This window comes from Notamacropus eugenii, chromosome 2 (assembly GCF_028372415.1).
Source record: "Notamacropus eugenii isolate mMacEug1 chromosome 2, mMacEug1.pri_v2, whole genome shotgun sequence".
Lineage (NCBI taxonomy): Eukaryota > Metazoa > Chordata > Mammalia > Diprotodontia > Macropodidae > Notamacropus > Notamacropus eugenii.
The window spans coordinates 443,027,748-443,099,836 of NC_092873.1; positions in this window are offsets into that span (position 1 = coordinate 443,027,748).

Below are 72,089 nucleotides of genomic sequence, written 5' to 3' on the forward strand. Positions count from 1 at the left end.
CAGTTGTTTTAGCTGTGTCTAAATCTTGGTTAGCTCATTCGGGATTTTCTTGGCAAAGGTACTGGAATGGTTTGCTATTTCCTTCTCCAATTTATTTTACAGATGACAAAACCAAGGTTTAAATGACTTGCCCAGGATCAAACAGCTAACTGTCTGAAGCTAAATTTGAACTCAAGTCTTAGACTCTAGGCCCAGCTCTTTTTTCACTGACCCACCTAACTGCCCCAGTCTCTAATATAATTAACTTAATATAGCTCTGGTATTTATTTACAGGAAAGAAAGAGGGAAATGTTATCCACAACTTTGAAATTTAGCCAGATTCTTCAAAAAGAACGATGAGATTCACACCAGAAGTTATTTAAGGGTGTCTCGATGTCCAACGTTGTAAAGCATAAAGAGAATTTCAATATTATACAACTGGCACATTAGATAATAGAATCCATTTATAACTTAAGGAGTTTTGAATCGTGTGTCAAGTAATAGAATCATTTCCACAATAGCAAAATTCTGTGAAGTATTGTAATGAGAGAGGGCCTGAGTATGTGTCTGTTGCTCTCGCTGCAGTCTGGTTCAACAAGCTTCATTAGTTGTGTTAAGTGAGCCTCATGGGAGAGTCCTCTATATCTCTGTCAGATCCTGTTGGGAAATAGCTGGGCATTCCAGGGGTAATTCAGGGTCAGGAGAAGGAGGATAGGCCACCCGGTACAACCAAGTATTTAAGGTATTTAAGGTACCTAGTAACTCTCCTCCTAGCTGATTATCTTTCCCCTCTAACCTTATCTTATTCAGTTCAAGTTTGACCTGTGGTACCTCCCTAACTCCCTCTGCCTTAGTTATACTATATCCTAACTTGCTCTTGGTAATTTAGGTCAGACTTCCTTCATTTTTTTTATCTTTACTTGGCAAGCTGACTCAGAGAGTCTGTGTTCCTGACCTCACTCCCTGTTTAATTTCTCTATTTCACCCAACATCCTGAATTTCCAAGTTTCTTATTCGAGTGGTAATCTTCCTCTGGTTCCTGACTGCCCCTCTTTGCTTGGTGGCTTGGCGTTGGCATTCTTGGTTTCATACTCCTCCTTGACTATAATAAACACAGAGTAATTCTTCTTCTGCAAATTACTCTAGCCCAGTGACACCCAGCAAGTGGAACCTACTCTCAGTCTCATACCCAAGACATTATTCCTTCAAATAAAAACCAAGGTCCTGGAAGTCATTTTCATTTTTATAATGGGAATATACAGGAAAATGTAGTTCAGTAGTCAAAATATTGTTTTATAGACATCTTTTAGAGAACCCACCTATTCCATATCTTGAAACATCTGACAGTGATTATGAACAATATGGAACACTTACCAAGCATCTAATACGTGGCACTGTGGATTTCAATAAAAAGAATGAAGAATACCTTTTCTCAAGTATCTTACATTCTCATGGAGAAGACAACAGGTTCATATGTGAGAATACACAGAATAAACATAAAGATAATAAATGCAAGGCACTTGCGGAGGGTGGGCACCAGTAGTTAAGGGGGATCAGGAAAAGTGTCCTACAGAAGGTGGTTATTGAGCTGAATCTTAAAGGAAGGAATTTCATTTACCATCCCACCTGGAAGAAAAGTTAGACTTGGAATAGATGGAAGTTACAGAAGCAAATGTCAGCTTTGTAAATTTCCTAACAATGAGAGCTGTCCCAAAGGCTGCCTCAGGAAGCAATGGTTTGCTCATTAGAAGCAGAGGGAGGATGGCAACTTATTGGGTATGTTATAGTAGAGATTCCATTAAGGTATGGCCACAAAATCACCAAACTTCTAAGATTCATTTAAAGGACTATGGGAAGATGGCAGAGTAGCAAGGAGGAAGCAACATAGCTGAACTCAGCTCCCATCCACAAAATCCTCCAAATAGAACTAGAAAATGTGCCAGAACAAATCCTAATGGGAAAATGAAGAAAAGCAAGTCCTTTGCCCAGCCTGGATCAATATACAGAGACAGACAGAGAGGTCTGCTGACACTAGGGACTGGGCTAGGAGAGGGCCACCCTATACAGAGCATTCCAGTGCCCAGAGAAAGACTGTACACCAGGCAAGAGGACATTTCAGACCTGTATATGGCACCTCTGAAACTGTATCAGGGCACGGTGATGGAGAAAGGTGCCAAATGACAGCTTTGTCCTCCACTATCCAGTTTTAGATCACAGATTCAAGGAAAGCATCCTGAGAATGGAGGTGGTATTCCCTACAAAGGTGGACCTCCACACTGTATTAAGTGAGGAGGCAGTTCAAAAGCTAATAACAGCTTTTGGTCTCAGACCTCTAACCTCCAACCTATCCTGCAAAGGAATAACCAGGTCAGGAATCCCAGATCAAAGAGCTCACAAGTCTGTTTTTTATTTTTGTTTTTTTGGGAGGCAATCAGTATCATACCGATGCTGTATCCATTGAGCCACCCACCTGCCCCAGTTCTGTCACTTTAAGCCAGCAGAATTTCTTAGCTAACTGATAGGGGCTGAGTCCAGCACTATTCTATTATTTTGAATGAAATTGAGGGCAGGAATTTGCAGAGCTCACACTAGAGGAGTAGCAATCAGACTTTGTCCTAGATGGTCAGACCCTTTTTGGAGCACTGAAAGTTTGCAGATGCCTTTCTGGAGATCCTAGAATAATACAACAGTCAATATCCTGGGAAGGTAGCAACAGGACTAACCATAATCATGACTATAACGTAACCAAGAGAACCTTCCTTCCATAAACATGACAGAGTCCAGCCCTAGCATTAAGTCTGAAGTCAGGAAGTAGGCTAGAAGAATGGGCAAACAAAAAAATAATTCAACTCAAAATGAGCTTTTTTGGTGACAACTTTGCTTAAGACATAGATGCAGAAGAAGAGAATGACTTTAGAATATCTACTACCAAACTCAAAACACAACTTGAGCACAAACTCAGCTAGAATTTGTAAAAGAGATAAAGCAAGAGTTAATGAAAATGTTAAAAATGTTTTATAAATGAAATAAGAGCATTTGGGGGAAAATTTGGAAAAGAAATGAGGACTATGGAAGAAAGAATGGGAAAGGGAATGAATAAGTTGTCACAAAAAGGTTGCCCAAGCAACAAACTCCCTGAAAATTTCAGTGGACTAAATATAAGACAATGACTTCATGAGGCAACAAAAAATATTAAAACAAAGTAAAAAAACTGAAAAAATATAAGGTATCTCAAAATAAAAACAAACAATCTGGAAAACAGATGGAGAGGGGAAAAATGAAGAATTATCCAATTATCTAAATGCTATGACCCAAGGAAAAGAAAGATCCTAGACATCATATTTCAAGAAATTTTTTAAAAATTGTCTAGATTTTTTAAAAACTGAGGGCAACATGGAAATAAGAAGAGTCCACTGGTCAGTACCTGAAAGTAGTCCCTAAATGAAAACTCCTAAGAAGATCATAGTCAAAATCCAGAGCTTCCAGGTCAAAGAAAAAATACCGTCAGCAGTCAGAAAGAATTAAAGTACCAAAGAGTCACAGTCAGCATCATATGAAATCTAGCAACCACCTCTCCAAAGAAGTGGAGAACTTGGAATATAATACTCCAAACAACAAAGGATATGGATTTACAACCAAGAATAGCTTGCTCAGCAAAACTGAGTCTAATACCATGAGGGGTAGGGGAAATGAACCTTTAATGATATAAAGGATGTACAATCATTCCTGATGTAGCTGTGTAGGAACTTTGAACTTCAAACACAAGAGCTGAGAGAAACATAAAAATAGAAACATGAATGAATAACGATAATTGACTAAACAAGGATAAACAGCTTACATTCTGATATAAGGAGAAGATACATGTGTCCCTTCTAATTCCTATCATCATTAGGGGTCATAATTGTTCAGTCATGTCTAACTATTCATGACCCCTTAAACCATACTGTCCATGGGTTTTCTTGACAAAGATATTGAAGTGGTTTGCCATTTCCTTCTCCAGTGGATTGAAGTAAACAGAGATGACGTGACTTGCCCAAGGTCACACAGCTAGTAAATGTCTGAGGCCAGATTTGAACTCAGGTCTTCTTGAAGACATCTACCTGTACAGAGAGGAGAGTGTTAGGGGAACAGCTGATGCTTCAACTTCACTTTCACCTGAAATAGCTAAAGGAAGGAAGCATATACAAACACATATATGCACACAGTTGGGTATAAGAATATATTTCTTTCAACAGAGAAGCAGGAGGGAAAGAAGAAAAGGGGGGAGGGGAATTTAGAGGGAGGGTGGATTAAGGAAGGGAGTAGTCCTAAGCAAAACAAAATTCAAGAATATACAAAAAATATTTTTAGGCCTTTTGAGGTGGCAAAGAATAGGAATCTGAGGGGTATCCATAAACTGGGGAATAGATGAACAAATTATGCTATATAAATGTGATGGAATATTATTGTGTTGAATTCTTATCAACATAATAACCAAGTACATTTCCAGAGGACTAATAATGAAACATGCTACCCAACTCTTGAAAGAGAAGTAAAAGCCTCACAATGCAGATGAGACAAAAATTTTTTGGATATGTCCAATGTAGAAATTTGTTTTAATTGCCTATACATGTTTGTAACAGAGTTTGTTTTTATATAGTTCTTAAATTGGGAAATGGGTTTGGAGTGGGAAGTTAAAAGGCAGATTTTTGTTGATTGAAATATATATGTATATATTTTCATATTTATACATGCTATCTATATTACATACAATGCATATTGCATATGTATGTATTTTCATATATATGTGTGTGTATGTATCTATCTATGTATCTATCTTTTTAAGGATTAATGGTAGAGTTTCTTCACCTAGTTTTTCAACCTTTACATAAGATATGAATCCATAGAGATAAATATGTGGAAATAGAGGATTAAAGTGAATAATTTAAATTGTTTCCTTTATATTTTTAAAAAACAAAATCTCATCTTTTCAAAACAGATGCTTTCCTGCTGATGATGTATGTTGGTGAAACTTAGAACACTATAATTTCCAAGGCAATGAAGTTTCAGGAAACTCAAAGGAAGTGGCAAGATGCCTGGTGAGCACAACTAAGCTATAGATTATTTCCGGAGCCAAGTAGGTCAAGAAGTAGCATCAGGGGTGCCATTAGCACGTGGGGCAATGTGGATAAAATGACCACAGTCCTAGCAGGTGCCACTCCCACATACTGAGTTGTTTTCAATCTGGGAGATCACCCTTTTTCAGTGGTGCCAGTGAAGGTACCTAGGAGAAGACCTCAGAGAAGCTGTGCTCTCTGGAACCACCCACTGCAGAGACTGAGGTCTGGGCCCAAGAAATCAGAATTCAGGGTTGTGGTGCTAAGGCTCATCATGGACTCCACTGCACCCTGTTACCTTGGGGGGGAAACCTCTTTAAAACATTTTTTTTCACATAAAATTTTTTATCACTCATTACCTGGAAAATAATGACCCATCTCTCCTCTGTGGTCCTAGCACTACCCATAGCACCATTTCAAGGATGGCCAGCATCAGTGGTTCAAAGCTCCAGTTTATTATTAGAAGGAAATACAAAGTGGCATGGAAGAGCAGGACCTAACTCCTTCTAGATATCTACCTAGGGATCAACATTTAGCATCAGTGAAGCTAGAATCTCAGAATCACAGACTTAGAGCCAGAAGGGCCCTTTCAGAAATCATCAAAGTCCAATTCCCTCATTATACAAATGAGGAAACTGAGTCTCAGAGGCATTAGGTGACTTGCTCAGAATCATACAAGTACTAAGTATCAGAGGTGGTATTTGAATACAGGTCTTCCCAACTAACACTCTATCCATTATACCATACTGCCTGTCAAGAGCAGACTGGGCATACAGGAATCTACAAAGTGAAGTTAATATTTCCCATATAGCGGGATATGATCAGGAAAATCCCATACCCAGCTCTTGAAGACTGTAATATCAATTTCTGTTACTTCAAGTTCACAGCGAAAGCAGTTATTTATGGTAGTTAGCCAGTTGATCAGTCAAGTCAACAAGCATTTATTAAGCACTTGCTATGTACCAGGCATGGCTCTTTGTGTGGGAATACAAAAAAAGGTAAAATATAATCCCTACTCTCAAGTAATAGTAGAGACAATGTACAAACAACTATGTACAAAGAAAATATATGCAGGATAAATTGGAAGTAAGCTTAGAAGGGAGGTACTAAGATTAAGAACTGGGAAAAGCTCCTCACATAAGGTGACATTTTAACTGAGACTTGAAGGAATCCAGAAAAACCAAGAGGTAGAGATAAGGAGGGAGAGCATGGGAGGGAGAGCTATGGGGGACAGCCAGTGAAAATGCCCAGAGCCAAGAATATAGTTGTCTTTTATGAGGAATAACATGGAGGCCAATGTCACTGAATCTTAGAGTACGTGGAGGGGAGTATGGTATAAGAAGACTGGAAAAATAGGAAGAGGCCAGGTTATGAAAAGCTTTAAAAGCCAAACAAAGGATTTTATATTTGATCCTGTAAGTAAGGGGGAGCCACTTAAGTTTATTGAATGAATAACAAGAGATGTACTTTAGGAAGATCAATTTGACAGCTGAATGGAGCATGAACTGTATGGGTGTGAAAATTGAGGCAAGGAGACCAAGCTGTATGATCTAGGCATGAGGTGATCAGAGGGCATATACGAGAGATGTTGGGAAGGTAGAAATGACAGGACTTGGCAACAGATAGGATATGGGGGTGGGAGAAAGAATGAAGAGTGAAGGATAATACCTAGGCTGGAAGACTGGGAAGATTATGGTACCCTCAACAGTCATAAGGATGTTAGAAAGAGGGGAGGGCTTAGGAGAAAGACAGCAAATTCAGTTTTGAGTTTAAGATGCCCAAGAGATATCCAATTCAAAAAATGCTATAGGCAGTTAGTTATATAAGACTAGAGGTCAGGAGAATTGAATACAGGCATACAAAGAATGTTATGTACAGAGACTTCAAACCAGAAGACTTCCTAATGAATATTCAACAGTATTGTAATGAGTTCGTTATTAACTTTGGTTTGGTCCAGAAGTACAGAGACAACAAAACAAGATAAGATATGCCATATAGAGAAGATAAGTTCTCCTTAGCATTGCCCAACACACCAGCATCAATGAATACATTGGCTGGAAAGAGAGTTAAGAATAAAAACGATGATAGTAAGCATTTACCTAGTTCCTGCTCTGTGCCAGGGACTGTGCTAAGTGCTTTATAAATATTATTTTATTTGATCCTCACAACAACTCTGGGAGATAGGTACTACTGATTATCCCTATTTTACAATTGAGGAAACTGAGTCAAACAGAGGTTTAAGTGACTCACCCAGGGTTGCACAGCTTGTTAGTGTCTGAAGTCAGATTTGAACTCAGTTCTTTTTAGCTGCAGATCCAGTACTCTATTCACTGTACCATCTAACTGCCCCAGAGATCTTATGATGATTTAGAGTCACTAGTATATGTGTTGAGAAATCTTAGCAGAATCATCCTGCCCTGGTAAGGACTAAAGGCTGAAATCAAGAAGCAAACTATTACAAGAATAGTGAAGACACTTACTCCTGTTGAAGTTTATGTAAGAGGCTTCCAGAAGAATTTGCCATACTTCTAAATAATTGTCATGGCCTTTGCTTTGAAGAAACATCAGATTATGGGTATCTGAGGCAATTATTCCATGTTATTTCCGGAATCACAGCCACCAATACGGCTACACATTTGACTGGATAATGTTACAGCTAAAGGAGGCCCAGAAGGCAGTTTCTTCCAGTGGGCAGGGTTTACAGACCCACACTCCTACAGGCAAGCAAACTGACAAATCATGAAGAGAAACAGATGAAACAAAGATGATTCACTGAAGTAGGAGTTCTTACTCCCCCAGTTTAGAGATTTCCATTCTTATGTACCCTTGTCATTTTTCATATGTAACCATTTACTTGATACAATAAACTTCATTTCAGGATTAACTGTATCTGGTCAGCCTTGGTGATTCTCCGTCCCTAGTTACAGCTAGAGTAATTGCAAATATTAACTGAGCTAGAGAAACGTGTTCAATATTCTACTGCATTTTTTGTCCAAGTGAAAAAGTTCACTAAATGGTTTGCAAACAAATGCTGGAGGGCTTGTGCATGTGCTCATTTTTGCTATCTTTTATTATGAAACATGTCACTTAAAAATCTCATTTCAGAAAAAGAGAATGAACAGTCTTTAGCTCTAACTGTGATCATTGTTCACAATCAATGGCCACAATCTTCTTGGGCTTATTGGTTGGGCTTAGTTCTTTGGCATTCAAAAGTTATAAACTTAAAACTTAAAAACATTCTTCAAATGATGACTTCTACATGCAAGTCAGATAACAAAAATGAACAAAGATTCTGGTTTTTCAGCATCTCTTTCCTCTGCTAGAAATAGCAATATCTAAACTCTAGATCCTAAAGGGAAGACTTAAGGAAAATTTAGCGACTACTAGATTATCTTTATGACTCTGCATTAACTCTATCATGTTCTTGGTGTAAAAGAAGGAAAACAGCATATTTTCACAGAAATTTAGTTAGCATCTTACAACTGGACCTCTATGTAAGTTGCTTTGGTGAACGCAATCACTTGTGACCACTTTACAACCAGGGATTTTGTTTTATTTTGAAATGAGATCTTTTTGTTTGTTCATCAGTTCATTAAAATTCAAAAACTTCCTGTAAAGAAAAGAAAAGCAGTATAAGGGAAATCATCAAAGAAAAAAGAGATACAAGATGAGAAAAAGAAATGATCCTTTTCTTATCTTACATCTCTTTTTTCTTTAATAATTGGTCATGTGATATGAGAGAAGGAGAACAGATGGGCAGCCCAAGGGTTCCATTTTTGTCTTTGAAATGTAAGAACATGGAGAAGAAGGCCTTCAGTATATTGGGTGCATCCCCTCTAAAGGGCTTATGGATTGAACATGGATAAAAATTGCACTGGATGAGAAAGCATAGATGGACTGAGATCCATATCTACGGCAGGAATACTCACATTGATATATGATCATTTGTTCAATTGTTTTTCAGTTGTATCCAACTCTTTGTGACCCAGTTGGGGTTTTCTTGGTATTGTTCTTTTCCATTTCCTTCTCTCGTTTATTTTACAGATGAAGGAACTGAGGCAAACAAGGTTAAGTGACTTGCTCTGGGTCACCTAGCTAGACTAGATTTGAACTCAATCAGATAAGTCTTCCTAACTTGAGTCCTGGCACTCTATCCACTGAGCCAGCTAGGTACTCCCCAATATATGATCATGAATCTATTAAAATATATATATATATATTCCAGAAGCAAAGTATAGAATAAGATTTGTATATAGGAGATCCGGATAGGATAGGAGATAATGGAGGGTCCTCTCTCCACTTCAAAATATCTATGGGAGTAGGCTCTCCAAGTCCCCTATGGGAATTAGCAACAGGCAGTAGATATCTTACCAACTCTAAAAACTGGGTTGTCCACTGACCAATCCCCTTATACTGTTTACTTAACATAAAAAATAGCTAATGTTTACATTATTCTTCAAAGTTTTCAAAGCACTTGATCCTATAGATGCTATTATTATTCCTATTTTACAGAAAACTGAGGTTAAGAGGTACAAAATATTTGCATTTTTTGTCCAAGTGAAAAAGTTCACTAAATGGTTTACAAACAAATGGTGGAGGACTTGTGCATGTGCTGTCTTTTTTTTTTTTCTGTCTTTTATTATGAAACACATCACTTAAAAATCTCATTTCAGAAAAAGAGAATGAACAGTCGTTAGCTCTAGCTGTGATCGTTGCTCACAATCAATGTCCACAACATTCTTGAGCTTAGTTTGGTTGGGCTTAGATCCAAACAATCCAGAATCTGAGCTCATGTCTTTCTGACTCCACCATCAACTCTCTAGACAATATGTCACAGTGCTTCTCTTTATAACACAGAATGGCTAATTTGAGTTCTATCAACACATTCTTTGAATTGTTTTTTCATTTCTAACATATTCTCAAATATCTTAAGCATCTGTGTGTACCTTATAGATATTACTAAGTGCCTGGCTAATGCTGGTTATTATTTGCAAGTGATTAGAATAAGCTGTTTTATCAGTCCAGTGACCCAGTGACAGTATATATACATGACAAGATTGGTGACGGTGATTAGTTACATAGGATGGCAACCCAGAAGCAGGGTAATGAAAAAGTGAATCCAGTATTCAATTATTAACGTACCTTTGTGAAGTGGGTGGTATGTAGAGAGCATAACAATGGAGTATGGGAAGTTAGGTCAGGCAAGTGATAAATCAGTTATGGAGAAATAAGCAAGAAATTGTCCTAGGCATTAAACTCCCATTCATACACGAGGAATGCAGAATATTGATACCATATTTGTAATTATAATGACATCTTTATAAATTATGGGACAATTCAGAAAATAGCTTTCTTATATTTTTAAATAAGTGCATATAGCATAGCCAAAAATATGGAATAAAAGAGATCCATATTGAAAGTCAATTGAATCTCAAAATTCTCAGCGATCCCCGTTTAGAGAAAATAAGACTCACTCCTACTTCTCTTGAGGCAGGTCTTTTTCTCGTAGTTTAGAAGGGATTTTTATAGGTTCTGCTCATTTTTTTCCTTTTTGGAGGCAAAGAAACGTTATGTGTACTGCCTGAAGTAACGAACGACAGGTACTTCTTCCACATCATGACTTTGCCCATCATAGTTTTGATATATCCCCGATTGGCATAAAAAGTTAAATGAGAATTTGGTGGGAGTTTTGTACAAGCTGTAGATGATATGCAAAGGCTAGCAGACAACACAGAAAATGTTTAGAAACTCAGAAATGCATAAAATAAATGCATAATATTATGTAATATGAACATAGTTTATCTTGGAGTACCATAATATTCTCTGGTAGGAAGGAAGGGTCAAAAATTTTTATGTGGATTTTCCAGATTGCTGGGATGCCGCATTCCTAACCTCTGGAATGTAGAAGGGACAATTGTAGTTACTTTAGTTCTGAATTTCCAGTAAGAAGCCTTTCCAAGCATTAATGTAATACAACAATCAAGACTAGAATAAGTATGCTAGATTCAAAGCAGACTCATAGCTTCCCACACCTTCACTCTTCTATCCATCCTCCACAGAGCTGACAAAAGAATCTTCCTAACACCCAAGTCTGACTGTGTCATTCCCTCACTCAAGGACCTTTAATGGATCCCTCTTGCCTCTAGGATAAAATATAAACTCTTTTCCCCACAGCCTTTAAACAATCTAGCTACGTCCTCTGTTTCCAGACACTTCACACTACTCCGCTTCACATGCACTCTATATGGCAGTCAAATGTTCTACTTACAATGGTAATTTAGCATTCCATCTTCTTAAAACAATAATTGCACCTTGAGTAAATTTGATTGAAAGGAAAGGGGTAGAAGAATATGAAAAGTTGCTGCCATATAAAGGACATGAGGCAGAGGTGAAGGGTGGGCAAGGGGCAGGTATGATAGAACAAAGGACAGTCCCACCATGTGGTATAATCTACGAGACCTGTTCTAAAGTGAGTATCTTGTAGGCAATCGTACCTCACGTCTCTGGAGGACCTTGAGGTGAAGCAAGGGGATGGTAAATAGGACTCCCCACCCTTCCTGGGAAGGCAATCAACTCCCCTCCACCCAAGATATCAATACTTTGTGGCAGAGCTATATTTGTCCTCATTAAATTAAAGCTCTACCTTTCCCATCTCTGTATCTCTAACCTTCGTGTTTCTGGGCACTCCCTTGTCCTCTTAGAATTCCTAGCTTCCCTTAAGACTTAGTTCATTTGCCACAAGAAGTCTTCCTCATTCCCCTAGGTAGTTTTCTCCCTTCTCAAATTTGTAATGGTATTTACTTATCTGTTTACATTTTGCATCACTCAGTATCTTACTGAGTAAGCTACTTGGCAGTGGGGGTTGTTTTTCATTTTTGCCTCTGTGTCTCCAGCGACTAGAACAGTTCCTTACTTATAGAAGGTTCTTAAGAGTTATTAATTGAAATTCAGTAACCATGGAGTGTCCAGATCCCAGACACCAGGCCTCTAGTCACTCAGCCCCAGCTCAGGAACAGAACCTTAGGAACAAAATTAGCAGTGCCTTAGGCCTTTTTGACCACTGTTCCATTTTTCTCTTTTTGTCTTGGAATCCCCAGTGCCTAACCCTTAGTCTCATCCTAACTCTAACCCATTCCTGACTAAGAATCCCCTCGATGACCTCCCCAGCCAAATCTGATCATCAAACCTTTGACAGAAGAACTCAAATGAGAAGAACCTCTGACTTTCCAAGACTACTCTTTCCATTTTTGGATAGATCTTACTGTGTTACCTACTTTGCTGAAATTTCCATTTCCACTCATTCTTCCTAGTTCTGCCCTCTGCAACCAAGCAGAACTATTCTTGTTTTCAGATGGTGAGTCTTCCATTGAAGTACTTGAAGGGTGCCATTATTTCTAGCATTATGTCTAGCTCCTGGACTCTAGTCCAAATCTTAGCATCTTCTGACCAAACATTTGCAGTTTCTTCAAATGAGCCTTACATGGCACAAATTTTTTGCCTTCCTCTGGCCTTCTCCCTCCTAAAATAGGATGCTTCAAACTGGACATCATACTGTAGTGATCAAAACAACACAAAAGGGTGTCACCTCCCTAGTCCAAGATATTATTCCTCTTTCCATGTACTCTCTGATTACATTGGAGTTTTTGCTATATCACGTTGTTGTTTTGTTGAGGTGACAGTCCATTAAAACATCCAGATGGTTTTCGGGGACCACCTTTTCATCAGCACCAAGGAGGCTGACTGTTGGGGCCCAGCAATAAGACTTTACATTATCTTCAAAATCTGGTGCTTGTTTCCCTAGATTATATGGCCTCTTTATATATTCATCTATTTTCTATTAGGTTTCTTGTAGCTCCTTGGGGACAGCTTGTTAGTGCATCTGATAGAGCATTTGGACTGGAGTCAGGAAGACTGGAGCCTCAGACACTCACTAACTGCATGACCCTATCCAAGTCACTTAACTTTTGTTTATCTCAATTTCCTCATCTGCTTGACTTATAATAAGAGCTATATAAATGTTTATTATTATCATTAACATAGTAGACCCTCCATAAATATATTGAATGAACAAATGAATGAGTTCACTCAGTTAATAGTTAAGAAGAACTTATAGTGTTGTTGGTGTTGTTGTTAAGCACAATGCCAGGCACTATGTGTCTATATGCTAAGTATCAGTGATACAAAGAAAGGCAAATTTTAGATCCAATTCTGTTTATTGCCATAAGAGTTGAAGTGAGTAAAAATTCTTGGGGCCAACAGAAGAAAAAGGACATTTTGAACCTAGTGTTTCTTTTGTTTCCAACTGGGCTTTTCACAAATTCATCTGATGATAATATTACCATTATGAATCTGCATATTTTATAATTTTATAAAATTGTATAATGTTTTTTATAATTTCTCTTTACATTTTTCAAAGTATGTTTATCTCCATTTTATCCTGTGCAAACATGCTGAATGGAAAATGTATATGTTAACAATAAAAGTGTCCAGTGGGAGGTATTTGATATTTTTTTCTGAAGCAAAAATCTCAAGTCCATTTCACAAAGTCTTTACCCTAAGTAACTTATTCACAGCAAATCATAAACAGTATTTTGTTCTTGCTGCATATTCCTTCCATTACTCATGCCTTTTTTCCCTAATGAAAGTCATTTGAACTACACACAAGCAGTAGGATGAAACATAAGCATTTCAAACCTATCCAACAATCCCATCTGTTGAATGACAGTAACTGAACATGATATCATTTCATTCTTTATCTTTGACTTATCCCTCTTTATATCCCTGTATCCAATCAGTATTCAAGTCCTGTCCATTCTTTTTCTAACATGTCTCTCATGTCTTTTAATTATTTTCACTTCTCTCTGCCAATATCTGCACCCCCTCCATTCCTGAATGCCTGTCACTTCACACCTAGATTATTGCAATAGTCTCCCGACTGGTCTCCCCTTTCTCCAATCACTCCTATCTCTGATTTACCATGCACACTCTTGCCAGCTAAGTTTTTCTTTCTAAAATGCAACTTTCATCATGTTTCATGAATTCATGTCAGAAACCCAAAGAGACGGCAAGATACCTCAAGCACCTTGTGGGACAAGGGCTGTGTCTCATGCTTTCAAATCCCCATATTTACTAGAATAGTGTTGTACACATAGTAGGTATTCTATAAATATTTGCTGAATGCCCTAGTGACTAAAAACTCCAAATAATGTGTACAAATGTTTCTCTTAGAATCCTTAGTCCACAATGTTTCAAAGTTATTCTATTACTCTAAGTATATCATGCATCTTGGATAATACAGGCAAACAGTTCCTGAAAGGAAAATAAATTTAGAACCATAGAAGTGACCTTGTCTAACCTGCTACTCAAAGCCCAAATTCTATCTGCAATTTCTCCAACAATCCTCTGACCTCTGCTTGAACACTTCCAGTAAAAGGGAACTTATTACCTCCTGAGGTTGTCCATTCCATATTCAGGAAGCACCGCTGACTATTTGAAAATTCTTGTATTAATCTGAAAGAGACTGCCTTATAGCTCCCATGCACTGAACCTTGCCCTCTGTAACACAGTATCCAGGTTAAGTCCGATAACTCCTCCTCCACAAAAAAGCCCTCCAAGATATTGGGCAGAATCATGTCTCCACCCAGTTTGTCTCTTCTCAAGGCTAAACTTGATTTAAAACTTAGAAAACTGGTCTAACAATACAGTTGAATTTCTGTCTAAATGTCCTTTGTTACAGAAACCAAAACTATTCTATTATTTTAAAAATTAGTTGAAGTATAAGAGTATAAGAAGAGAATAAGAACAGTTACTGGATTATCCAAAAACTTGAATTGGAATGTTGATGCACTCAATGTGAGATCTTTGTCAATGACCAAGGATTTCACATGCTACTGGTGGCACAGAATAACAATGGTCTTGATATTATTATATGTGCAGTGAGTGTGTTTGTCCTTTGTTGCCGAAGAAGACCATGCCAGCAGAGAAATGATAACTTGACTTGCACTTGACTTTGTTTTGAGTGAGGGAGGGCTGTGCAGGTCACCAGCCTCACTTCTCCAGAGCCATCTGAATCCAGTGACCAGATATTCATCAGGATGACTGGAGATGACCCAGGATGAGGCAATTGGGGTTAAGTGACTTGTCCAAGGTCACACAGCTAGTGAGTGTCAAGTGTCTGAGGTGAGATTTTGAACTCAAGTCCTCCTGACTTCTGCACTGGTGCTCTATCCATTGTACCACCAGATAATTGTTTATTAGATTCATTTCTAGGGAAGCCTGCCCTCTTCTCAGGTATTGGTCATCATTTGGCACAGGTAGGTAGCACAGTGCATAGAATGCTGGACTTAGAGTCAGAAAGATCTGAGTTCAAAACCTGCTTCAGGCACTCAGACAGCTTTGTGACCCTGGGCAAGTCACTTAACCTTCTCTGTGCTTCAATTTCCTCATAAAAAAATTAAGGATGGTCATAATTTCTACCACACAGGGTTAGTGTGAGGATCAAATGAGATAATATATGTAAAGTGCTTTGCATGCTATAAAGAGGCATATAAATGCTAGCTATTAATAACTGCCTGCTCTGAGGACTATTCTATTTTAGGCTCTCATATAATGTTTCCCTACAAAGAAGGAAAATAAAAGTATTCATTGTATAAGCAGGGATCAAGTACAGTACAAGTGATTTGTTTCTACTTGGAGAAGGCAATGACAAGCACCAGAAATTTATAGCATGCATTATGGAATGATTAGAACGATAAGCTGGGAGGTCATTGGGACAGTTCCTATGAGTTTAATTAATCATTTCATATTTTACCTCTGCACTGGGCAATGTCCATATTAAACAGTTCAATTTGATCCATCCAATGATTTCTCTCCAATGACAATCCCTGCGTCTTATAAGTCATCTTGCTACCTCCATAAGCAAAATCATTCAAGGAGATACTGACCTTGTCACTAGCCAGCTCCTGCTGCTGAAATCACAGACCTACTAACAAACAAAAAAGACAGACAGACAGACAGACAGATAGATATATAGATGATAATTTATCAAGTGCTCACTGTGTGTCCAGTACTGTGCTCAGCATTGGAAACACAAAAACAAGAAAGTGAGCTGGACCCTACTGTCAAGGAACTCTCACTCTAATAGGTGAAGACAAAACATAAAAGGTAGCTAGAATGAGGAAGGAGAAGGAGAAGGAAGGGTACCCACACAAAGGCATCACACCTGGTGGGAAGGTGGAGCAGACAGAGAATGAACTCAAAGTAAATTAAAGAACGGAGGCTATTCCTCGGTTTCTGGAACTATGTATCTGAAATCCATTCCTAGGAATTATACCAGCATAGCAGTAAGAAACACAGGTGTTGAATGGCAGCATCAGGGTCATGATGGTGCCACAAGGGTGAGGATCAGGTTTACTAGAGTCAGCTTTAAATTTTCAACATGAACATTTATACCTTGGCAAAGGCTGCAGGTCAGGGTTTGGTTTATTTTTCTTTGATTGTCTAGAATTAAGAAAGCAATGGAGAAAATGTTAACAATGCAAATTGAACTTAAAAGTATGTCATGTGAATATTCCTGCTCTCCCCACCCTCAGAGAGCTGGATGTTAAACTATGCCAGGGAGAAAGGGAGATGGCTTAAGACAGCAAACTTCTTGGATAGTTTACTTTGATTGGAGTTCCATCGGCTCCGTGAAGAGTCCCACATACTGAAACCACATTTGACATTGATGCTAATGGGATGATACATGTTTCTGCAAAGGATAAAGGCACACGATGTAAGCAATAGATTGTTACGCAGTCTTCTGGTGAGTTAAGCAAAGATGATATTGAGAATATGATTAAGAATGCAAAGAAGTATACCAAGGAAGACAGGAGAAAGAATGTATAGATGCTGTCAATATAACAGAAATTATTCGTGACACTGAAACAATATGGAAGACTTCAAAGATCACTTTCCAGCAATCTCTAAAATTAGAGAGCCCTTGGGTGGCAAAGTGAAACAGGAGGCAACATCAGGCAGGAAGCATCTACTCTCCAAGAAGTATCATTAAAACTATTTAAAATGGTACATAAGTTGGGCCCATAATTAAACAGGAGGAAAAGAACAAACCAGATTGCCTTCAGGAAATTGCAAAGCTCGTTTAATAACCCCAAACTTTTCCCCAAACCATGGCCCATCTTTGTAATATCAAAGGCATACAAGAGTCTGAATAAGTGAAAATGAATATCATGCACAGAGTAATGGAAAGGTGCTTGGAGGGTATGGGAAGATTGCAACATAAAACAAATGAGGAACGTGAAATGAGAACTGGAGTAAAGGATGTCATGAGGGAAATATGTGAGTGAAAAAAAAAAGAAAATGAGCTAGTTCACCAACCTTTAGTCAGTCAACAAGCCTTAATTAGACACTTACCATATGCGAAGCCCTATGATAAGAGCTACAGATACAAAGAAAAGCAAAAGACAATTTGCTGAAGGCCTTCCAATTGTCATCCTCCACCTCTACTTTCCTTCTGACATTATCTCCACCCTCTCCTGCATATAACTTGTTTGTACACAGTCACTGGATTGTTATCTCCCCCGTTAGCCTCTGAGCTCCTTGAGGTTGGCGACTGTCTTTTGTTTTTCTTTCTTTCCCTAGCACTTATCCCAATGCCCCTTCTGGAAGAACTTGGAAATAAATGATTGTTATAATCAGAATCATCAAATACAGTTATCTTTATTGTTATATCTTTCAAGGAATCTTGAATAATTTTGATACATAGATGGCAAACTCCTCATAAGAAGACAATCTTTGTAATTTGGAAATGTTTTATGTGATTGCACATATGTAACCTGTATCAAATTGCTTATTGTCTTATGGAGGTCAGAGAGGAAGGAGGGAGGGAGGAAGGAAAATCTGGGCTCAAAATCTTATTAAAAATGAATATTTACCACTGCTAGGTCTATATCCCAAAAATGTCCCCCCATAAAAATGGGGAAAGGACCTATTTGTACAAAAATATTTATAGCAGTTTATTTTGTGGTGTCTAAGAACTGGAAATCAAAGGAATGCCCATCAATTGGGGAATGGCTAAGCTATGATATATGATTGTAACGGAACATTGTTGTGCTATAAGAAACGACAAGAAGGATAAGTTCAGAAAAACCTGGAAAGATTTACATGAACTGATACATAGCGAAGTGAACAGAACCATGAAAACATTATACCCAATAACAAGCAATATTGTTTGATGAATTGTGAATGAAGTCATTCTCTGAAATGAATGAAGCTATTCTGAGAAATACAGTGATCCAAGACAATCCCAAAGGACTAATGATGAAGCATACTATCCACTTGCAAAGAAAGAGCTGATATGGATTGAATGCAGACTGAAGCACACTATTTGTCATTTTCTTTTTTTCTTTTTTCTTTTACTTAAGTCTGTATACAAAATGACTAACATGGAAATGTTTTACGTAATAGCACATATATAAGCTATATCTGATGCTTACCATCTCAAGGATGGGAGAGGGGAGGGAGGGAGAGATAGAATTAGGAACTTAAAACTTTAAATAAAAATGTGAAAAAAATGTTAAAATTGTCTACAAGTTAAAAATTGTTAAAAAAAATAAATAAATTTGTTAAAAAAAAAAAAAAGATAGGCTTTAAAATGGCACACAGGAGAGGTCCGCATGGATAGGTTGTGCTCTGCATTGTTGGAGGGAAGAGGCAAATCAAGGGGACCACTGATTTGTTTGAATAAAGTATTTTGAGAATGTTAATTATAAGTAGTAGAGTAGCAGGGGAAAGATTGCTTCCCCTGCTTGGAGTTAGAAAACTTTCATTTAAGTCCAGACAATGATGAGCTATATGAACTTGGGCACATCATTTAATCTCTTTAAACCCTAGTTCCATCATCATTAAAATGGGAATAACAAGCAATACGTAAATACAATGGGCATGATACTTGTAACTCTGTCCCAGGTAAGATTATCATGACAAATTATGTTACAAATCTGAAACTCTGATTTAAGTTGGGTTATTACCTATATTACTAGGTAACATATCAATAAACAACATCATACCTGGTTTTGAGTTATGTGTACCAAAATACTTTGTGCCACACAAGGAAGACTTGAATAAAATTTAGAGTTGTGAAGTCATCCTAGGCTTATGGTTAAGCAGAGTTAGTCCCATTTCTCTATTGCTATAACCTCTTAGTATGTTTGTTGTTAGTACATTGGTCTTAGTTGCTTACTTACCATTTCTGGTCAAAGGGCATACACAAAAGATTTGGGATTTTAGGGGTGTAGGAAAATCCTCTGTAAATAGACTATAATTCATTTTTAACTTTAACTCTTTTTTTTTAATTTAAAATTTTTTTTTAATCTGACATTCTCCCTTTTCCACCACCTCTGCCCCACCCATTAAGAAGGGAAAATTTGTGACTCTAGTAAGAATTGCCTAAAGCTCAGAGAGATTATGTGATTTTCAAAGGCTCATACAACTCTACTCAGAATCAAAGGTGAGACAGGAACTCAGGTCGTCTTGACTTTAAATCCATGAACGCATCTACTAAACCAAGCTGCCTTTCCATTTTTTACTTTCGCAAAATAACTAAATGTGACATTTGAGTTAATTTTATGTGTAAAATGACATTTTGGCATTTTTTTCTCATTCTTATTTGGGTTTCTCCCCTCCCCCCCAACTTCATTTAGAATCCAGGTGCAACCATTTATCAACACACAACTCCGTCTTTGTTACAAGATTCTATGCATTGTTTGGGAGAAAGGAATTTTGTGACTGCAATTTTTTTTCCCTTTTAAAAAAGGATATTATACAGGATTGTATAGTATATTAAAAAAGTGGGGGTGGGTGGGATGGCGGAGGAAGCCCAAGAACCTTCTGCTCAGGAATTAGCCCTGAAGGAGTTTACTCTGTATTTAATATTCCATAAAACTTGGCCTGATTTATTTTCTTTAGTCAAAGTTGATTTTTCTATGACCTTGATTCAGTTTTCATTGGTTCTTTATTTCAAAAAGACCATTCCATGATTTTCTGGGAAATGCAGACTCCTGGATATAAAAATTTATTTAAGGAAATTCAGTGGTCACCAGTAAAATACAGTTCACCCTCCTCCCCTTCAAAAAAAAAAAAAAAAAGCCCTGACACAGTCTAGCATTTGAGTAAGGTCTTCCACAATCTGGCTCATACTTGATTTCCAGTCTCATTTCACTGGCAGCTCCCAAGATGACAAAATTTCAAAATCTCCATGAATTCATGTAATATCAGTAGGCATAATCTAAGGTGATAAACTAAGTTTAAACCAGGATTAATTCTGTTTGGTCAAGATAAGGAAAGAGGGAGAGGGAAATGTGGGCTTAGTCAGGCTAAAACTGTATTTGTGTATGCACACACACATATACGTATATATACACATATATAAAACCATGGATTAAACTTTTTTTTTTCTAGTTTCCATCTGGTATTGGTCCCATAGCAATTGGTGTGTGGCTGCTTACAGTAGCAGTTAATCAATGCATCTTTTTTTTTAACTTTTTAGTGTATAAAACAAAAAGACTAAAAGGATAATAATGTCATGAAAATGTCTGAAAGATAAAGGCCCTTTATTCATTCCTTGGAATAAGAAGTCTATTTTTTTTTTAAGTTTATAATTAGTAAAGAAACACTTAGCAAGAAAAAAAAGAATAAAGGACTTCATCAAAGACACATATGATGAGAAAAGGAAGAGGACTGGTCATGTGGTGGGAATGAGAGTTAACAGACAAGGCAGCATTGCAGTGTTACCCATTAATGGCACTTTCATTCCCAGCTATGTCACCTCCCATCCTCTTACTGGAAGTTCAAGAGAAGGCCAGCATCCCATAAAAGAAGTAGATGTGTTGTAATCTGCATTTTTATCAGTCTTTATTTTTTCACATCACAATTATTTCTCTATATACTCTTTCCTCTGACCTCTTCTGTCCCCCCATTCTTTTTTCAATAGAAGAATTGATAAATAAAATCAGCTAATACAACTATTTCTTCTAAGTATGTCACTTTCAACATCTGTAGTCATATGATTTAAATTTGATACTAATCACTGCATTTATTCTGGGTTCAGTTGCTATTTCATTGTTGCTTGTGTGTGTGTGTGTTCATCCTTTGTTGCCAAAGACCATGCCATCAGTGAAATGATGACATGACTTGCACTTGACTTTGTTTTGAGTGAGGGAGGGCTGTGCAGGTCACCAGCCTCACTTCTCCTCCAGAGCCATCTGAATCCAGTGACCAGATATTCATCACGATGACTGGAGATGACTCAGGATGCAATGGATAGAGCACCAGGGCAGGAGTCAGGAAGATCCGAGTTCAAATCTCACCTCAAACACTTGACACTCACTAGATAGGTGACCTTGGGCAAGTCACTTAACCCCAATTGCCTCATACTGGATCATCTCCAGTCATCCTGATGAATATCTGGTCACTGGATTCAGATGGCTCTGGAGGAGAAGTGAGGCTGTTGGCCTGCACAGCCCTCCCTCACTCAAAACAAAGTCAAGTGCAAAGTCATGTCATCATTTTTCTGATGGCATGATCTTCTTCGGCAATGAAGGACAAACACACATTGTTGCTTTTACCTTATTGTAATTATCATGTCTGTTTTTTCCCAGTTCTACTTACTTCATCTGAATAAGTTCATATAAGTCTTCCCATGTATCTCTGGATTCCTTAGTCACAAATTCTTACAATGTACTGATCCATAAGTAGGCAACTTTGACACATGAACATGTCCTGTTTTTTTTCCCAGTAAGTCTCCCAGTGACCACTGCTATTTCTGATTCTGAAACAATTATGAAGGTTTGTGAATTTCAACGTTGTTGGAAATATCTCATCATTTTTTTTTACATTTATTTTCATTTGTCCCATACATTTGAGAGGTATTGTAGCATAGTGAACAGAAAGTCAGGCTTGGAGTCAGACAGGCCTGAATTCAAATTCTGTCTTTAATGCGTATTGATCATATAACCCTTGGTGAGTCACTTAACCTTTAAATACTCTAGGCAATTCTCTAAGACAATCAGTTGCAGAGAAGGTGCCAACCTACATCTGTAGGAAGATTTTCACCTGCCCTAGGAGTTCCCTATACCAATGAAATCAAAGGTCCAATTCCCATTTGTCCCATCTATTTAGTGTGATTTTGGAGAAAGTATTTGATCCAAGTATTCCTGACTACAGTTAAGTCATTTAACTTTTCTGAGTCCCCATTTCCTCATCTGTATGATAGGGATAATTATACTAGTGATACCCAGATGATAGGATTATTATTAGCTTCCAATCAAATAATGAACGCAAAACATTTCATCAATTGTAAGTGCTTTATAAATGTCAGTTGTTGCACTAGTACAGGTAGTACTTCTAAAAATCTGCCAATGTGTCTAAGTATATTTCCATTTTTTTTCAATCAGTAAGCATTTCTTAAGCACCTACTATGTGCCAGGCATTTTGCTAAATTAAAAAAATCTATTCATGGGTACTTGTAGTTGATCCTGGTTTCTCCCCAGCTCCAGTGGAAACTTCTAGAGGGAAGGAGATGGTTCACTTTTGTCTTTGAATGATCAGGGCTTAGCATAGTGGCAATGAATATTCTGCAGTCTGGACACTGGGATAGGGTCCTGTCTCAGCCCATAGCAAGTCAGAGCCAGAACCCCCTCCTCTCCTCCCCCTGCCCCATATATTTCCATTCTTGTAAAAAGAGAGGTCACATGAGTGGAGAATGAAATGAACTGAAATCATCTCTAGCACATTTGTATGCATCTACAGAAAGAGGAAGAAAGATTAGTATTCGCTCAAAGCTTTTCCTTAGTGGCAGGTAATAATTACAGCTAATGAGACTGACATTTACATTGTTCAACAAAAAAAAGTATTCTTCTAAACTTGATGTATAATTAACATCAGTAACACACAAATCACAGCAAAAAAATCACATTATAAAGACTGAAGATGAGTGATGTCTTCCAAAGGACTGGGGTTCATTCTGTTTTTTGTTCCTAAAGTAGTTTTAAAGTTGTTTGGGCTTCTGATTATAAGATTACTACTTTTTTTAAAAGGTGGAGGAAGAGAAAAGGAAAGAGAAGAAGAGGAAGAAGAGGAGGAGGAGGAGGAAGAGAAGAAGAAGAAGAAGAAGAAGGACAAGGAGAAGGAGAAGAAGAAAGAGGAGGAGAAGGAGAAGGAGGAGAAGAAAAAGAAGAGGAAGAAGATGCACTTTTCATACATCATCTCATTTGATCAGATGGGGTCACTGATATTGTATAATTAATGTAGTTCTTAAAGTAAAAATACATGTTGTGATTCTACCTCTCAATAGGGATGATATTAAGAAACTGATCTATGATTTCACTAATATAGAAAACTCTTAGATGAGAAAATGCCCTCTATCAAGGCATTTTCTTACTTACTAATTAATATGATCTTGAGAGAGTTGTCTAAATCACTGAAATGTTAAGTGACTTGCCCAGGATCACACAACCAGTATGTATCAGGGGCAGATCTTGAATTCGGGTCTTAACAGCTTTGAGGTCAGCTCTCCATCTGCTGTACACTACAGTTGCCTCTCTCCTACTAGTGAAATTTTGTACTTTTTTTTTTTAGAAACAGAAGTACTATGCAATTTTCTTTTTAAGAAATGAAAACAGCCTTATAATTAGTCTTGCATACAAGGGAATACCAATTTCTGCTAGGAAAAGAGAAAAGAATGCTGAGTTCATCTGTTTATTTCATGCCAGGATGGGGCCCAGGCATAATTTTGAAATTAAGTTTGCTTACCTGCCCTAAGTATCTAGTATCCTCCTATTGTCTCTCTTGGATGCCTACCCAGGTTTGCTTTCTTTCAGTGATATCTTATGTTCTTGAGTTTGCTTTCTTTTTTCTTTAGGAAAAAATACATTTTAAAAACTTTATGTTCAATTTATGGAATAAAACAGCATTTCTATAACAATGTTCAATAAGAAAGATGATTGCGCATGAAACTGCGAATCTACTATGCACAACTTGAGATTCCTTTCCAATATACAGCAATATTTCTTTTTTTCCTTCCCCCTACTTCACCCTAGAGATGGCTAGCTTTAGACACAAATAAATATCTCTATCTATCTGTATATATATATATAAATTATTCTATATATACTTCAATTTATCAGTTCTTTCTCTGGTTGCAGATGGCATCTTTCTTCATACATCCTTTGTAGTTAATTTGGGTATATACAATAGTCAAAAGAACTTACTCAAAGTCATTCTTAAAACAATATTGCTGTTGCTGTATACAGTGTTTTCTTGGTTCTTCTCATTTCATCCTTCATTATTTTATGCAAGTCTAACCATATTTTTCTAAAGTCATTGAACTCATCATTTCTTATAGCATAAGCCGTATTCCATCATAATCATATATCACAACTTGTTCAGCCATGTACCACTTGATGGACATCCCTGCAATTTCCATGTTCCAGAGCTTTCTGATTCTCAGTCTTCATTAGATGTCAACTATCCTGTATTCCATTCATTCACATAGGAGCCCAAAATCTGAGCCTACTTATTCTGATAAGAATTTGTGAACTACAAGCTCAGTATGAGTCAACAATGTAAAATGGAATAAAAACAAAGTGAATTCTGCCTTAGGCTACCTTAAGAAAGACACAAGAACTATGAATATGATTACTCCCACTGTAGTTTTCTCTGGTTATAATACATCTTGATTATTTTGTTCAGTTCTGATCACCACATTTTAGAAATGACATTGATAAGCTGGAAATCATATAGAAAATAGTACGTTTTGGATTGAGTCAAGGAAAAGTTTCCTTCCTAATTAGGGCTACTGTAATGCTAATCAGAGAGTTAAAGATCTTCCCCACCCATTAAGGAAAGTTTGATTAGGGGAAATGTGTAAGAAGACCCACACCTTTTGTTAATGAGGCTCTGGTTCTCAAGGGTTGTGATGCTCTCTGGCTCTGAAAAATGCATAAATACTCTGAGGTGAGGTTTTACTTTGGGGCTTACTCATTGGAAGTGTTTGTTTGGCCAGATGAGACTATGGGCAGCTGCTAAGGAGCTCCTCCTCCTCCCTCCCTCCTCCCCTTATTCCTCTGCCTCCCCATCCCCTCCCCCGCTTTAAAAATCCAGATGGTGGTGGTTCTCTCTCTGGTAACTATGTATGTATGGTCAGACAGTTATCTGTCTGTTGATGTGTGATGTGTGTATTGCTTATGGTCAGATACTTGAAAGCCCTGTCTGTTGGTTGATCTTTGTTTCTCTCTTTTTTCTCTGAAGTTCAGGGTGCTAACATTCTCCCCTGAATTAAGTGAATGATATATGTGCTTGACTAAAGTGATTGTTGATCCCTCAAAAGTTGCTTTCCTTTTAGAAAAGCAGATCTAAGAACCTGTGATAGCAAACCTTCCTGTGTACATTGGGGTGTTTGCTGTTATAGCTACCCAAAAGTAGGATGTGCCACTTTGGAAGGCAATGGATTTCTTCTCACTGGAGGTCTTCAAGCAAAGACTATATGATGACTTGCAGGTCTATATTAGAGAGAACTCTTGTTCAGAGATGGTTTCAGTTGATGAAATTGCAGTTCTTTGTAATTTTTACTGTAATTTTGTGATTCTGAGCATCTGTTGAAAGAACTCAAGATATTTTGCCTGAAGAACAGATGTAAGAAGACATTATCTTTCTTTAAGTGTATGATGGGCTATCATGAGAAATAAAGATTAGACATGTTCTACATAGCCCCAAATGGTAGAACTAGGGGTAATAGGTAGAAGATTCAGAAGGGCGTATTTAAGTGAGATTCACCCAGACTTCCAATGAAGTGCTACAATGATGCATTATTGTGGAGTGAAGGGGACCTTATGGTTATGCCAGTGGAGCACAACTCTGGAAAGTTCTATAAGACTGTAAGGCCTTTGAGTACAGTCCCTGAAATAGATTGGATTTACTTTCTGAGATTCAGTTAAACTAAATGCAGAGAGACCTATTATCTGTACACAGGGCATTGGTAATGAATTTTTGCCTGTGGCTACCAATGAAACAAATGTAATAAAGGAAATGGTTAATAATGGTCTATCCCTTAATACATAGCATCTCCTGCCTGGTTTCAATCCAACATGTAAAACTTGGTAAGCCTGTTTCTAGCTATGAGAGTTTAATACTATGTGATGATAGAAAGTCTTCTAATTGTTCACAGAGCCAGAAGAACTGATGACTCAGAAAGTACCTAGAACTGAATATACATACAAAAAGGATAGCCCATTTTTTCCTTGTTCTCCTTTCCTATCTGGCATTGAGTGAAGTAAATACTGCTTTGACTAACTAGTTTGGGGAAGAGAGACTACTCTTTCTCTTATCTATTTGCTATGTGTCCATGAATCATGACTTCTGATTCTTTCCAGATTTTAAGTGGAAGGATTTTCTGAGAGGGAATGCTCAAAAAACCCATCCAAGGTCACACCAGCAATCAGTGACAGAGAGCATCGGAGTTCACCAGATGTGGTAGCAGTGTTTCCTGGAGTAGCAGTAGAGGAAGCACATGGAAACAGATATGGGAAGACAATGAAATGAGGATAGCAGTAATCTCAAGGAGTTAGATTCCTTGTGACAGAGAAAAGTGCCAGCTATTGACTCTAGCAAAACATTGGTTTTTAGAATTCAACAAAATACTACATTTAAGGGGAACTTCATGAAGGGAGAAAAGGACTTCTAGGAGCCAAGAATTGTGAGTTTATCCTTGGTGACGTATTCCTTACAGATCTATCTCATAATCTTTGTACTTTTTGTGTAGTTTCCTATGAACCCTGTGTGTATTTGTCGGAAGGTGTGCTTCAAATTTTTGGGAGATTGTTCTTGTACCAGCTGTTCTTTACTATTCCATCCTAGTAAAATATCTTTTGAAAAAAGATAAAATCTGACTATCTGGTATTGATGAAAAGAACACCAATGAAGGCGTGGTGTTAGTATTAGAAACTGTGATCCCTCAGGATTTCCCTTAGAATTCTGAGGGGGAGAAGTTATTAGCAGTCCTTTGGGGACCCAATCCAACAATTTGAGTAGGAATTGAGGAAGTATTACCAGACCAGAGGGGTATTATCCAAAGGAGAATACAAAATGGCCATCAGTCCTGGCAATACACCCCTTCTGTTTCTGCACTAACTGGCAGAATGGGAGAAAAGGAAACGAAAAGTGAAAAGAATCCATTTTTATTCAATCTTAACTTAGCTAATGGCACTTTAAAGGTAAAATTCTTATACAATGACCAATGAGGAGATTAGAAAGAAATGAATCATATCAATCTTGACATTCTCACTATGGATAAAAGCAGAAAGCTAAAGGAAGTTACAGCTAAATGGAAAGAAGGCTCACAGGTTCACTTTGGAGAAGCAAATAAAAGAATTGGCAACATCAATTTCACCACATATTCAAAGGCAAGAATTTAATGAGGCATTTGATCATCTTTGATAACAGTGCTTAGCATCAGAGTTAGCAAAAGGGACATCATGAAAGTGATTTGCAGCTTATGGGTCATTATTGACTGCAAAGGATAAAGAGATAGTAGTGACTTCAATAAGACCTTTAAATGAAATAAACACATATTTTGGTACTCAGTGACTTCAATGCAAAGGTAGCTGTGAGGGAGAAGGATGAAAAATATGTTGGAAGATATGATTCAGGAGTAGAGAGAGAAGACAAGCCTTCTTCGAGTCTACAGAGAAGCCATATGTCCATCATAATGTATCATATACACATTTTTCAAGAAAAGAATTGAGAGGCACTGGATATACCAAACTGATTACATCACAGAATATTAAGATTATGATTTAACAGATAGGAAATAATTCAATACTGATACAGGAATCATTTCTGAATAAACTGTTGGTATATACCCATGTGTATGTTTTTGTATGCATATATATATATATATATGTATATGTATGTAGGTATAGACTAACCACTGGCTTATTAGAGCAAAGATCAAAATTAATATAAAACTAATGGAAAGGACAAAAACCAGAAAATAAAGGATATACTAATAAAACAATGCCAACTTGACTTATATAAACAAACTGGTGATGCCAAAAAATGGGGAATGGATGAAAGGATAGGCATCTATATAGATTATATTCCTAAAGAATTTTGAAATAAATCTATTGCCATAATGGGGAGATCAAAAGAGCTAGCAAATACTTAGAGAGAGGAAAATGTCCCAATAGTCAGAACAGGGAACTGTAGGTCAGTAAGCTTCACTTGATTTTTAGGAAAATTCTAGAATGAATCACTAAAGAAATAGTTTACCAACATCTACAAAAAGAAGTAGTGACAGCATAGAGCCATCAAGAACAAGCCATGCCAGACTAATCTTATTTCCTTTTTTGACAAGATTACAAAATTGGTAGATGAGAAGAATATGGTAGGAATGTTACCTAGGTTGAAGCGAAACTTTTGATAAAGTAACTCTTACTATTTTTGTGGAGAAAATAAAGAGATGTGGATTAGACCATAATATATTCAGATGAATTCAGAACTTGTTGCATACTTGTTAGTGGTTCAATATTGATATGGAAGAAGATCTCAATGGAGTACTACAGGAATTTGTTCAGTCCTCTATTTAATATTTGATCAATGATTTGGATAAAGCATAGATGGCATGCTCATCCAATTTACACATACTCACAAAGTGGGTGACAGAGTCAGGATCTTGGGTTGCATTAAGAACAGGGAGGCAATAGCCACACTATACCATGTTCTCATCATGTCTTACATGGAATATTATATCAAGTTCTGAGAGTCATGATTTAAGGACACCTATAAGCTGGAATGTGTACAGAGGAGGAAAAGCAGAAGGATAAAGGGTATTGAGTCTATGAGATATGAGGGTAGATTGAAGAAAATGGGCATGTTTAGATGGAAAAAAAGAAAACTCAAGGAGGGACATAATAACTGCTTTCAAGTATTTGAAGAGCTGTCATGTGGGGGACATATTAGACTCATTCTGTTTGGTCTCAAACAATAAAACCAAGAACAATGAGCAGAAGTAAACTCAGGTTCGATATTAGCAAAAATAAAAAATAAAAAAAAAAACAAAACAAAATCAAAACAAAACTTTCCAACTTTTAGAGCCATCCAGAGATGGTAAGTTTTTCTTCACCGGAGACCTCTAAGCAGAGGGTGAATAACTAGTTATCAAACATGTTATCATGGAGATTCCTTTTGCATCATTGGTACTGGAAGGCATCTGTGGTCCCTTACAACTCTCAAATTCTGTGTTACTGTAATGATGTGCAACAGAGAAGTATGGCAGACAAACTGGCAAAACCAGTTCAGAGTATACATTCATATAGTAGAGAATAATGAGAGATTATGAGAAGCATCAGCACATCAAACAGCAAGAACCAATGAAAGGAAAGACCATTTTAAAGAAAGCTTGGCAGATATCAGATGTACAGATATACATTGATATCCTGAAGGTATTTAAGGATGAATCTAAAAGGAGAACAATAAACAAAACTGAAAAAAAGCTGTCAAGATTTTTAAAATGAACTTCTTTCACCACCAAGGACAGGAGAGGTATTACATCTGGACTTTTAACATCACAGCCCCTAATGTGACACGTAAGGAATGGAAATGGCACTGAAAAAAATAAAGATGAGAAAATCAGGTGGAATGGACCAAAAATACAAAAAAGAGGTCTCAGCTGGAGGTGACACAATTTTCAGGACTCTGAAGGATTGATTCTCAGTATATCTGAAAGAAGAGATGATGTAAAATGCATGAGGGAAAAAATCAAACCTTATCACCCCCAAAAAAATGACTGAGAAAAAGTCATATCTACTTTGCTATATGCCCACTTTCTCATCCATAGAGAGAGTAGGTACAAGGTTACTATAGAAGACGTTCAGTGAATGACCTCTTCTTCACATTAAATTTGCTTCTATATGTACATCAGGAAGTTTTCTAAAGTAGCCTAAACCACAAAGAATGCAACCAGCCCTGATAATGGCAACAGCTGCATCCAGATAGTCTTGGCTCAGGAACAAGTAATGTAAACCTATAAAAGAGCCCAGCAGGAAGCACCTAATTATCTCCCAGACTTGGCAAGACCCTACCTTTCCAAAGCTGCTCTACCAGGTCCAAGCTGAGTGGAACTGAGGGTGACTCAGAGAGCTGCACACCAGCAGTTGCTGAGATGCCTCCATGGATCTCCATGAGAGTAACCTGACTCTATTTATGTAACTCTGCTTAAATAAACATTAGTGTTAGAAAGCAAAAGTGACATCTGCTTCATTATTTCAGTATCCAAAAGTAAGCAGCATACCACTTATACAATTTTTTTTAATGATATAACCAGACTCAGTGAATAACCAGATCACCTAAAATGGAGGTACCCATAGGGAAGACAGCAGGGACCTGTGTCTGGGAGAAGACTTCCTACTGTCTCCTACCATGTGAATGGGAGCAGCCTGTTTCATTGGCCATGTAACCAGAACAAACTGCATATTTAAAGCTATTACAATGGGACAGTCTTATTTCTCTTTCTAGCAGCATTCAGAGAGTAAAGACCCTGAAGCAGCAGACAATGCAGTGGATGGAGTGCTGGGACAGGAATCAGGATGAGTTCAAAATCAGCCTTACACAGTTCCCAGCTGTATGACCCTAGGCAAGTCACTTGTGTCTTCCTTAATTTCCTTAATGGAATTAAGATATGGGAATAGTGATTTCTCAAAGGGTTATTGTGAGGATCAAATGTTATAATATTTGTAAAATGTTTAGCACAGTGCTTGGCACATAGTAGGAGCTTTGTGAGTGTTTATTCTGTTCCCTTCCCTTATTCACCCAAAGTTGAGGCACCATGCATTGAGGAACGGTCACCTTCCCCTTCTCCTTTTTATGCCTTGAAGCCCTGAGAGTCTCAGTTCTAGGAGCAAGTGGTAGAGTCTCCAAACCCAGGAGCTTGAGCCATAGTGACTTTGGAGGCAAGATTCCAGGCTGGATGTTGCTGCTTGCCTGGCAGAGACTTCATGAGAAGTCAGGGAGTCAGGAGCTGAGCCCAGTAGGGCTTTGGACTTGAAACTTGGTAGAACCATGTTATATAGAAACTGTGGGAGGCTGTGAACCTAATCTCCCTGCCCTCTCCAGAGACAAAGGTGGTGAGAGGGGAGTATTATGCCTCTCAGGTGTTGGTGATGAATGTTATATGTTAGTTCTTCCTATACCTTTGAAGTAAATATTCCCTTGCCAAAGTTAATCTGACTGTGAAGTGGTTAAAGGAAACTGATATGTAAGGACCCTTAAAACTGGGGGAACCAATGGTGGAGAGATTAGATGCTCCTATGCCTCCTTACGTGGAAAACCCTGAGGGAAGAGTGAAATGAAACATACTTGGTCTTCAGGCCAATAAGAATAATTTACACTCACATTTACAGCATTCTTGATGAAGACATGAGAAGAGGCATGCCTTTGCAAACAACATTCTACAATCACGTGATTAACTGAAAATTGTAGAGAGTACAAGAGCCTGCCATGCTTATTGTTCATTGACTGCAAAAGAGCATTTGATTTCAACCAAACAAAATGACGTTTCCTTGGAAATGTCAGATTCATTCATGATTCCCTGAAAAATGTAACAACAAAGATAACTCTGTCGGCTAGTCAATGAGCATTTATTAAGTGCCTTCTATATACTGGGCACTGTATAAAGGGCTAGAAATATAAAGAAAGGCAAAAATAACCCTTGCTCTCAAGGAGCTCACAATCTAATGAGGGAAGACAACATGCAAATAGCTATGTATAAATAAGCTCTCTCTCAATCTCTCTCTCTCTCTCTCCATATATATATATATGCATATACCCACATATATTTATAAAATTCAAGATGCCCTCTGAGGGAAGGTATTAACGATGAAGAAGACTTGTAAAGGCTTCTTGTAGAAGGCAGGATTTTAGCTGAGACTTAAAAAACATTATTTATTTTGTTAAATATTTTCCAATTATATGTAAAAAAAAATTTTACATCCATTTTTAATATTTTGAGCTACAAAATCTATCCCTCCCTCCTGCCCTTTTTTGAGATAGCAAGCAATTTGATATCAATTATACATGTGAAATCATGCACAACATTTCCATACTAGCATTGTTGCAAAAGAAAACACAGTCAAAAAAATCCAAGAAAAATAAAGTTTAAAAAGAAATTTGCTTAAATTTACATTCAGAGCTCATCTGTTCTCTCTCTCTCTCTCTCTCTCTCTCTCTCTCTCTCTCTCTCTCTCTCTCTCTCTGGAGGTGGACAGCATTTTTCATCATGGGTCCTTGGAATTGTCTTGGTTAGCTGAGACTTGATAGAAGCCAGGGCAGCCAAAAGGCAGAGATGAGGCGGGGAAACATTTTAGACATGTGGGACAGCTGGTGAAATGCGTGGTTACAGGATGGAGAGTCTTGTGGGAGGAACAACAAAGAGACCAGAGTCACTGGACTGCAGAGTATGCAAAGGGGAGTAAAGGACAAGAAGAGTGGAAAGGTATTAAGAGGCTAGGTTATGAAAGCCAAGCAAAGGAATTTATATTTGATCTTATTGATAATGGGAAGCCCCTGGGACTTATTGGAAAGAAGGAAACAAGTATGTATTAAACTCTTCCTATATGCCACACACTATGTAAAGTTCCGAGTATGCAAATACGAGCAAAAAGAAAGATAATTCCTACCTTTAAAGGGCTTATGTTCTAATTTGAGAAGAAAACACAGAAAAGAGCCAGAGGAAAGGAAGAAAGTACCAGATGAGTGACTATAAGCCCAGAAGCCAAGAGTGGAGTTGGGATATGAACAGACAGCCTGGGCCCCTCCACAAAATGGAGGCTTCAGGAAGAATTCACCAATGGGAAAGGGGGGGCAGATCATATAGATGGGTGTTTGAGTTTGAGAAGAACTCCGGGGTGATTGGATATTCCAAAGTTAGGACATCTCAGATTGTTGTTATTTGTCCTTCCTTCTTGAAGAGGACCGATGACCCCAGGAGGGTGATGTCTTGACTTGCAAGTGAATTGGATTTAAGTGAGGCAGGGCTGTGCAAAGTCATCAACCTCACTATCTCCTTCACAGTCATCAGAGTCTAGTAGTAAAACATAGGTCAGGATGACGGGTGATGGCCCCAGAGGTGGTGGAAGACCTTGATCTTTTTAGACTGAGGTCTTTCCCAGGTCTTAGTTTGTCTGATGCAACACCAATGATTAAAGGCTAGGTAAGAATTGATTTGATTAGTTTGATTTCACAAAAGAATCAATTAGAATTCCTGGTCAGAACAGAAATAATTGCTATTTACATTCACTCTGAACCATCAAAACCCAAACCATGAGCATTTGAGGCTTGGGCTAAGATCTATTATTGACTAATCAGTGAGAACCAAAGTGATTTGGGTTTAAAGGCATAGTCAGACATATTAGATACCAGGGTGAGTATAATAAGGATGTTGCTGAGGTTTTGAAATTTGGCAACTGGGAGGATGAAAATACCCTCAATGATAATAGTGAAGTTTGGAAGAGGGAGGATATTTTGGGGAAAAGAGAATGAGTTCAGTTTTGGATATATTGAGTTTGAGAAGTCTGTGGACCATCTAGTTTGAGAACTCCAAAAGGTAACTATCAGGTTGGTGATATGAAACTAGAAATAATGAGAGAGGTTAGGATTGAAGAAATAGATCTGAGAATCATATGCATTGAAAAGATAATTGAAGTGATGGAAGCAAATGAAATTACCAAGCAAGGTAGTATAGAATGAAGAAAGAAAGATGGTCAAGACAGATGATTTATTTGATAATCCTCTGATTATTAATATCAAATAAACCATGAGACAAAAGATGTATGTACACCAAAAGTGTTTGCCATTACATTCATGACACCAAATGGAAGAGGAGTTCCTTAAGTACAATGAACTCTATCAAATGTTCCTGCATGTGGATAATACTGTGCTAATGGCATCAAGTCCTGAATCATTGCAACAATCTCTAAATGCAACACAAAACCAGCAACAGAATTTGTTCTATTTACATAGAAAACATAAACAAAGATTGCCTTATGGTCACTAAGTTGGGAAAGTCAGTGCTGTGGGTCAATTAGAGAGAAAAATATTCCACAGGGTTTTTTTTCATCAGTATGGGTGTTTGGGGCAGACACAACATTAATGGATGTAAATGGATAATCATCTAGGCCTAGAACTGAATAGGAATAGGAATAGTTGGAACAAACTAAATTACCTTGAGGAAACTATGCCATTCTTTTACTGACCCTAAGCTTTTTCCTGAAATGAAGTTCCATATTTTTAACATCAGTATTACAGTCTCCAAGGAAATGAAGTTCAGGATCATCCAGTGGACAATGAGGAGATATGTATCAGGCATGATATAATACATTACAAATAAGGGCTTTCACTTATGATGGAAAATGCCATCCACATCCAGAGAAAAACTATAGAGTCTGAATGCAGATCAAAGCATATTGCTTTTTCTTTCTTTTGTTGTTGCTTTTTCTTTCTCTTAGTATCTCCCTTTTTCTCTGATTCTTCTTTCCCAAGACTAATGTGGAAATACATTTAATATGATTGCACACATATAACCTATACCAGATTGCTTGTCATCATGAGGCGGGGAGGGAGAAAAAATTTGGAACTCAAAATCTTATAAGAGAGAATGTTGAAAACTATCTTTACATGTAATTGGAAATTTTTAAAAAAAATATTAAGTGGGGGAAAAACAAATGAGGGCTTATGCAAGATAAACAGTATAAAGTATGTCATCATGGAAATGTGCGACTAGAAAAAAGATGTCAGGCAGAAGAACAGATAGCCAATGAATAACCCTCACAGTTCACTGCTGGTCACATAATATCAGATTATCTTAATGAGGGGTTTTTATCCTGATGTCTGTGAAATTCTTGTTTCAATATTTGGATAACTATTTCAATATAATTGATTACCTTTGTAATCTTTTGTATTTTATTTAATGCATTTGAAACCATTATTCTGAGAAGGCGTCTATGGGCATTTCTGGACTGCCAAAGAGATCTGTTTGTCTCTCTGTAACATACTTGTTAATAGAAATGTTGACAGAGACAGAGAGAGAGAGAGAGAGAGAGAGAGAGAGAGAGAGAGAGAGAGAGAGAGAGAGAGAGAGAGTTAAGAACTTTGAATGTAGACTGTAGATTCTCCATACAGGCTCCCAAGACAAGAGAAACACAGAATGGGAATGGGCAAGCCTGGATAGGTTTCAATCTGTAAGGAGGAAATACTTTCATGAGATGACAGATTCTTTGGCACAACAGAGTATAGAAACACTTCTGAACGATTAGAAATATTCAAAAGTAGAAGGGTCTGTTTGGGGAGCTCATAGAGTCTCTTTTTCTAGAGGTCTTCAAGTAGATGATGGATAACTATGTATTAGGAATATTATAGAGAGAATTCCTGATCACAGAGGGTGTGGCAGCCTGGAATGTGCCTTCCAACTCTTCAATTCTGCGAATCTAAATCCTGATTTCTTTAAAAATAAGTCAAGTTGAAAAATGCTGTTATGCTGAGAGATTCATCCAAAAAGAGACTGATTGGGCTAATTAGCTTCAACTGAGGGCAGAAAAGGGAAGATGAGCACTTCAGATCAAGGCACATCATTGAGATATAATTTGCTTTAGGAGACAGGATAGAGCTGCAGAGCTGCTGGTTCCTTTCAAAGCCAAATATCTGTCTGGATAAATTTAAGAGGGCCACTAAGATGTTTTTGTTGCAAGCAACAAAATGGTATTCATTTAATATTTAGCAGTTTAATTATTAATAGTTGAGATAGGCTAGACCAAAGCTATGCAAAGAATTGAACAATATAACATATAGCTAGGAATAGGATAAACTAAGTAAATGGAGTTTTTTGAATATCACATGGAACAAAGCAAAACATTTCTATTAGCAAGTATTTGTTAAGCAATTTCCATGTATAAGTATTTTATAATTTTATATTTAAATAGGAATTCAACTAAATTTTGTTATGTTATTATAAGTATTCTATTTCATGCATTCTTTTAACTAAAACCCTGGTGAGATTACAGTGTTTCTTGTTTTTTCCAAGTACAAAGGCATCCTGAACTCTTTTTTTTTTTTACTTCTAATGAAATCCTAGTAGCAGATACCAGAGATAAAGAAAAAATATGATAGGAAAAGTTAGATTGCTTCTTTTAGTAAATGCCTTAAAACCTCACATCCTTAACAGTAACAGAAAAATCATATGAATACTATATTCAATATTATGTTAGTGCTATGATAAACTTTAAACATATTTGATGGAGGGAGGTTGGGACCATTTGTTTCTATTGTTGACAAAAATGTCATGATGGGAGCATATAGGCTGTTAGTTGGGATGAAACCTAACTCTCTCTCAGATGATTCTCCTTGAAAGTGAGAATGAGAACAAAACCTTTAGAAAGGGTCAGTCAGTTAATTACCAAGTACTTATTGAGTACCTACTATGTGCCAGGCACTGGGAATAAAAGGTCAAAGAATGAAATAATCCCTCTTCAAAATAAGTTTATATTCTAGCAGGGGAGACAACAAGTACATATAAAAATAAATTGAGCATAAACATAAATGAAAGTGTATGCAAAATAATGAAATATAACATAGTTCTGGAGGGAGGGCACTAAGAGTTGGAGTTAGAATCAAGAAAGGATTCATTCAGATGATGGCATCTCAACTACATCAAAAGGGAATAGGAATCCTGAGAAAAAGAAAAGAGAAAGCATTCCAGGTTTGAGAATGCAAAGACATAAGTAAGGAATGGAGAGAAGGAAAGTTTGGCTGAGATACAGTGTGCATGCGGAGCACTGTCCAGTGAGGCCATAAAAATAGGTCAGGATCAACTTGCATAGGGTTTTTCAAAAATGAATTTAAAAGTCTATATTTTATCCTAGAGGTAATAGGAAGATGGGACAGCTAGGTGAGACAGTGGATAGAGTATCCGATCTGGAATCAGGAAGACTCATCTTTCAGAGTTCAAACGACCTCAGATACTTGCTAGCTGTATTACCTTGGGCAAGTCACTTAATCCTATTTGTCTCAGTTTCTTCACCAGCAAAATGAACTGGAGAAGGAAATGGCAAATCACTCCAGTATCTTTTGACAAAAAAACTTCTAACGGGTTCATAAAGAGTCAGACACAAATGAAAACGACTGAACAACAATAAATGGAAAGCTACTGGAGTTGATAGAGTAAGGAAACCACATGGTTAGATCTTTAGCAGCAGTATATAGAACAGACTAGAATGGTGAGATAGTTGAGGCAGGGTTATTGCTGCAATAATCTAGGTGAGAGGTGATGAGGGATTGAACGAAGGATGGTAGCTGTGAGAAGAGGGTATTAAAATGCAAAAGATGTTAAGAAAGTAGAAATAGCAAGGAGTGGGCAACTAGTGGGACATATGGAGTGAAGGTGAGTGAGGAACTAGGTGGCACAGTAAATAGAGCGCCAGGATTATCCACCAGGATAATGTCTTGAGACACTGAAAAAATATTGCTGCCCTTATCTCAAGAAGCTTACGTTCTACTTTTAAGGTAAGTGAAAAGTTAAGAAGTCTAGTTATTGTCGAAGGATGGGATTTATGTTTATAAATCTGAGCTCAACTATTCAGTACACATTTATTAAACCTCTGCTGTGTATAGCTAAGTGGTACAGCAGATAGCGTGCTATGCCTGGTGTCAGGAAGACTCATCTTCCTGAGTTCAAATCTGGCCTCAGACACTTATTGGCTGTGTGACCCTGGGCAAGTCACTTAACCCTGTTTGCCACAGTTTGCTTATTTGTAAAATGAAATATAGAAGCACACGGCAAACCACTCCAGTATCTTTGCCAAAAACACCCCAAATAAGGTAAAAAAGTCAGACACGACTGAAAAATGACCAAACAACATGTGTGAAGTCTTGTACCAAGTATTAAGGATACAAAGTAGTCCTTGCCCTTAAGAAAATTACATTGAGTAGAGGGAGGAGGATTGGGAACGTGCATGTCAATTAAAAAATATATATATATACAAAATAATTCAAAGAAATTGCCTTCAAAAATTTTAAAACAAAAACAAATGACTAAAACTTATATTTTATGCCCTGCCCACTCTATCTCTCTGCAGCCCAACCCCACACCTCAGACTTTTGAGCTCCACAAGGAAGCTTGAAGCTAGCTGGAGAAGGATGGAAGTTATGTATGGGGTAGCAGTACAGGACAAAATCACCTAGACCTGGTATTCAGCCACAAGTTCCACCTGGATCCGCCATTATAGGCTCTTCCAAGCAGCAGCCTAGGCAAAGGAAGCTTCAGACTAACTTCAGGTGGCATGGCCAATCACCAAAAGCTTTCACTACTAGCCTATCAGAGTCAGAGTAGCTCCCTCCCTCCCCTTAGCAATGCAGCTCAGCAGCATGGTAGAAAAGATGATGGGCATGGAGTTCAAAGTCAACTTCAGATATTTACCAGCTGTGCAACCCTGGGGAGATCACTTAACTTCTGCTTTAGTGTTCTCAGTTATAAAATTGGAATAATAATAGCACCAATCTCACAAGATCTTTATAAGCCTCAAATGAGATGATTTTGTGAAGTGCACAGTACAATGCCTGGCACGTAGTAGGTGCTTAATCAATGGGTTTTTTTTCCCTTACTTAAACTAGATTGGTTCAATAAAAAAGACTCCCTGGGAGGTATGAAACCAATAGAGAGACTGAGAAAATAGCCATGCCAAGAAAAACTGTAAATACAGGGTAAGAAAATCCCAACATAGATCTCCAGATACAAAGAATAAATTCAACAGCTACAAACAGAAATGTAGAAAAGGAGTAGGGACCAGGCCTTTTTTTTGCTGTTATTTCAGAATCATCATTACTATATATTTTGACAAAAATAGAATTTTTGTCTTATTAATACAATGAAAAAGTTTTCCATATTAGCAGATTGTGAACATTTCCAGTGTTGCATTTATAATTAGAGTAGCCAAGGGAAAGATAGTATAGAGGGGGAAGAAGAAAAAGAAGTGGCTAATGGAGATGAGGAGCATGAGGTAGCTGGTTGGGAAAGGGCAGAGAGGGGCCAGTGTGACTAGGAGATCAAGTCTCCCTATGACAGAACTAGATTATAAGTAGAACATGGCAGTAACATTTTATTCTATACTTGGCTCAGGGAATCTGTGGGCTCTTCAGTGTCCATGCCATCGGGTTATAATCATGTATATTCTGGGGACTTGGGGCAGGTATGAGTCCCTCCCTCCATGTCCTTCAAGATAAAAAGATATTCTGCTTTCCACTGACCCCACTGGAACCCCTTCTCTCTATGTATAGTGCCCAGGTCCTCCCAGAATCCCTTTGCATCAGGGTTAGGAAGAGAGCATGAAATATCTGTAAAAACTCCAAAAATGATTGAAGGCATAATAAAAGAACTAAAGGAAGAGGTAGACAATTTAGAATACAAACTGGGAAATCTTAGCAAAATAGTGGGCATTCTGAAGGAAAAGACACAAGAATGACTATTTTTCAGAGCTGGAATGGATCAAACAGGATGATAAAAATATATTTGCCTGGAGACTTGTAATTCTGATCTAGAGACTTTAAACTGAAAATGAAAGGAGATAGAGGAAAACTACTCCCAAACATTGACTAAGGCACACATCAGAAAAGAGCAGCAGGTACAAGATGGAGAAAAGAAATAAAATTGGAGAGGACTTGTAATTCATGAGAGGCACTATTCATGAGAAGAGACAGCAAAAATACCGATAAGATAGATGTCTATACACAGATGCACAGATCATAGTAAAGTGAACTAGATGTCTTAATAAAAGGAGGGAAATTCAGCTTCATATCTCTCATTGGGATTTGGTGGAATATGATTCAAGACCAGAATAAGTCCCCCCAATCCTTGATGATATTCCAGGACATGAACTTTTGGTAGAAAGGGGTACCTTCCCATGGAAGCCTGAGGTAAAAACACTTGGCTATCCTAGATGAAAGGAAGTCACCAGGCCCAAATAATGTTCCAAGGATCACAATACCAAAGGACCATAAATCTAGAGCTAGAGGTGACTTTAGAGGCAGCCTAGTCCAGCTTTCTTGTATTACAGATAAGTAACTGAGGCTCACGGTCACAGACCTTATAAGTATAAAGTCAGATTACAGGGAACTGGAGCAATCTGCAAATGTGAGTGCCAAATCACTGTCAGTGATCTCTGAAAAATCATGGGAAAGGTGCTACACGATGTTACTGATTTAAAGCTATCTTCAGAAATATTTAAATATGAAATAAGGAAAGGATATGACAAATAATTTTAATGAAAATCTATGAGGCCAGTGGCTAACTCCACATAAGGGTAGCAAACAAAGAATTTTCATAATAATTTTTGTGGTTTAGTCATTTTTCAGTCACAAATGACTCTTCATGATCCCTTTTGGGGATTTCTTGGCAATGATACTGCAGTGGTTTATCATTTCATTCTCTAACTGAGTGAACTGAGGCAAACAGGGTTAAGTAATTTCCCCAGAGTCTCATAGCTAATAAGTGTCTGAGGCCAGATTTAAGCTCAGGAAGACGCAGCTAGCTGATCCCAGGCCCTGTACTCTCATCTAACCATCTCCAAGATGAATGGTCACTTGCCTACAGTCACACAGCTAATAAGTGAATGAGGCTGCATTTGAACTCAGGTCTACCCTGACTCCAGGCCCAGCCCTCTATCCACTGAATCATCTAGCTACCTCTAAATGAATAGTAGGGATTCCTTCCTTTGGCTTTATGGTATGTCTTCAGTTTTCAGCAGGGATATTATAATCCTTAGAGTAAATTTTCCACATTTGTTCAATGATACCCAGCACTTTAAGGAAAATAATTATGGGGTACCACACTCATACAATAATAGGTTGTCAAAATTGCAAGACAGTTTGGGAACCTCTAGTTTACAAGCTGCTTTTTCTCAAAAGCAGATGTTCTTAAATGTCTTGAACCTCTTTGGCAATCTGGTAAAGCCTATGGATGGATACCTTCTCAGAATAATATAGTTTTTAAAATATTTATTTACTTATTTTAGTTTTTAACATTTATTTTTTATTTTGATTTTGAGTTCTAAATTTTCTTCCCCTTTCTCCTCCCCTCCCCAAGAAAGCATGCAATCTGATATTCTATACATGTACAATCATTAAACATACTTCCACATCAGTCATGTTATAAAGAAGAATTAAAACCAAAGGGAAAAACCATGAGAAAGAACCCCTCTCCAATAAAAGGAGGGATGTGGAAATAGTATGTTTTGATCTGCATTCAGACCCCTTAGTTCTTTCGCGGATGTGAATAGCATTTTCCATCATGAGTCTTTTGGAATTCTTAGGTCACTGCATTGCTGAGAAGAGCGAAGTCATTCGCAGTTGATCATTGTTACAGTGTTGCTGTTACTATGTACAATGTTTCCTTGGTTCTGCTCACTTCACTCAGCATCAGTTCATGCAAGTCTTTCCAGGTTTTCCTGAAGTCCACCTGCTCATCATTTCTTATGAAACAATAGTATTCCATGATATTCATATACCACAACTTGTTCAGTCATTCCACAATTGATGAGCATCCCCTCAATTTCTCATTCTTGGCCGCCACAAAAAGAGCTGCTATAAATATTTTTGTACATGTGGGTCCTTTTCCCATTTTTATGATCTCTTTGGGATACAGACCTAGAATTGGCATTGCTAAATCAAAGGGCATTTATTGCTAGATCACAGATTTATAGCCCTTTGAGCATACCTACAAATTGCTCTCCAGAATGGTTGGATCAATTCACAACTTTACCAACAATGCATTAGTGTTCCAATTTTCCCACAACTTCTCCAGCATTTGTCACTTTCAAGTTTTGTCATATTAGTGATTGATGTGATGTGGTACCTCAGAGCTGTTTTAATTTGCATTTCTCTAATCAACAGTGATTTAGAGCATTTTTTCATGACTACAGATAGCTTTAATTTCTTCATCTGAAAACTGCCTATTTATATTCTTTGCTCAATTATCAACTAGGGAATGACTTCTCATTCTTATAACTTTGACTCAGTTCTCTATATATTTTGGAAATGATGTCTTTGTCAGAGACATTGACTATAAAATTATTTCTTAGCTTTCAGAATAATATTTTAAATGAAATAAAATACATAGGATTATCAAGGAAACCAATTATACTGAAATATAGTTAGAAAATCATTAAAATCATTAAACGATTTTATAAAACATACATTGAGACCCCTGTCAAAGTATCAATAGGACTGGTCTTATGTGTAGACAAGTCAACCAACAGTCACCAAGGTAGTATAATTTAAGGGCTATTGAGGGAACTTTCTATCTAAAGTATAAACAACTCTCTCACCCTCTAAGTCTAACATGTTATCAAATTCAGCCAATTCTACTTTAATAACATCTTTTTGTATCTCCCCCTTCTCTCTTCTGACCCTGACACTTCCTTGGTACAAGACCTTGATCACCTCAATCCTGGACAATTGCAATAGCTACTCATTGGTCTCCCTGACTCAAGTCTCTTCCCACTCCAGTCCATCCTTCATTCAGCTGTCAGACTGATCTTTCTAAAATGCAGATCTGATTGAATCATTTCCCTATTCAATAAACTCCAGTAGCTCCCTAGGGTATAGGGACCCTCCAGGATCAAATATACACTCTATTTGTTCTTCAAAGCCTTTCATAACCTGACCCTTTGAACCTTTCCTATCTATACCTCATTCTCTACCACATACTCTAGAACCCAGTCACATTGTCCTCCTCATTCTTCCTCACACAGGACACTCCATTTCCAAACTCCATTCATTTTCTCTGACTTCCCTCATGCCTAGAATTCTCTCTGTCTTCATCCCTGCCTCCTGGTTTCCCTGGTTTCCTTCAAGGCTTAGCTAAATTCTCCTTTATAAGAAGTCTTTTTCCATCTCCCTTAACGCAAGAGCCTTCCCTCTGTGATTATCTCCCTCTGACATTGTTACCAACCATTTTCTCCTCATTCCTGTCTCTGATGATGATGTGGCCTGTCTGCTTGCCAAGGCTAATCCTTTTACACTTAACCTTGATCCTATTCATTCCCATCTTTTCCAACAGATTTCCCCTGCCAACATCCCTACTCTAATTTTCATTTTCTCCTGATCTACTAGCTCCTTCCCTGCTATGCATAGTTTGCTTTACCCTTAGAAAAACCCTCACTGTCTTCTTCCATGACTGCTAGCCAAAAGCCTATATCTCTCCTTCCTTTTTCAGCGGAACTCCAAATCTACAATCAATGCTTCCATTTCCTCTCCTCTTGTTGTCTTCTAAAATTTCATCATTCTAACTTATGATCTTATTCAACTATTCTCATCAGAAATACCAATGATCTAATTGCCAAATCTAATGGCTTCTTCTCAACCTTCATTCTTTTAGATCTGTTTGCAGTATTACACACTGTTGATCACCTTTTTTTTAGGTACTCTCTCTTCTATGGGTTTTTGCAACACCATTCTCCCTTTGTTTTCCTACCTATCTGACAATTCCTTTTCAGTGTTTTTTGGTGGTTCTTCATCCAGGTAATACTGCTAACTATAGGTATTCCCTAAGGCTCTATCCTGGGCTTTCTTATCTTTTCCCTCTATGTTTTCTCACTTACATCAGCTCCCATGAGTTCAGTATCATCTTCTTGCAGATAATCCCCAAAACTATTTATCCTGTATTCTAGTTTTCCATCACTTATTGTCAGACAAACTGAGGCCTGAGAAGACCTTAATTTAGAAAGGCCAAGGTCATCCACTACATTCTAGGCCATCTCCAGTCCTGTTAACTTTTGTCTTGCCACTGGACTTGGATGATTTGTGAGAAGAGAGTGAGGCTGACAACTTTTCACAGCTCTGCCTCACTTAAATCCAATTCACTCACAAGTCAGATAATCACCCAATCATGTCATCGGTCCTCTTTGAGAACAAAGGACAAACACCTTCTCCAATTTATTATGAGGCAGTCATGTGTATAGAGTAGAGAGAACACTAGACTTGGAGTTAAGAAGATCTGAGGTCAAGTCCTACCTCACATATTTACTGTGTGACCCTTTTCAGTCTTAGTATATGCATACACATACCACTTTAGTAAAAATTAAGATTGATAGGTAGTGGTGCAGTAGATAAAATATTGGGCTTGGATACAGGAAGACCTGAGTTCAAATCTCAGACATTTATTAGCTCTGTGACCATGGGCAATTCACTTAACTTCTGTCTGCCTCAGGTCCTCAATTGTAAAATAGAAATAATACTGATATCTACCTCTATCTCCCAGGGCCCTTGTGAGGATAAAATGAGATAATATTTGTAAAATCTTAGGATAATGCATGGCATAGAGTAGGATCTATAGATATGCTCGCTATTATTATTTTAATATGTTTTATTAAATATTTCCTAATTATAACTAAACATTGTAACATTAATTTTTTAAATTTTGGGTTCTAAATTTTCCACTTCTCTCCCACTCCACTGCCACTCTTTGAGAAGGCAAGCAATACAATATCAATTGTACATGTGAAGTCATGCAAAATGTTTCCAAATTAGCTTTGCTGCAAAAGAAAATACAAAAAAACAAAAAAAAATAAAGTTTTTTAAAAAAGCATTTTTCAATCTGCACTCAGTTCATCAGTTTTATCTTTAGAGATGGATAACATTTTTCATCATGGCTTCTTTGAAATTGTCTTGGATCATTTTCTCTAAAAGAGTAACCAAGTCTTTCACAGTTGACCATCATTTCAATATTGTTGTTACTATGTACAATATTATTCTGGTTTTGCTCATTTCACTTTGTATCAGTTCATATAAGTCTCCCCAGATTTTTCTGAAAACATCCTGCTTGTCATTTCTTATGGTACATAACTATTAATAATAATAATAAATTAGTTCTCCATCAAATTGTGTTCTTCCCAGGTTAGAGACCTCAATGTATTGGAGCCCTGGAGAAAGATGAGATGCTATAGGTAGAAAAAAAAGGCATAGATATAGATGGTGGAAGTAGTGAAGGCAAACTTTCCAACAATATGTAGTACAATAGATTTGGGTCAACTGAGTCATGATTTCCTTTCCATCCTAACCTCAAATTTGGTTTTAAAATGATTGCTGTCATGCTCTCTAGTGCTGTATTTGTGTCCACTAATTATTGCCTCTATTGATAACATGTATGAGCCTGGATAGTGTGTTAAGCCACAGAAATACAGAAATTTCAGGCAAACATAATTTTTCTTTATACTTCTTAATTTTGCTATAGATTTTGATAACTGAAGATATCTCTAGCCATGTCTTAATAAAGCAATGGCATATTAAGTTCTAAGAAACATGAATGTCTTGCAAAATATATACATATTTCTTTAGTAAAATTTACTATATGCTTTCAGTCCTCACTGCTAACAAAATTATTTTTTTCTTATTTTATGTAAATTCTGTAGTGCCTTATTTTCCTTTGTGTAGTTTGTATTCACTTGCGTGTGTCCACCAAACAAACTTCTGAGGGCGATAAAAACAAGTATGAAATTAAAATGGACACTTTTAAAAACTTCCTCTCTATGCATTGTTTAGTTGTATGTTTAGAATAGCTTCATTTTGAAACAAAGCCAATGAAGTACTCTGTAAGCTAAAACCATTTTATCCCCTGGACCTCTGAAAAATAGTGTATGGTAAGAGAGTACATCACACACTTTTGAGAGGGACATTTTGTGCCAACTACTCCACCTTAGCACATATCTAAAAGCTAACTAATTTTAACTAACAAATTGCTATCAACTAATTATTATGTGGGAAAGTTCATGGGAGAGCTCATGAGCTGTAATACTAGAAAAAACTACCCTACAACTCCTCCAGTTATTGCTGGAGCAGGGAGGAGAGGTCAGTAATAGCGCTCTGGGGACCCAACCTATTACATCCATTGGTGTTTATATTGGGGAGGGGAAGCAGGAGAGGTGATTGGGAAAATAAGTCCAGAGCATGTACCACATTAGCCTTTTGTTCAAGCTATTACCTACTTCTTTGTCACTTATCCAATGAACTAACTACCCCCAAATGAATTACCCCCAACTTTTCCACTCATTTCCTCTCTTCCTTTCCTCAATCTCCCTGTTTGCCCAGCTCTGAAACCCAGTGCGAAATGAAAGCACAGCATAGGAAGGATGAGAGAAGCAGCTGGGGGCTTCTGATAGATGCTGCTATTAAAGCAGCCTGCTGGTTAATTAGCTGAAATAGGATCACCAAGGTGAATAATATTTGAGCCAAAACTTGTGTATTACATTAACCTTAGTAGCATCTTTGATGCTTATGGCATCTTTCAGGGCATGTTTCACAAGTGTCCAGAGATTTGTAAGATTATGCACAGGGCTAACCTTCAACTACCCCCTACAGCCGGTGAAAAGCATATAATACCTTTTTTTTTTTTTTGTTAAACTGAAAGAAGTTACTCCCTGCTCTATTGTGGAATGTATTCCATCTTTATATTTCTTCGTTTACTGGATTTCCATAGTATCCTAAATGCAATTCATAGTCACCTCTAATGCTTGGAATTTGTACTTAAGGGACTTAAAAATTTCATATAATTTCATCATATAAACAATTAAGAAAGGACTTTGAGAGCTCAACCAAAGGATCAATCAACTTCTTGCCCTAAATGTTTACACTCTCCAGACCTACAGTTGTCCAACCTACTGTAATAAAATATTTATTGTGTGCTTATTATGAGTGAGGCACTATGGATTCTACCTGGGGCAAAGATTGTCTTTCTGCTTTGTTCTGTAAAGTGCTTAGCCATCAGATTTCACTTTCCTTCCTAACCCACACACTTCTCATCTCTTCAAATTAAGAAATGCAAGAAACTAGCTTGTATGTTTCTGACTCTTAATGGGGTAGAGTCTTCATCTGAAATGTTTGAAAGTAAACTGAGAAGTGGAAGGAGATGTTGTGACATATAAGGGTAGAGGCCCATTGCCCCAAGATAGATGACTAGTTTGTCACTGTTGCCTGAAATTCTATTATTACTTACTTATAACCTGTGCAGCCAGCAAAATCAGTTACCTATTCAACTAGGTATCTCACTGTTTCTCTCACAAGCTCTAATCCCCTAAACAGGGGCAAACAAGAGACCACCTCTCATAACTACAACTGTGGTAACTAACCATATGGAGATGGTATGCTTGGATGGGTAGTTTACCTGACTTTTTCATTCTCCTGACAGCAGGCATTATAAGAACCAGCAAGTAATCTGGGGTATAATTTTATGTTAGTGTAGTTGCTGTTCCTTCTTCAGTGTCAAAGAGGACCAGTGATATCACATGGGTCATGTCTTGACTTGCACTTAAATTGGATTTAAGTGAGGCAGGGCTGAGCAAAGTTGTCAGCCTCACTCTCTCCTCGAGTCATCTTAATCCAGTGACAAGACAAAGTCATTAAGACAGGATGCAGTGGGCAACCTTGGCCTTTACAAATTAAGGTCTTTGCCAGGTCTCAGTTTGTCTAAGGCAAAACCCTTGTCTAAGGCAACAATGGGACAAAAGATGGCCTATATACCATCACAAAAATCATTCTGTGATGGGAAGAGCTCCAAAGTTTTTTGCCAGAACAGAACACAATTGCTATTTACACTCATTCTAAGCCATCAAAATTAAACAATGAGTCACAAAAAGCTTGTGCTGGGGGTAATTATTAGCCATTAGGTAAAAGTCAGAGTGATTTTGGTTTAAAGGCTAATCAAGTAGCTCTATTTGAAACACAGTGGGCTTTTCAAAAGCCTATATTTTTCAGACCCATATTTCAAGAAATCATAAATGAAAGCTACACAGGACAAAAAAGTAAACTGTCCCAGTTTATATATGTATATGTATACACACATATATACACATACATGTATATACATACACATATACATATAATCAAATAAATAATTTTAAAAATTTTAAAATCTAGCCCCCAAACCCCGAAATATCTCATAAAATTGGCCCCCCAAGTGAAGAGGGAACCACATGAGGGGAGGGGAGAAGAGAGAAGGGAAGAAGAAACAGAAGCATTCCTCAACTTCTACTTGAACTGGCAGGTTGGATCCCCAGAAGACTGGGTCCCCAGAAGGTATCTACTACTACTTTCAGAGTGCTAGAGATAATTCTCAGGATCTGTGCTTCTCCTACGGTAGGTCCTGAGTGCCAAATGCAGTGGTTCCCATGGGCAGTCATCCAACAGTCTTAATTAGTTTTTACCAAAGCTATTTGTTCAGATAACGTGATGGAGACAGTTAATACAAATACACTCTCCTTAAAAAGAAAGGTTTGCTCCTTCCCACAAATACACAGCATCCATGGGAGGAGTAAGCTTAAACTTAGATGATAATAGTAGTAAGGCACGTGTGAAAAAAGAAATATGTGTGACAAAGGTCTCAGTCACAACACCTCCTCTGGAAGTCCTTTTCTCTCTTCATGTAGAAGCCTTTGTTGTTCTTCACGCTTCAACCTGGAATAAGACCAATGACTTCAGGAGGGTGATGTCTTGACTTGATGTGAATTGGATTTAAATGTGGCAGAACTACAAAAGGTTGTAAGCCTTACTCTCTCCTTCAGAGGAATCAAAGTCCAGTGGCAAGACCTATTACTAAAATAAACTGTGATGGAACTTGGTTCAAGGACTGTGGCTTAGAGAAAAACAATTTAAACCATACATTAAGTGGAAAAGGGTGGAATAGAATGATGAATGTGTTTTATTGGGGAACAAAACATTTATGAGACTTTGAAATGGTTCCGAATTCCACAGTAACGCTCATGTGAGGTCGGTTTTCTTTACATTTTTTCAACTTGTTTTTGAGGCTTTATTGTTTCTCCTTTCTATGTTGTATAAGCTCTCCAACAGTGTTTGGCCAAAACAATCCAATTTTCATTGATAAGAACAATAATAAATAACAGGGCCACTGAAAATCTCTTTTTTCCCAATAAATTTGATTGTTCCTAATAACACACTTATTTTACATAAACTATTTAGTCCAGGCGCTTAGTGCCACCAAGAACAAAGCCAGAGTTTTAATGTTATACAAATAAGGTCACATTGCAAAGAAACTTGATGGTCATAGACTGCACCCTAACCCGCAGTCAGCCATCTCAAAAAGGCAAACTGGTGGATCTAAAAGGAAGGAATGCAAACCAATATCCTCAATGGGGGGGAAAATTCCCAATGCACGTGTCCTACCAATAACAGGTTAGCATCTTCTTCTGCAGGAAGCATAAGGCATGCTTCCAGTAATGAATTACTTTTACAGAAACCTCATCTCCTTGCTATGCAATAGTTTCTTCTGCTTTAATTGTTCATTTAAAATGGTATAACTATTTTGATATCCTAATTATAATGCAAATATATAGAAACTCTATCCTATGTTACTTGGCATGAGATCCAATGGACAAGGTTTTTAAAATATTCACTCTTTGCTTATGGGTTATTTCTTCAAAAATAATATTCTCTTCACGTTGTCTCTGCTAAACCTGACCCCCAGCATGTGTTTCAAATGTCAGAAGCGCATGCTGTCTAATTGGAAGAATAACTGTGATCATCTATACCTGCCAAGCTGAGAACACAGACAAAGCTGAAGATGAAGTGGTATCTACCCACCATGTATCTGTACAACTCAGAAGAAAGCTTTCCTTTGTTTTTCATTAAGTAAATGCCTTGCGCATTTGATGTGTTAATCCAGGTTTTTGTATGATTGCTACCATTAAAACTAGAAGAATGTGTGTGTGTGTATGTATAATATGTGTATGTCTTACATGTATATACACAGATATGAGATATATATGTGAATATGTGTAGATAAATAAGACATATAATCTCTCCATAGTGCTATCACTAAAATCTCATTTCAGAGTAATATTTCTTTTGCATACTAGGAGGAAATGTTGTAAATTTGTTCTTTAAACTTAAAAAAAAATCCTAAGGAAATGACAGTTATGTGCAGTTAGTGTTGATTTACAAAGCAAAGATAGAGGTGGACAAATTTCAGACTTCATCTAGGGATTCAACATGGTTCCTGAGGAGCTAGTAAGAAGGTAAACAGAACACATAGTGTTCGGAAGGGAGAACAACAATCCTTTTTCTAAATTCTTCTCCTTGCTAACATTTGCCTCCCTACCCTCATGCCCTCTGCCCTCCCTGTAGCCTGTTCTCGTTGTATTTAATAGGAAGGTACATTTCATTAAATCACATGGACAATTTCAGCATCCCAAGAAAACATTCTTGAGCTGGAGGGGAAGAGTGACAGCATTAGGACATCTTACCCCTCTTCTTGCTGATGTTGTATCTTTCAGGCTTCAACAGAGTTGTTTTTAAGGACTAGATAAGAGAATATTGACAAGACTTTTCAGCAAGCCTTCCATATTTAATGGGAGAGAACTTTCCATACTTCCCAGATGCTTTTTAATAATTCATAACCAACTGATACATGTCCTTCAAAACTGGTAGCCCTTTTTTTATTTTGTAGCTTTTACTTCTAAAAGTATTCTCAAAATATTCAACAAATGAATGTATTTAAATGGTCCAACTGCTTTAATGCATTTTAAAATAATAATGAGTCAACAAGGAAATTATTCAATGGGAATAAACAGTCTATTTTGGTAGGCTGATTAACAGCAACATCTTCTTGTAGGACATTTAATGGAACCCTCAAGGTGAAAGTTGCTAATGCTTTTGGTCCCGAAATTCTCAACCAAAGGCCTTGTACCACCGTTTGTGCTTTACAAAAATAAACATATGTTGATATTAAAACTAGACAACGCTTGGTTTTTGTTGGGTTTTTTTTTTTTGGTTTGAGGTTTTTGCCTTGATATAGAACTTCAACTACACAATCTAAGTATTAAAAGAAATCTCCATAGACCATCTGCTATAATCTCCTACCCTAAGCAGAAGCTCTGGATGAGCACTTTGGGGGGTGATGTAGAAGGGATTCTTATTTAAGTATGAGCTAGACTAACTGATCTCTGATTTTATATACATATGTGAATAAATATAATGTATTATGTGATGTATGTATGTATATATTTAAACACATGATATAAAGCAGATATAACACTTTCAAAAAGGCCCTGGCCAGAATAGAAAATAGAGGGAGGAAGAGTTCCTACCTTTTGTATGCCATCTTTATGAGGCTTTTGAGTTTCAATACTTTTTCTGCCACATTTATAACTATTCAATTGTTTCCCATCCTGTATTCTTATTATTCTTTCTCTGGAAGGAGGAGGATTGCCCCTAAGTGTATTTCTTATAAGAAGCAGCATGATCAGCTGGAGAGAGTGCTTGACTAGGTATCATGAAGATTTGCTTTCATCTTCCAATCCCATCTCAACCAACAAATAAATCATTTGACAAACATTTATGAAGCACTGACTATCAGTACATAAAGTAAGAGATGCCAAGACAAAAGTGAGGCAGCCTCTATTCATATAGATTCAAGGAGCTTACATTATAAGGGAATAGAACATGTTCACAGATAATTACATATAGGATATATACCAACCCCATCCCCCCAAAAAGGAACAGTGGTGTGTAAATACTTCAAAATGTACTAACAACTGAGGGAATCAGAAAAGATCTGATGAAGCAATGACACCTGAGTTGAGTCACTGAAGGGAGATCAGGGAATAATTTTCTATGTAATCCTCTCCTTAAGCATCACAAACTTCCCCCTCCTTCCATCATCTCAGCTGGCGACCTCACTTCTTAATTCATTGAGGAAATTAAGCCCATTCAGTATGACCTCCCTCTTCTCTCCTTCTCTTCACGTCATACCTCCTTGACATCATTCCCTACTCTCTTGTCTCTAATAATAAAATGACCCTTCTCTTTGTCGAACCAATGCTTCTAAATGTACTTTGCATCCAACGCCCTCCCTTCTCCAGCAGTTTGTTACCTCAATTATGTCCCTTCTCTGTAATATTTAACCTCTCTCTCCTTCTCAACTGCTTCCTTATCTACTACTTCATACATGCCACAAAAAACTCCTTCACTAGAATATACTATCCCCTCACGATTTATCTCTTCTTTCTCTGCCAAACTCCTGGAGAAAGCTATCTGCACTTATTTTCTTCATTGTTTTCCTCTTATTCACTCCTTAACCCTTTGCCATCTGGATTCTGACCCCATCATTCAACTTAAACTTCAATGTTACCAACAATATCTTAATTGCAAAATCTGATAGTCTTTTTTGAAGTTCTCATTCTTGACCTCTTTACATTTGATAACCTTCTCTTCTGAAATATTCATTCATCTCTGGGTCTTCATAATACAGTTCTCTCCTGGTTTTCATTCTATCTGGCTGACCACTTCTCAGGCTTTAACCTGAGCATGCTTCTCTTCTCTGTCTCTATTTATGCTCTCTCTTGATAATTTCATCAGCTTCCATTGGTTTAACTACTATCTCTATACAGATGACTCACAGATGTACATATATCCAGCCACAGTGTCTCTCCTGAATTTCAATCCCACATCACTAATTATCTGTTGATTATTTCAAACTCTACGTCATGGAAATATCTGAGACTCAACATGTTCAAAACAAAGTTCATTATCTTTTCCCCAAAACCCACCGTTCCAGAGCTCCTTATTTCTGACAAGGGCATCACCAAGATAGTAACTTATGGATTATCCTTGACTCCTCATTCTTCCTAATGCCCCACACCCAATCTTTTTCTATCTCTACAACATCTCTCTTGTATCATACCCCCTCTCTCTATTCATACAACCACCAACTCAATACCCACTTAATTCAGACCTTCATTAGCTCTTACCTAAACTATTACAATGACCTCCTAATAGGTCTTCCTGCTTCAAGTCTCTTCCCACCCCAACCATCTTCCACGTGGAGACTAAAGTGATTTTTCTTTGGTGCAGATCCAGTGATATCACTTTCCACTTAACTAATTCTAGGGACTCCCTATTTCCTCCAAGATAAAATAGAAACTCCTCTACTTGACTTTCAAAACTCTTCACTTCAGACATTCTGCCATGCAATCAAACTGACCTTCTTTCAGTTCCTCACTTATAACACTTTATTTCTCATCTCTCTTTCTTTGCAGTGGTCAACCCCCTCATTCTGAGGATGTATTGTCTCCTTCCTTCTGCCTCATTGAAACCTTCTTTTCAGTCAAGACCTCCTATTTCCACATCCAATACTAAGCCTTTGCTAAACCCCTAACCACAAGTATTCTTCTTTCCTAACTACCTTTCATTTAACTACCTTGTATTTACTGTGTTTATAGTTATATATCTATATGCTATTTTCTCCAAAAGAATACTTGAAAGTAAGGATTGTTTCATTCTTTATACTTATATAACTGGCACCTAGCACAAGGTCTGGTGCATAGGAGGCATTTAATAAGTACTTGTTCATTGATTAAATGATTGATTATAGGAAAATCATTTAACATTTCAGAATTTCATTTTTCTTATCTGTAAACTAGGCATGATAACTCATCTTAGGGTTATCATGAGCATACAGTGAGGCTGTATCTATCTATCTATTCATCTATCTATCTATTCATCTATCTATCTATCTATCTATATGTATGGATATCAGACCTGAATTTTTCCCAGGCTGCCTGAAATCCTTTGGCAGGCCTCAGGTTGTGCAGGTCTGATGTGTGTGTACCCACACACATACACACATACATATATGTATATATATGTATATATGCACATACATAAAATATGATATAAGCATAATTATTCCTGTACTTTTCCAATTCAAATATGAACATATATTTATTAAACCCTCTATTCAAAGCATTTTTATTTTAGTATTTGGGGCTAAATTTTAGGGACACAAAAATGAATAGGGTGCTGTTCCTGCTCTGAAGGAGCTTATGATCTTGCAGTGGGAATAAGACAAGTAAACAAATGAATGTAATACAAAAAATAATTATTATAGATGCATAGATTTCCATACCAAATGCTATGAGAAATTGGAAGGGAGAGAACACTTCCAGTTGAGACCTGCCTTGAGAAAGAATTTCAATAGGCAGAGATGGAAAAGGTAAAAGAGAAGGAAATGGGGAAGCCATCAAGGCATAGGTTTAGGATAAGCAAAGGCTCAAACAAGAGTAATTAGGCTAGACTGGGTAGCTCAGTGGGATTAGCACTGCGCCAGGAGTCAGGTAGACCTGAGTTCCAGTACAGCCTCAGATGCTTACTAGTTCTATGACGCTGGGCAAGTCAGTTTTCTCAACTACAAAATGGAAAAAGCACCAACCTCCCAGGGTGATGTGAGGTTCCAAGGAGACAATATTTGTAAAGTGCTTAGTTATAGTACCTGGCACAAAATAGGCATTAAATCGTTGTTTGTTGAAATAACTGATAATTTTGACAAGAGAATTTTTAACTTAAAAAAAGTTATTTTTAAAAGCATTTTGGACTTTTCGTTTCTAGTAAAACTATGAATCCAATTGCTGTTTGTTTAATATACCCAGTGGTGTGCTAGTAAGTGTTTAACAACTGACTCTTCCCCTACAAAAAATTGTACAGGACTCACTTTTAAGTTTCATTTGTATTGTTAACATTTTCACCATCACTTTCTTAAGTCTGCATGATTAACAAAGTGATAAACCAAATCCCAATTTGTAATGTTTGCCCATTTCTGAAATATAAATTTTCACTTTGAAAATTTAACAACCAACTCTCCTGAGCCAGTTCAATCTGGTTCTACCCTCATTTCCACTGCCCCACCTCCCACCAACTACGTTGGGATATGCCTATTTAGGCAGCAATCTTCTTCAAATTCGAAAGGATTAAATGTGTTTCACAAGAAGGACAACGCTAGTCTTTATATATCATTAGCATGCAAGGGAGGCCATCTGTAGCCATCCTCATCTATATGTTGCCACTGGACCCAGATGGCTTCAAAGGAGAAAGTGAGGCTGGTGACTTTGCACCACCCTCCCTCACTTAAACCCAAGGCATTTGCAAGGCATGTCATCACTTTTCTGACATCATGGTCCTCTTTGAGAATGAAGGACAAACAGCGAAAACGACATTACCATGCAATGCATCCTGCTTTTCTACAAAATCTAATAAAAACCAATTACAGTATCGAAGAATTCAACTATCAAAATTCAACTTCTTTTGGCAGCAATAGTACCAGGAAATCTGCAGGCTCAGAATAAAAGTATGAGCATCTTAGCTGAAAAAACCCTAACACCACAAAATCCTAACACCAGCACTACCAGTGGCCTTTACTGCTAACTCCAAAAGGAGGGCCAAGGATGAATGCAGATCGTGGTACAGCTAAATTTGGTTCAGTGACTTTTGCTGGAAAAGCTTTAGCCTGGATGGCAGACACTTTATTTCTCTCCTTCTGAGTCAAGTGGAGCTTCTACTCCATTTACTTCCCTCAGTGGGAGTCACTAAGGGAAGTAGCCAAAAATGTTGTTATTAAAACTCAGGGAAAGAATTTACAAGGCACTAGTGAGTAAAAAATAATTATAGAAACAAGTTCCTCTGCATTGAGAGATACTAACGATGCCAGAAGAAAAATTAAAAGTCATTTTTAAGCAAAGAAAAAATTCATTGGAATGGAGGATAGATATAGTAGAACAGCATGCATCTAAGAACATGTGGCCTTGATAGGAATTTCCAATTAAATTATTAACTTAAAAATAGCTCTAATACTAGGGATGCATTTCAGCCATCTTTCACTGTGACCAAATCAACAATGAAGAATTCAGATTAGGATTAGACCATGGAGCAATTACTGCCAATGTTAGTGTTCATTTTTTAGTTTGCTTTGGATTTCAATGAATAAAATCAAAACTTCTCAAATGTTAATGTGTTTATTGATTAAATGCACATAGTGTTTCTTTTTTCAACTTGAATTGCTTCATAGCATCTGGAAACAAACATTCCTCTGAAGTAAAAGGTCTGGTTGTACCTTCTGAAAACACTTTTTTTTTTTCCTTTTTAACCTCCTGTACAATCTCCTAAAGAATCACAGAAAACCAGAAGTAGAAGAGATCTCAGATGACATCTAGTCAATGCACCTCTGGAACACTCCTGAGAAGGAGTTACCCAGTTTTTACATGAAGACCTCCAATGAATGGGAAACTCATTCCACTTTAGAATAGTTAGAATATTAGAATAATACCATATTAGAATAGTTCTAATTGTTGGGCAGTTTTTCTTTACATTCAGCCCAAATCTTCCTCTCTACACCCTCCATACATTGCTCCTGATTCAAGTTTCTGAGGCCAAGTGAAACCTATAATTCTGCTCTAATTCTGACCCAGACCTTTATTCACAGATAGTTTCTTTCAGAAAAGCAAAAAGGTGGTTCCATGAAGGCCCACAATTAGACTTGTACAATCAATGGAACAGAGTTGTTCAAAGTACTTTTCTTACAGCTTTATGGACTGCAAGCCTATCTTGGGTGAGAGTTGTCACATCCTTTTGTGGCTAAATTCATAGGCATTCTTTAGCCATGTATGATTATCACCGACTGGTTTATTTTCTTTTGTCAAAATCAATCACAGATCTTTGTTTGCTGTGCATGTCCCTGGATGACATCGTTTTGTCTACTGCCTAGTCCTGTGACACCCATCAACATGCATTAAAACAATTTCAGAAGTGGGAGGAGTGATTCTCATTGCATTCAGAATATGACTACTTCCCTTAGTGAGGAGATAATTTCTGGTTATCTTTCAAACTGTTTTCATCAGCAGAAAGTAAAGTTAATAAAAAAATCTTCCAGTTTCTTATCTGACTATGGCCTTAGAATTAGGATGGCTGCAGTTGAAAATCTTTCAAGTTACTTTCTAGTTGTTTGATATTTGGCAAATCACTTTAAACTTTCTGGGCCACTGACTGTTCATCTATCCTATGGATAGAATGTAAGTCTTTTGGGCAAGAAAGGACTGTCACTTTCGTGTTTATATCCTCAATGCCTATTACAAGGCCTAGAACATAGAAGGTCTTAATAAATTCTTATTAACTGATTGATAAATCTTTAAAATGAGGAGAAAATACAACCATCTCAAAAAGTTGTGGGGATCAAATGAGATAATATATACAAGGTGTTTTGCAAATGTTAAAGTATTCTATAAATGTGAGCTATTATTATTACTATTGCCTTTGCCTTTGGGCTAGCACACAGTACAGACTCAACCCAGCCCTTCTAATTTATGAACAGCTTAACATCAGGGATACCACTGAAGTATATTCTATGCCAAATATGGACAAACATTGAGTCAGATCTCCTCTGTTCATTCTGGTGCAAATTAAAATTGTCCCAGGCGCTAATTTATCTATGATCAGTCCCCACCCCCAACAATGGGAGATGGGCTACTACTCCCCTGGCTCTTAAATCAGTGCTATTTGCCAACTCTGAGGAGATTTTCAGGCATCTAATCTCATCCCTGAGATATGAATGCATACAGTATTTCTCAGATCTTAGAAATGAACTATACATTTCTTTGAAGTCATTAATTCAACTCTTACCTAAGTGGAAAGAGTCATTGGTGAATGATGCTGCCTTTCTCTCCTGTGTTTAGGAAACCTACTTAGGCCAGACTGCTGGGGCATGATGGCCTTGAGAATAATAGGAAAGTATATATATATATATATATATATATATATAAAATTTTAACATTGCAACAATGTAGGACTCTTTCTGTTTCTAAATATTCCCTGTGTGAAACCAGTAAATAGTCTTGAAAATGAAAAAAATAATCATTTTTTTCTTTTCTCAGTTTAGGTCCCACTTCAAACAGGAAGAGAGAAACACCATGTATCTGAGGACCCAGAGGAGGAAAAGAGGCTTTATGAAGAAAAAACAGAGCACAGCTATAAAGAGTCAGATGGCTAACATCTGGACTATTTGAAATTCAACTGGACATGCGGCTGTGTGAAAATACAGAGGTATGACAAATTTTTGACTCTGTTCTAATTTGGCTTAGCCTGCCTGCCCTGAGCTTTTCTGGCACAGCTTTCAAAATGATCCTTTCATGAAGTGGTGCATTGCTGAGGATTATCATACACGCTTTCTGTTTTGTTTTCCACCTCACTCTGTTTATGTGCTGCAGGGGAGGGATATCGTTATGGTTGATGGCTTTTTACATTCATATTCTGTGCACTGTGCACGGGCCATCACTTTATCTAAACTTTTGCAGTTAAGCGAGAATTTATTATTCGAGCCTGTTTTGCAGACCTAACTTGCTCTGGCAGCCCATTGAAGAGGAAACATCCCTGGTGTAGTGTTATTTCACTTTAAAAAAAAAAAATCCATCCTGGTTCTAGAGCAGTGAGAAGAACCCTTCCAGTCCAGCCTCCTGGGAAAGATTTCTGTTATGGTTATTTTGATGGCATGCCTTATCTTCCAAGTTGTCATTATTCATTTCATTTATAATTGTTCTTGAGAAGAGTTGGGGATGAACACGTTATTTTGACTGCAGAAGTGATTCAGATGAGTGTTGGGTTGAAGAGTAGAAAATGTATATGGCAACCATAGGGACTAGCTAATGGATTAGGGGGGCTCCTCCTTCCCCTCCCTGTCTATTAATGGAGACATTCCCTGAGGATCTCTCCTTGACCCACTGCTGTTCAGATATTATGTCTGTATGAATAACTCTTTTTTTTTCTCTAATCTTGTCTTTCTTTGTATGTTCAACACTTAGCATGATGCCTGGCACACAGTAGGTCCTTGTTGATCTACTGATTTAATTGATAGCTCCAAGTTTGACCTCCATCCACTGACCCTCATGCCTTAATTTCTATTTACCTACTGGATAAATCTGTCTTAAAGATTTGCTGGACCCTAAAACTCAACATGTCTAAAACCAAATTCATCATCTTTACCAGGAAACCTGTTTCTCCTCCTTATTCAGCTACTTCTGTTAAGAGTAGCACCATTCTCCCAATTGTACCCTAGTCTGTGGAAGATGGGGTACAGGTTTTCCCATTTTCCCAATTATACCTGATTTTGGGATTAAGGCTGGTCTTTAAGGAAAAAAATAGATCCCAGGCCAAACCCTATTTGGTCATTGTTTGGGCTCTGATTGACTCAGAACGAATGTAAATAGCAATTGTTTCTGTTTTGGTCAGAAACCCTGAGTGTCTCCCCCTCCAAGACAGATGAATAGATTTATCTGTGTATTTAGACTAGGCAAAGAGGACATTCTCTGCCTCAATTCTTATTAAATCTTAATCACTGAATAGGCAAAGCCTCAGTCAAGCTCAGTGAGACCAGTTAAAGACCTTAGCTAGAAAAGGCCAAGGTCTCCCACTGCATCCCAGGTCATCTCCACCCACCCTGATCTATATCTGGTCATTGGACCCAGATGGTTCTGGAGGAGAAATCAAGGCTGGTGATTTTGCATAGCCCTTCCTCACTTAAATCCAATTCACTTGCATATCACCACATCACCTCCATGATGTAATGGTCCTCTTCAAGAATGAAAGACAAATAACAATAATTATACCTACACCCATGTTATATAGTTACTTTTTACACTGTCCTTTCCCTCTACAATAAACCAATTGCTAAATCCTAAAAATTGTACTTCTGAATTACTTCTCACATCCATCTCAGAGCTATAGAATCTTTGCAAGGAACTTTAAGAGGTCATCTTATTCAGCTTCCCACAAAGTAGAGCATTTAACTATATGTAACAACAGTTTCAATAGCTCCATCTATTAGGAATACTATTACTGTATCTTTAAGGGAAAACGTAAATCTTAAGGAGTTCTAGTTTAACTCTCATTATGTGAGAAACTGGTGAGAAAACTGGCAGTTTAATTCATGGTGGAGAGATTATTCACTGTCATAGTACAGTCTTTGACACATAGTAGGTACTTAATAAGTGTTTTCACATTCATTACTTCATGTCTGAGCAAAGACTTTTTAATCCAGAAATAAAGAATTAAGAAAAATTCTTTCCTGAGAATGACTTTGTAAACCACAAAGAAAAGGAATTAAGAGACATTTCTTGAGAGAATTGAAATATTAATCATGAAAATTCTTGATAAGAAATGTTAAACTGGCATCTCAAGACAGATAAATTGCTGGACTGTGGTTTATGATCCTTCTTACTCCAGCACATTGTTGAGATACTTGAATATGTCTGTGCATTGTTTGTTGTACTGATAACAAATTGTATAATCAGTAATACTGATTGTCATTTAATCCTCTGAGGCTAAGAGACTTCATATAGATGCATATATGGCATATATACTATCTGTATACATATATATGAATGTATATATGTATAGAGATATTATGATGAAAGAGGTTTCTCTGATTTAATATTTAATTAATAGGTTGGGGCTCAGAGCTAATTATTTAATTACAGAGATTGTGTGTTTTTATTCATTTGTGAGAAAATATCACAATATAGCCCCAGATTACTTCGGAAGAGGAGAATTATTATGGAAAATGAATCAATAGCAGTTAAAAAGAGAGAAACTACCCAGGATATGCTAAACATGGAATAGTTGACTAAAAACTCGATAGGGATATACATATATGTGTGTATATATATATGTATGTATGTATACATACATACATATATATATACACACATACATAAATCACATATACACACTAACCAGATCACACTTCTAATTTGGATCACAACAATATCATGAGTGATTTTTCAAATGTCATTCCATAATCCATATATACTGTGAGCAACGAGCCCACCAACAAGCCCCCAACTGTGAGAAATGTGCTCATCTAAAACAAAAAACAGTATTTGTTGTGATATCTGGAAAGTTTTTTATTAATCTTTACATTCATTCCCCTTGAATGAACGAACGGGTAGCAGCCAAGTAAGGCTACAGGAAGACTACAATTTGTTCAGACCAATGCAAGTCCTTTTATACTGTTCCAAATTGGACTTCCTGCCACACCATCTATTGGTCACATGGCTTTATGTTCTCGTCTCTGATAGGCTTCCCCTAAAACAGCTGGGCAAGCCTGGGCGCAAGTTTCTAACCTTTTGCCTGACCATGGTAGGTCACAGCTCTAATTAACTGCTATCACTCAAAGCTAGGAGGAGTTTTAACCCTGTGGAAACAGAACTCCTTCTTTTGTTTCACACATATACTATGCCTTTGGAATTTCACTGACCCATCAACCTATGAGCCTCAGAGGCATAACAAAGTCAGGCAGATCAGAGCTTTTCTCAAGGCCACTAAAATTTAAAGGGCAGAAAAAATTAAAATAATGATTTTAAAAGACTGTATAATTTTCAATTTTGCTACATTTATACCTGGAGGGTGTTTATACTTCTTTAAGAGAAGAGGAATAACTCAGCTGAATACATAGTAAGAATATTTAATTAAAATAATAAGACAGGCTTGCTTCCTCAGTGACTGTATGATCAAGTGAATGCCTTCCTTGCCAGACTCATCTGGGTTCTCCTCCAGCAGGGATCTCATGGTATCCTGATGTCTCTCCAAATACACAGGTAGCTGCTGTCCCAATGTCTCTCTCCCCATAGAATCTTGTGTCTAAGAATCTTTCTTCAACTGAATATGTCTTAATTACTACTTATATTGTTTTTAAAACATAAATTACAAAGTTGATTTAAGGAACTTTTTAATGGTACTCCCTCTGGGTGTGTTTTATGCTGCTTTCCCCAGGCACTAAAATGACTAAGTAGCAATTCTAATTAGCCTTTTAAAAAAAAGAAAAATAGCTGTTTGGGCATAACTAATTCTCAAAGTTATTCTGGCTCTTAGTGATCATCACTTTCCTTTGTAAGGGGTCATAGTGCATTCTAGAATTTTTTTAGTTGCCATGGGATTTGGGCAGGTACCACTTGATCTGTCTGTCTGTCTGTCTGTCTGTCTGTCTCTCTCTCTCTCACACACACACACACACACACACACACACACACACACACACACACACACACCCCTCCTTACTACACATAAATCTTGGAAAAGGAAGTACTTCCAAGGTGAGTAGGCATGTTAAAAGTATAGGTAGAAGCAGGTAAACAAGATGAGGCAGGGGAGAACAGAGTTCAGAAAAACAAGGAGAAAGTGCAGAAACTTGAAGCCCCAAATCTTGAAGACTTTATTTTGACAACTGCCAGAGCCACTTGTAGGCAAATGTGGGACATAGCATTTGGGCAGATGAGCAGTCACAGAGAGCATTTTCATTGTTCCTCAGACTTGGTGAGACCCTACCTTGAATGAGTTGCTGTTATTAAGAACCTTTCTTCTGAGGGAAAGAAAGAGAATTAAAGGGCACCAGTTCCCCAAATGCAGTTCCATTAGGTGTGATTTTGTATCATGTATCCTTTTTTTCTGTGTCCTTTGATGATTCTCAGTAGCACCATTGTAGTATGAAAGTTTTCATTTTAAATTGAATCTAGAACCTGAGATCTCTTGAGGCCAATTCACTGGTTCTCACATATATACATACACATATTTTAAAAATCTAGGTATGTATGTGTGTATATGTGCATACATGTATGTATGCACATATACATATATAAATTCTAGCTTTTAACAAATTGAGACATTTGCCCACTTTAAGTTTTTTTTATACCAATTCCATTGTCCATCATTTCACAAAGATTATAAAGAGTAATTCCGTGATCATATTAGCAAAGGTGTTGTTATTTGGGGGTAGGAGTAGGGAGGGTATTCTCTGGGATGTAGCCTACCTAGCCCTGTGTAGACTTGAACACATTTTAATCAGCCAGGTGTTCTCTTACTGTTTCCTTACCTGTCTTGGGTTTCAATTCTCTTTTAGTTCCTTTATAATCTCACTGCACAGAACCCATTTCATCTTCATTATCTCTTGCCTAAGGTATTGCAATAACTCGTCACTGATTTCCCTGCCTCTGGTCTCTTCCCTTCCCAATCATTTTATATGCTGTTTGCTGCCACCTAAATTTTGCTAATATATAGCAGTATAGACTTGGTATAGACTTCTGTGATGACAATTTCTTTCCAGACAGACAATGAGTAGGTTCTCAGTACCCATTAAGCATTAAGCAGTAAGTTAGGTTAACAGCAATGGCAAACTTGGGAGGATCAAAATTAAACAGAGCAGAGAAGTGAAAATTTATAGTCATGTCAATAATTCCGAAATGTCCAAATATAGGGCAAGACTCTTGCAGGAACACAGGAAGCTCCCATCCTGTGTGCTTACCCCCAAAGCCTTACTGTGGCTGCTTTTGTTCATTCTCCCAAGAAAGGATTCTCAGTAGTTTTTGTTGCCAGCATCACATCATTCATCATAGAAGCATTGTGTGAGGAGGAGGGGGAGGCTGCAAAAGGGGAAAAGGCAGAAATGTATTGATAGTAAGACCTCTGATCCTCCCACCCACCTCCCAGGAGTTGAGATGTGTGACAACAATGCCCTGAGAGTGTTGGGGCACTACTGCAAGCCATCCTAGCCTTGCACCTTAATGGGAGTTTAGCAATGAAACGCAACTCTTCAACAATATTAACAGCTCTCATCATCGACACTATTGAATTCGTGGCTCATGCAATTTTTTGAGATGGAGGATGCCTTAGCAAGATCGAGTGCAATTCCCTTATCTTATAAATGATGAAACTGAGGCCTGAAAGTGCTGAGATGATTTTCCCATTGTCTAAACAGCAGTGCTGGGACTTTAAACCAAATCTTTTAACTCTAAATCTGTGCTACCTTATATACACAGCGTTCTAAACTGGAACCTGGAATACATTTGTAATATTGTTTCTGTGAGAAAATGCATTCCGATCTTCCAGTTCAGAACATCAGGAACCCATCTCCTCCCTTCTGCAGCTGAGAGAAGGGAATCGAGCCATGCAAGCCAAAGCAATTGCTGGCAGAAAGAGAGTGTGGTAACTTGGGACTACTTCTCGCCTTCTGTGTATCCCAGGGAACCTTGTCCTCTTCAGAATGCACAGAACAGATTAACCCACAAAAAACAACTTAACCTATAATTAATGCTGAAAATATCAACTGGCTTGTACATAGCATTTAAGGTTTGCAAAGCACTTTATATCCTTTAATTTGAACCTCACACTAACCCTATAAGGTATGTGCCATAATAATTATTCTCCCCATTTTACAAATGGAGAAACTGAAAATCAGAGTGGTTAAGGGGCCTTCCCATAGTCATACAACTAAGTAAGGGTCAGAGGCAGGATGTGAACTCATATCTCCTAACTCCAAGTGTGCTATCTACTATATCACACCTAACAAGTTTTCTGCCTGCCTCATAGTGTCATGGTGAAGATCAGATTGTGATAATGTATATAGACATGATCTGTAAATGGTAGAGTGCAATTCATCTGTACTTTAAGGATCCCCCCCCCTTTTTTATCAGTGGGAAGTTCTACTGACAGTGCAGAGCCTCTTTTTCTTCTGGTAAATAGTCTTCACGAGTTACTGTGAGCCAAAAAAAAATCACCTAATGGCATGAGTCTATCTATACTTAGCTAGGCTGGTAAGCAGATGACAGATATACATGTCATCCATCCCTTAGCCAGCTCTAGAAGCTTTCCCAACTCATTAAAACCTTCCAGAGACTGTCCTGTCCTTGGTCAAAAATTTTGAAAACCAGTGTCACCTTCATGCTAATATGAAGCAAGAGAATAGGACTTTAGAATCTAAGTTCTTTGAGGGCAGGGACTATCTCACATCTTCATAGTATTCTGAGCCTCAAGTGCAGTATCTAGCACATTGTAAGTGCTGAATAAATACTTGGTTGATTGATCATTTGGTCAATTGCTAAATAAATCTCTCATATGCACATGTGAAATATTCAGATTTTTCAGTAAGTATAAAAGTACCTGCATATTAGATATTTCTATTGTTTGATTTGTTTTCTCTAAAGAAATCAAGGTATCATGCTTAAAGTTCAGACTGTTTAGAAGCAGATTACTTAAGCTTTTGCTAGTTAAAGTTTAGCTATATTTTATAGGCACATAGGGAAATAAAAAGCTTGGATTTATACTGAATCATTTCAATAAATAATAGATTTCTTTCCTTCTCAGGCTTCATAATGGTAACTCTGCTTGCCTCCCAGTTACAACACATTGAAGCTGCATCTTTGTACCAGTATCTATCAGAGTATCACCCTTATGTATGTCTTCATTTCCTAAATTAAAAAAATTAGAACATTGGATGAGATGACCTTTACTCCAGAGGCGTGCTGGGGCCTTTGGGAGAGCTGATTGTTAAAATTTCAGTAAAAGCATTTACACCTTGCAAACTCACAATCAGGGTTTGATTTATTGCTTTGTTGATTATCTAGAACCAAGAAAATGAAAGAGAAAAAGTCAATAATGTAGCTTAAACCTAAGGGTGCTACGTGCAATTTTTTTCAGAGGGCCAGTTGTTCAACCAGCACACCATTGATTGAATCCCACAATACTGGAACCAGGAAGCAGTCAAAGACTGGAAGGAAACATGAAATAGTTGAAAGAGCTGTAGGCTGCAATGGAAACCCTGATTCAAGAATCACTTTGCTCTTCTGAGGCTTAGTCTCATCATTTATAGAATGAAGGGGCTAAGATAGATGATTTTTAAAATTCCAATTCTACTATTCTGTGACTCCAGTTGTGTAGGACAAAGAAAAGAAAACAGGACATTTTACCACGGAGAGCAAAAATTAGATTCACTAGCTCAAAAGGTTATATCAATTAAAGGTAGAAATGGGGATGTACTTTGCTTTAGGCCATAGAAGTGGGCCTGAAAAGCTGGTCTAGAGTGAATTTTTATGTCTAGTCATATGTTAAATGCACAAGGGGGAGCTAGCTATTTAGAAGTAGCCTCTGGTAAACTTTTTTGAAAAGTGAATGATCACTTCCTAAATTGTCTATTTTCTAAGTGACACATTTTTTAATATCTGATTTTCTTAAAACTAAGCTCACTTGTTGGTATTGGCCTTTAGATAAATATATTCATGGCAGATCCCTTAAAAAACTGGGGAGGAAAAACTAATGTAATGAAATACTATCGGGCAATTAGAATGAATGAATATAAAGATCTGGAAATACAGAGGAAATACAGGAAAAACAGAATGAAGTCAGAGATCTGGAAAGACATTTATGAAATAAAGCAAGTTAAAAAAAAACAGAACCCAAAAACTGGAGTCACACTAACTATAGCTGATGAATAAAAGTGAATGAAAATGAATAGCCAAAGAATCTGTTGAGGAATTAGAGGGAAAGATTGAAAAGATGCTATGATATTTTATGCATTGAAATAATTAAATGAAATGTAATTAGTTGCCAAGCAAGTTTAGTTTGCATTTATGTTTAATAATATTGATGTTTTCATAAAACCTACACTTAAAAACTAGTAGAGGAGGATTGGGAACAAATCCCTCATCTTTGAAAATCAGCTTTATGATGGACAACTACCTTATTTTTCCCAAAAAAGTCCTCTGGTACCACTACTCTCATCATGCATAGCATTTCTTACGTGATTATTTTCTGGTTTTGAAATCTAACTCTCAAATCTGTTGTTTTACTGTAAACTATAAGCAAAAATAATGGAAACAGATGTTGTTTAGCAGTTACATCTCTTTCATTGACAACAAACAGACTATATTGTCCCCAGTTAATTTTATAACTCAGTAAGTGTCAGCATCTCAATCAAATACAGAAATAAGGGAGCAGCTGTAAAAAGATTTTCTTATCGAGTTTGGAAAAAGCTTCAAGAATTTGAATACCTTCAGCAAGAAGGTTATTTCTGATCAAAATAGAGTGTTTGATTTGTTTTCTGATGACAAAAGCTGGAAATTGGGGGGGGAAGAGGTTATCATAAAATAGAAAGAACAGGACATATTCAGATATGTCCTTTCTCTTAATGACTTTTGGGAAATAACAAGTAAATTTGCCAGTGGTTAATTCATCCTAACAATAAGAACAAAAACAAAAATATCCCAAAATTGTCATTCAGGCCTCAGGCCTCCTTTCCCACTAACATCCAGTTTAATGGATTCACTCTGTTTGAAAGCTTGTAGAGAACAATGACTAAAAAATAAGTAGCATCACTGCATCCAGTGAGTAGCACAGTGCCTGGCACATTTTAAATACTTTTAATAAGTTCTTTTTTGATTGATTAATTTGATCATTAGGGATGGAAGGGACTTTACCTGTCTTTGTTAATGGGCATGGCTGAAGAGTTTTTGAGGTAGGGAGAGACGTAAATAGATCTGTGCATGAGGGAGATCGTAGGATGGTTGATTTTGAGCTTCAAGGGAAGTTCGAGGCCACCCAATACAACCCTTTCTTTTGCAGATGAGAAACCAATCAACAGAAAGGTCTAGTGATTGCCCAAAGTCACATGGGTACTAGATAGCACAGTCCACATTCAAACCCAGCTCTTTCTGCAACATAATGGCAACGTCAGCAATAACTAGGAGCGGAGCAAAACTAGAATTGAGGAAACATGGTAAGAGACACAAGAGTTCAGAGAAAACAATAATTCAATGATGCAAAGCAATGAGAATTTTACACACACACACATTCATACACATGTACAGAACTATATATCAGTATATAAAACATATATAAACTATACAGACATATACATACATACACACTATAATGTATGTGTGTGTATACACAAAGCATGTGGGATGAGTTGTGCACATTAATGCCAAGGAACACAAAGTAAGGAAATATTTTCTATTTGGGACAGGTAGGCAGGCAGCTAGGTGATGCAGTTGTTTGCCTCAATTTCCTCATCTGTAAAATGAGCCAGAGAAAGAAATTAACAACCACTCTAGAATCTTTGCCAAGAAAATCACAAATGGGGTCACAAAAATTTGGATGTGCCTGAAAATGATTGAACAACAAGTTGGGTAGGGAAAGAGTATTGAAGAATCTATGTTTTAACTTGAACCTCAACAGAAAAGAATGAGTTTAAAACTAATAGCATGGAGTTAAGAGGATATTTCAATCAGGGAAAAGTAGCACAGAGCTTGAAGAGAGAAATATTTGTCCAGGGTGATGTAAGGAAAATGGACTGGTTATCACTGGATAGCAGTGAGTATTGAGGTTAAATAATGCAACTTGATGAAAATGCTAGAGCGAAGAGGCTGAATTGACAGGAAATAGGAAACTATATTTATGGGACATGTTTAAGATGAAGAAACTGTTTTGCTTTATTTTAAGTCTGTCTTATCAGGTCTTCAGCTCAAATATTTGACAAGAAAGGGGCCCTTAATCTTACTGTGAATATGCCAACTTTCACTGAAATCAGGAGGGTAAAGGGAGGTTTTGAGATCATTACAGTAACATCCAAGAGAAGAGCTGGAGATGGAATACCCCTGACAGCCCCAGTCACTTCTCCATTGAGAATCTTAAAATTATAAAGAAGGGTGGTGGCTGAGTCCTCCACCCACTTGTGGAAATGACAGAAAGGGGCATTTCCCATGGAAATGGACACGTACTCTAGCCAGGTGAACACACAGCTAAGAAATGTCAGTCTGAGAGACAGGAGAACAGTGACAACAGAACAACAGCATGAAAACTTAGGGAAAAGAGACTAAGTAGAGGAAGAGCTGGTCAACAAAATCGATTGCAGAGAGCACAAGAAGAATGGGGATTTTGAAAGTTTGTTCATTAGAAACAGAAATCACTGTTAACCTTAAGAGAAAAGTTTCAGTTAAGTGGTGGAACAAAACCCAAACTTCAAGAGTTGTAAATAGAATTACATTGGGATGGAAATAGAAGGTAAGAAAGTGGAGGAAAATTATGTATATAGTTTTTTTTCTGGGAATTTGGACACAAAAGTGAGGAGACACAGGATGACTGGTTGAGGAGATGGTATGGTTAGGCAATATTCATTAAGGATGGAAGATATCTGTTCATGTTTGTAGGCACCAGAGAAAGGGAAAGTAAATAAAGGTAGAAAATGGGAAGAGGGAGGGGATGAACGAAGAGGCAAACTTCCAGAGGAGATAGAAGGGAATTAGAGGGCTTATAATTGGGAAGAAGTAATACCATATCCTCTGAGACTGGAGTGAAGGAAGAGAGACTAGAAGCAATTCAGGGTTAGAATCTAGAAAGAAATAAGTAGCTATCCTTAATACTCCCCAAAAATGTGACAGGAATTTTCAATTACAGACCCAAATGTCCATTTTTCTATTATATTTTATGAAAATAACCAACACAAACAATGAGGGCATCCTCAAAGATAGAAATAATAGAGAATAGGCAGTCTTTTGTAAGTGATACTTCAGAATATATCCTATCTTTATCATCATGTACTGACTGAATTGACTGAAAGATGTAGAGAATACAAAATCTTTTTTAAAAAAATATTTTTCCTCAAGTATTTTAATTCATCTTTTCCACAGCCATACAAATGTAAAATGTGAAATGACAGAAATGCAACCATAAAATGTAGGTTCTCTTTCAAAGAGGTAGCATCTGAAACATTAAAAAGCGAAAGCCTCAGGACATGCTTCAAAAGAACAAGGATGGAGAAGATATTGATGAAGATATGAAATTCACAACATACAATACACAAAACACAAGAACACAAGATATAAAAGCATGTATTTCAAACAAAGTATTGTAAAAATATACAAAATATCCAAAAATTGTGCTACAGACTGGTGATTAACATTTGGAGTTGAAAAAATAAAGTATTTTGAGTATTCTTCAGCTAAATCCAAAAGAACAGAAGTTATATTCATGATATTGGATAAAATAGAAGTCACAACCATTAAGAGAGATTTATTAGGTTAGGCACCATAGACAATTAAACCACATTAGTATTGTGGGGGAGTATTCTTTATGCCTACATATTTGCATACATTTGTATGGATGCCTACATGCCCTAATTTCATAGCAACTAAATACTTAAATAAATATCTACAAAAATATGAAATAACCAGATCAGGAAACCAGGAAACAGATAAGCCAAGCAATGCAATTTTAGACACAGTAACTTACTCAATGTATGGGATCTTAGTGCTACTGCTGTCTTCTTTCTGAACCCTATCCTCTTGCCCAAGTGTAGGTCAACTTCCAAAGTCAATCAAAATGGTAGAAGGACTCCACGGTAATAAGTCAGGTTCAGACTGTGAACAGAAAAAATATCTTATTCACTCTCAAATACCTTACCACACACAAACTCTACCTCTTACCTGTCCTGCCTGTACAGCTCAGCAGTGATTGGCCTGATCTTATCACTTACAACTACTGACATAGAACTTTTCCTTCCAAATTAATTATTCTTTCTTCTTCTTGAACTGAAGTATATATTCTCCCAATTTTCTCCCAGTTCTCCCAATTCCCAGCATCTCCTGTCCAGGGTGCTAACATTTATTGGTGGTGATTACCCATTTCCAACATGGTGGCTTTATCTGTGGTCAGATTGATCCAGTTTCATAATGCTTCTGTGGCAAGAGAATTTCTGCCTCAGGCACTGAAATAACAGAAAGACTATAGCGAAAAAGAAACTCTGGCTCAGTTTTTGCCACCAGTACAACAAGAAAAGGATGTTGCCTCCATCATATGAACTCCACAACCAAGACTGGGACATAAGAACCAAGCTCCTGTTTTTGCCAGCTAATTCCCTGACCTTCCTCTTGCAGAATCTTTACCCTCCCCCTTATGAAATCTGTACCCTTATCTTCCCCTCCTGCTTTCTGTAAAATTCTTTATACCTATCTTGCTTACATATTCACATGCTATATAAGGTTCCTGAAGCTAATACTCTTGCCTCACTGGCTTTCCTATCCCCTACCCCCAAAATAGATGAGCCTGCATTCTGGGTATAAATAAAACCTGCAGAAAACTGTCTCTCCATCATTGATTTGGTGATTGGCAGCAGATTACCTAATCAATGAACTCCTCTTTCTTGTATGAAATCCCACATTTGGCCTTACCTTTCACCTAGAAAAATCTCCTTGGTGTTACTAAGCCTTCAGGTAGACCCCACCTATGGAATTGTCAGCTCCTTTTAAGTTAACCCCCAAAGGTCACACCACAGCCCTGACTCCATGAGTTGTAACATCAGTCATACAAGAAAGACCTTTTACAATATTTTATAAAAGTGTTCACTTTCAGTGTTCTAACTTATACATTATCTGGATCACAGTTTCTCCTTTGGTATTCTGTGGAATCCTCAAGTTCCATGAAAGGAAAAGCTATAATGGCAGACAAGCACACAGAGCAAACGTGTTCACTTTACTGTCTATGAGTCACCCCCAATGTTTATCCACAACCAATTCAGAGGACCATAAAAATGAATAGTCAAAATTCATCACACTATTAAAAAGTCATTCTCTTAATGGCCTAAAATCACTCATTTGATTTGCTAAATAATATATGATGTTAAGGTGATTATAGTCTGTTTCAGCAAACTAAGCAAATCAGAGTTTAGTTGTACAATACTTCATTGTCTCTGATAGCCTGGAGAATGGAAAGGCTTTACTTTGCCTTACCAACTACCTTCTCTCTTCTTGAATTTTTTTTCCTCTTTGAGTCCTTTTCCTCAATCCTTTCCCTTAAAATTGTCTTCTTTCTTCTCCTTCAGCTCAAATTTTCCTGAAGTTCTTCCAAATTACTTCAAATTACTCCTACCCAAATTTAAATGCCTGGCCTTCTTCACAAATCTAAAGTTAGTCAAATCACCTTCATGGTTTCCTTCTCCTTATTCATCCATCTCCAGTGTTTCTCTTTTTTGCCCTTTTCTCCATTGTTGTCTTTTATGGAAATAAGAAATTGAAGAAAGTTTGAAGAGACAAAAAAGCAATAGTATTAATAACCAATGTTGTAATGAAACAAATGTCACTCTGACTTGCTCCACCCAAAGGGTCTTTAGCATGGAAACTAGGTAAGCCAGGAGCTTGCCTACCTAATAAGCAAGATACACAGGTCCTACTACTCTTCCTCTTGATTTTGAACAGACTTCAGAAAAGAAGTCAAGGGTGCCAAAGAAGTGGAGATATTTTGCAGAAATGACAACAACACAAGGCTGGTTTATACAAATAT